This window comes from Salmo salar, chromosome 08, assembly GCF_965601325.2.
Source record: "Salmo salar chromosome 08, fSalSal1, whole genome shotgun sequence".
NCBI classification, from domain to species: Eukaryota; Metazoa; Chordata; class Actinopteri; order Salmoniformes; family Salmonidae; genus Salmo; species Salmo salar.
In genome coordinates, this window is record NC_138298.1 from 29049395 (window position 1) to 29121483 (window position 72089).

The 72089-nt window shown below is 42.0% G+C and overlaps 2 protein-coding genes across 3 annotated transcripts; both read left to right on the forward strand.

The window, feature by feature from the left end:
• The first annotated feature begins 786 nt into the window (after positions 1-786).
• LOC106610431 (CD209 antigen-like protein C) lies at positions 787-22485 on the forward strand. 2 transcript variants are annotated; one of them, XM_082978541.1, is made up of 12 exons: positions 787-1176; positions 2433-2528; positions 7783-7863; positions 7985-8127; positions 8328-8428; positions 10887-14108; positions 15232-15294; positions 15820-15915; positions 20313-20519; positions 20640-20782; positions 20887-20985; positions 21764-22485. In XM_082978541.1, the coding sequence occupies exons 6-11, from the start codon at positions 14006-14008 to the stop codon at positions 20941-20943; spliced, it is 669 nt and encodes a 222-aa protein (XP_082834667.1). In that variant the 5' UTR covers positions 787-1176; positions 2433-2528; positions 7783-7863; positions 7985-8127; positions 8328-8428; positions 10887-14005; the 3' UTR covers positions 20944-20985; positions 21764-22485. The 2 variants fall into 2 exon arrangements, with proteins under 2 accessions (XP_082834667.1, XP_014065274.1); XM_014209799.3 differs by lacking the exons at positions 15820-15915; positions 20313-20519; positions 20640-20782; positions 20887-20985; positions 21764-22485 and having other exon boundaries at positions 10887-15243.
• A 23811-nt stretch (positions 22486-46296) lies between these two features.
• LOC106610449 (C-type lectin domain family 4 member E) lies at positions 46297-51635 on the forward strand. The gene is made up of 5 exons (XM_014209828.3): positions 46297-46598; positions 47479-47568; positions 50648-50844; positions 50993-51093; positions 51261-51635. The coding sequence occupies exons 1-5, from the start codon at positions 46496-46498 to the stop codon at positions 51406-51408; spliced, it is 639 nt and encodes a 212-aa protein (XP_014065303.3). The 5' UTR covers positions 46297-46495; the 3' UTR covers positions 51409-51635.
• The last annotated feature ends 20454 nt before the right edge of the window (positions 51636-72089 follow it).

The window sequence follows — 72089 nt, forward strand, 5'->3', positions numbered from 1 at the left end:
CCTTCCTCGGTTCCTCCTCGCATCCTCTTTCCTCCCCTCCTTCTAAAAACACATTGGATAATACAATCCTCGGGGCGGGACCTTGGACCTTCTCCTCTAATAGGGTTAAGCAGAAGGAGAGGTGATAAGAGAAGAGGAATCAAGGAAAGACCATTGAGATAGAGCCTTGTCAGAGAGAGCCTTAGAGGAAGAACATTTTAATTAATGATGGACAGAGAAAAATAATGTTATGTTAAGATTTAGATGAGTGTGTAGACATACTGTGCTCTAAAATGCTTGAATTCTGCTAAATGTACTCATCATTTTTCTAGATTTTTTTTCATGATCGATAATTATCATCAATTGATTTTATAAGCAGATCAACGGCACAGATTAATAAATAAAGGAACAGTGTCCTCTGAGGTCTACCAGCTTCATGATTGAATGTGATTGGATCTTTATAAAAGTGTGACTTGCAGTTGGACACAGGCAGAGGGCAGAACAGAACTTAGGACACACACACATTCACAAACGCACACACGTCTGTGAAGTTCCCCTTTAAAACCAAACAAAAAGAAGCAGACATAGATATCCTACACACACTTCTGAATATTTCCTCACACTGATGTCACACACACAGCATAGACAGGAAAAAAGGCCCCTATATGGCCATCGATGGCCAGTCACGGAGTGCAAGCGAAAGTGACTTCCTTATGAACAATGTTACGAACAGGCTTTGCGAAATATGACTTCCTGCTTGAATCTGATTGGATTCTATCAACTGCAGTCGACCACAGACAGACATCAGAGAGGTACCAGTGGAGACGCATATCAGAGCAACTACTCAACTACTAGTCACTGACGTTAGAATAAATCATACAGTAGATATTACCATTAGGAGTCAGTTAGAAAGGTAATCATACAGTAGATATTACCATTAGGAGTCAGTTAGAAAGGTAATTATACAGTAAGTTAATACTGTAAGTAAAAGTAAGTTAGAATCATAGATATTACAATACCAGGTCAGTCAGACTGAATTAGTTCATTCATTGATTGATTGGGGTAATCATTGATATTCGGTACGGTTAGTTAAGATGGCCAATTACGTCAACAAACAGGTGATTGAATTAAACAAAGTTAATGAAGAAAACCGGAACAGAGCAACGAGGAGCGTGAAGACTGAGACCCATCTCTCAGGTAAGGACAAATAATTAGCTATTTTTCTCTCTCTCACACTCACGGACGCACGCCCGCCTGCAGGCATAGACGAACCAAACACATGCACGCACGCACACACACACACACACAAATAAAATAACATGAAAGAATAACATACATAGCTTGTATATTTTTGAGTGTTCTGTCTTCTGGGTGGATCAGTTCGTAAGGAGAGTGGGGTTTACAACATGCTGGAGTCACACTAAAATGCATAATTTTTTCCCCTTCAATTACTGAAACTATTTTATTACGATCAATTGAAAATAACCTTTTAAAACAACAACAAAGTGGACAGCCTGCCACTGTTTTTGGTAAACAGCTGAGGGGCTGGAGAAATGTAAGCACTCTCAAATTCATACACACAGCTCTGTATGCTCAGTGTAAGCTTGTTTTACTCTGGAATTGTAAATTATGGAATTGTACAAACTCTGTATATTTGGGAGATCCTACCAAATTCATATAGAAATGTGAGTTATAGATCTTTCATTCCCATTGAAAGCAAGTCTAAGAAGTGGTAGATCTGTTCTATGTGTTGTTTTTCTCTGCTTCCCTTTCTGAAGTTGCATTTTTACACAATGACGGCTTGTTTTGTCACATAAACACATTCGAATTTTTGCAACCAGGAAATTGCGGAGCGATTTCTGCATAGTGCATCTTTAAATTATAATTTTGAGCTCATGGATGGTCATTCCTTGCATATATAGCTCTGTCTATGCATTTTAGAGTGGTTACATTTCTCCACTCAGTGTGTATTTTGGGTTCTGATGGGGTTACATAGTTAAACTAAGCTCATGAGGCATTTATAAGTTACATTCATGAAGAATGAATGGGTAAATATTATACATTTCAAAGTCCAAAAAAATGGATGAAGCAATCAAAGATAGCCCCTTTAAATCATGCTTCAGCTACATTGTGTAATTTTGGTAATTTCTTCATACAGTAGCTTCCTGTTTATCTGATGTGAGGTGACCACAAGCTTGAGCAAAGTGTTGCTGCCAACCCTAATTCAGGGGAAAACAAATGATGCAATGGAAATGCTTTGTTCTCAGAATCCTAATCATAATCTTTAGTGATATAGGATGATGGTGTGTGTGTGTTTCTGTGTGTGTGTTTTTCTGTTTCTGTTTCTGAGTGTGTGTGTGTGTGTGTGTGTGTGTGTGTGTGTGTGTGTGTGTGTGTGTGTGTGTGTGTGTGTGTGTGTGTGTGTGTGTGTGTGTGTGTGTGTTCCTCTGCAGATGGAAGACTACGACACTACAGGCTGGCTGCTGTGTGTTTTGGAGTGCTGTGTGTTCTACAAGTCATTCTGAACATCTCCCTAAGGCTGGCTTTCTGTGAGTGAGTCTGTGTCCCAAATGACACACTAGTATCTCTGTTCTTTTGACAGTGCACTATGCAGGGAATAGAGTGCCATCTGGGACCCTTTTCCATTTTATAACGGACTACATTTGAACAGCGCCGATGGGGCAGATATGTATTTTATCATCACATTGTTCTGTACTTAAAATCAACGATCACAGTTCCTGTAGTTTGTTAATGTTGACACACAAAAATAAACACACCTGTTGTAATTATGCAGTACAACGAAATGTGCGCTCTCTTTACAAGGGTCTATTCATAGACTGTGCATGAGTTTCAAGTTTGTGAACGTTTACAATTTATCCTTCCATTTCTACCGATCCGCGTGTCAACATGTTTTAGTGGAACATTTTCATTTAAATAGTAACGTATTTGTTTTTCAAAATAATTGTCTCATGGTTAATAATACAAACCGCAATTACATCATTTCGTTGATGTTCTTATCCAGAGCGATTTACGGGAGTAATTAGGAGTAAGTCCCTTAGTCAAGGGCACATCGACAGATTGTTCACCTAGTATACCGTCCCAACGCTCTTAACCGCTATGCTACCTGCCTCTTCAAACCGGAATTAAAATAGTAATCATCTTAAAGTAGAAATTCCACTAATGGGAGAGCACCAGCCTCTGCCATATGGACACATTTATACACCGTGATTCATTGGCGCCTAAAGAAATGAGTGCATACACGAAGAGATATCCTAAGGCAATGTAGCAGTATGCCAAGAACTTCCATTGTCAACTAGAACAAATAAAATCAGAAAATATCCTGATGAAAATGTAGATTCTTTGAATCACATTCATCTATCTACTTCTCATGTCTGCCTCTCTTTCTACCTTGCTCTATCACTAGTGAAGTGCAACTTTGTATCAAATCAATCAATTGTATCCAGCCCAATTACTGTATATAGGAAGGTCCGTCACGAAGCTAATGCTAGCGAACTTGCAACATTTTATCAACTAGCCTATTCCGGTCCTCAGAGTTTTTTGCTCCAGTGAGCTCAGGACAGACACAGCTGTTTTTGTGCGAAGGAAGATGTGCTCAGGTATTTTGTGAAATTTCCACTGGATATATGGGATCCTCTGAGCATGACATTTTGCTTTTTCACAGGAGGACTGGTGATTATCAAGGGGGAGAGTGTTGGAAAGATTTTTCAAATACTGTGAGGAACTAACATTCACAATGGATGTAAAGGTGAAGAAATAATGACTTACTGTAGAAGCTCAGATAATTAGTGGTGTTGAGTTAACACGATCAGAAATCAGACATCCCCAAATGGTTACTTTCCTATATTTGCGCAGCAGGCCAGTTAGACTACTTCTACACATGCTCTGGCTCCCTGGCTCCGTCAACATTAAGAGGACAGAGAAACCAGACACATGCTCATTGCCCAAATGGAGCGCTGGACAAACTCGGCCATCAGGCTCTCCTCCACCAGCGTCATGTTGGCAGTGAACTCATCAGGGAGGAACAGAAACATACTGACATCATCCTGCATCTGAAAATCTGCACAGAGAGAGAGAGAAAGAGAGGGAAGGAGAAAGAGGCAGGGAATAAATAAAATGGAGAAGAGGAGAGAACAGATCAATTGGAAAATAAGTTAATGAACAATAAAAAGTATTTGAAACGTTTTATACAAATAAACTGTGTCATTACTTGGGGCGGTAGCCTAGTGGTTAGAGCATTGGGCCAATAAGCAAAAGGTTGCTATATCGAATCCCTGAGCTGACAAGGTAAAGATCTGTTGTTCTGCCCCTGAACAAGGCATTTAACCCACTGTTCCTAGGCCGTCATTGTAGATAAGAATTTGTTCTTAACTGTCTTGCCTAGTTAAAATACATTTAATAAATACTGTGCAGCCCAGGTCTAAGTTGATGCCCAATTTCACTGGGTAATGGTCCTGTGAAATCATGGCAATGCGGGTGAGTGCCTCCCCATCTAGCTCGAAGTCCTCCATCCCTCTACTTGTTATCTAGCCATACACACTCATAAATACGAGGTGAAAGGTGAAAACTTCAGGAGATGAGATAAGGACTTGAACCCCAGCCCTCTTGGACCTTTGAAGTTGGCAACACCCAGAGTAACAGAGCCAGCTCTTCTTCCCAGGGGCTTTGTCAGGATGTGATCCACCTGCCTGTTTTCAATATTTCCACAAGGTGACGCCAACTCTCAATTTTTGATTTGGAAAGGCACACCCCTGTCTATATAAGGCCCCACAGTTGACAGTGCATGTCAGAGCAAAAATCAAGCCATGATGTCAAAGGAATTGTCCATAGAGCTCAGAGACAGGATTGTGTCGAGGCACAGATCCAATGCTTTAAAATTGGTCCTCATATTCTTCCGGTAACCAGTGCTTCACTTGGGCAGAAGCTCATCTGAGTACAGGCACCTCAAATGTTCTACTGCTTGAGCTCCTGTTCCTCATATAGAATATCAGCTCAACAGTATTGTGGAGGTACTGCACCTAAATATAAACAGTACTGGAACCCAAAATTATTACTGGAACCTATTTCAGTCAAAGTCAAGCACTGCCAGTAATGAAAAGCATCAATGCTCAAATGTGTTTCTTATTCCAAAAATGTGACAACAAAAACAAAAAAACTGCTTCCGCCCTCCTTGACTACACAAGCCAAGTGTACAGTGCATTCGAAAAGTATTCAGAAGCCTTCACTTTTTCCACATTTTGTTAAGTGACAGACTTATTCTAAAATGTATTGAAATATTTTTTCCCCTCATCAATCTACACACAACACCCCCATAATGACAAAGCGAAAACAGGTTTTTAGATTTTTTGGGGGCAAATTTGTGAAAAATAAACAGAAGAAATACCTTATTTGCATAAGTGTTCAGACCCTTTGCTATGAGACTTGAAATTGAGCTCAGGTGCATCCTGCCTCCATTCATTATCCTTGAGATGTTTCTACAACTTGATTGGTGTCCACCTGCAGTAATATAATTTAATTGGACATGATTTGGAAAGGCACACCCCTGTCTATGTAAGGCCCCACAGTTGACAGTGCATGTCAGAGCAAAAACCAAGCCATGAGGTCGAAGGAATTGTCCATAGAGCTCCGAGACAGGATTGTGTCGGGGCACAGATCTTGGGAATGGTGCCAAGAAATTTCTGCAGCATTGAAGGTCCCCAGGAACACAGTGGCCTCCATCATTCTTCAATGGAGGGACTTTGGAACCACCAAGACTCTTCCTAGAGCTGGCCGCCCGGCCAATCTGAACAATCGGGGGAGAAGGGCCTTGGTCAGGGAGGTGTCCAAGAATCCGATGGTCACTCTGACAGAGCTCCAGAGTTCCTCTGTGGAGATGGGAGAACCTTCCAGAAGGACAACAATCTCTGCAGCACTCCACCAATCAGGCCTTAATGGTAGAGTGGACAGACGGAAGCCACTGCTCAGTAAAAGGCACATGGCAGTCCGCTTGGAGTTCACCAATAGGCACATAAAGACTCTCAGACCATGAGTAACAAGATTCGCTGGTCTGATGAAACCAAAATGGATATTTTGGCCTGAATGCCAAGCATCACGTCTGGAGGAAACCTGGCACCTTCCCTACGCTGATGAATGATGGTGGCAGCATCATGCTGTGGGGATGTTTTTCTGTGGCAGGGACTGGGAGACTAGTCAGGATCGGCAGAAAGATGAATGGAGCAAAGTACAGAGAGATCCTTGATGAAATCCTGCTCCAGACTGGGGCGGAGGTTCACCTTCCAGCAGGACAATGACTGTAAGCATAAAACCAAAACAAAACGTGAGTGGCTTCGGGACAAGTCTCTGAATGTCCTTGAGTGGCCCAGCCAGAGCCTGGACTTAAACCCAATCGAACACCTCTGTAGAGACCTGAAAATAGCTGTGCAGCAATACTCCCCATTCAACCTGACAGAGCTTGACAGGATCTGCAGAAAAGAATGGGAGAAACTCCCCAAATGTGCCAAGAATGTAGTGTCATACACTACAAATCTCAAGGCTGTAATTGCTGCCAAAGGTGCTTCAACAGAGTGCTGAGTAAAGGGTCTGAATACTTATGTAAATGTAAATATTTAAGTTTTTTATTTTTAGTTAAGTTCCAAACATTTCTAAAAACTTGTTTTTGCCATTGTGGGTTATTGTGTGTAGATTGATGAGGGGAGAAAACAATTTAATCAATTTTAGAATAAGGCTGTGACATAACAAAATGTGAAAAAAGTCAAGGGGTCTGAATACTTTCCAAATGCGCTGTTTAAGCCTGGGATATCAACCACTCAAAGTTAGTGGGAGTGACCACAGAATTCTATGGGACCTTATTGAGTAAAATATTTGCCATCAGGCTATGTCCACTAGCAAAAACTTTCCCCCTGGTCTTCGATAGTTAATACAGGCACAAAGTCATAATTACAGCCCATTTCCACAACTGCTTTTAAATCTAACCCTAAATCTAAGTTTGATGTGTTGGTCTACCAAACCTTCCAAGCATTTGGGCGGAAGTGTCTGGGAACAAGATTAGATGTAATGTGACTAAAATGACTTAATTTTAGAATGTGCTTCATCCTTCAGCACAGCATGTCATCCTTTATATGTTTTTTATCATATTCAACATAGTGGGTTATGTCACATTTGACATGGGTGATTATGTCACACAGTTATGACACGTTTATGAACCCTTTATAAAGCATGACATACACTTATAGATGCTTAATAACACATTTATGTAGTGCTTATGAAGGCATTATGAAGGCTTTATGAACCCTTTGATAAGACCATTGAAGATTAAATTATTGATCTGGCTAACAAGCAGATTTACATCAATCATCAACATCAATGATCAGCTGATCGTCTGTCCTCTTTTACCAACGTCAATCATGTCTTTTGTAACCAGTGGTGTAGTGATATTTGTTTAATTTCTCAATCAAAGTTTGTACCGACAGATGGCACCTTTTGAATATCTTCATAGAATATACATAAAATGCCTCCTCAGATTACGTCTGACTATATCCACATTGTCTCAAGAAAATGTTATATTCTTAACACCTTCCTGCACCAAGTCAGGCATACCTCATTTCAAAATAGGGTGTAAACATCAACGTCAATCTTGAATGATAATTCCTCATGTTTTACTGGTGAAATGTCCAGACTGCATTCCAGTCATCTCAATCATTATCATGGGAATATGCATTTAGATCTCAATGAATTACTGTTTCGTGAGTGAATTAACCGGTAGCTATATGGATCAATCCTTTCCAGATAATAGAGGCAATGTGACTAAAGAGAGAGACCAGCTTCAGAAGGAAAGAGATGATCTCATGAGAAAGTTCTCTAATCTGAGTGAGTTTACCTGATAAATGATCATAACATCACATATCTAATATGCAGTAAACTTGTGTTCAACATTCTACAATAATAGGTGCAGAATAATAAGATGGAAATTCATGTTTTGGTCTTGTAGAACAAACCTGTCCTGAAGGCTGGCAGAAGTTTGAATCCAGTTGGTACTTCATCTCTACTGAGACTAAAACCTGGAAGGAGAGCAGACAGGACTGTCTGGAGAGAGGAGCAGACCTGGTGATCATAAACAGTGATAAGGAACAGGTGTGTGTGTGCGTGTGCGTGTGTGTGTGTGTGTGTGTGTGTGTGTGTGTGTGTGTGTGTGTGTGTGTGTGTGTGTGTGTGTGTGTGAGAGAGAGAGAGAGAGAGAGAATCAAACATCTCTTGGTCAGTAATGTATCTTCCAGTATTTAACACATGTAGTCTATAGTAGTTGACAATATCAGTATCTTTCTCACCAACAGGAGTTTCTCATTGGCCTCAATAAGGGAGCTTGGATTGGTCTGACTGACTCTGTTACTGAGGGGACATGGACATGGGTGGACGTCACCCCACTGACCATAAGGTGAGATTTGAGCATCCAGGTATGATAGAGACCTCTATGCACACTCACTAGACTCTACCCGCACACTCACTAGACTCTACCCGCACACTCACTAGACTCTACCCGCACACTCACTAGACTCTACCCGCACACTCACTAGACTCTACCCGCACACTCACTAGACTCTACCCGCACACTCACTAGACTCTACCCGCACACTCACTAGACTCTACCCAGACACTCACTAGACTCTACCCAGACACTCACTAGACTCTACCCAGACACTCACTAGACTCTACCCACACACTCACTAGACTCTACCCACACACTCACTAGAGTCTACCCACACACTCACACATACTATACTGATACTCCAACACACACACACAAAACACACATGCATATTGACGCCAACACACACAAGTGTGTGTGTGTGTGTGTGTGTGTGGTCTTGTACAACTAACCTTGTGGGGACACACAATTCAGTCCCATTCAAAATCCTTTTTCCCCTAACCACTAACCCATACTCTTACCCTAAACCAAACCCTAACCCCAGCTCCTAACCCTTAATTTAATTCTAATCCTAACACTAATTTTAAACTTAACCTTAAACCCCTTAGAAATAGCATTTGACCTCGTGGGGTCGAACAAAATGTCCCCAGTTGGTAAACACGTCCACGCACACACAAACACACACACACACACACACACACACTTCACATGCACTGCTGCTACTCTGTTAATTATCTATCCTGATTGCCTAGTTAAAACCCCTACCTACATCAGAAAGTATTCATACCTCTTGACTTTTTCCACATTTTGTTATGTTACAGCCTGAATTTAAAATGGATTAAATTTAGATATTTTTTGTCACTGTCCTACACACAATACCCCATAATATAAAAGTAGAATGTGTTTCAAAATGTTTGTGGATGAATTTAAAATGAAAAGCTGAAATGTCTTGAGTCAATAAGTATTCAACCCTTTTGTTATAGCAACCCTAAATAAGCTCAGGAGTCAAATTTTGCTTAACAACTGACATAAGTTGCATGGACTCTGTGTGCAATAATAGTGTTTAACATGTTTTCCAATGCTGCGCAAAGAAGGACACCTATTGGCAGATGGGTAAAAACAAAAAAGCCGACATTGAATATCCCTTTGAGCATGGTGAAGTTAATAATTACACTTTTGAATGGTGTACCAATACACCCAGTCACTACAAAGATACAGGCATCTTTCCTAACTGAGTTGCTGGAGAGGAAGGATACCGCTCACGGATTATAACATGAGGTCAATGAGGACTTTAAAACAGTTACAGAGTTGAATGGCTGTGATAGGAGAAAACTGAGGAATTCTGTTTGCAACAAGGCACTAGAGCAAAAAAAATGCTCAAACGGTTTGGACAGACAGAAGTTGGGACATCAGGGTTACCGACTAGAGATGAGTCCAATGACAGTTGGGAGGGTCGTAGAGCAAAATAGAGAAAACCATGGTGTTCGTGAGAGTCTCGCCTTTCCAGAGAGTGGCTTGTACAGACAGTTTTTATTGAGACAGCTGCATTTCAGGATGTATCATGGTCTGGCAAACACCACTGTAGCTCGGCCACCATCCCATGCAAAAAAAAAACAGATATCTCTAGCTTAAATTGACTTAGACTGACGCACAGGTGTGTCAATGGACTCTTAAGGATTTAAGGATGGAATGGAGCTAAGCACAGGCAAAATCCTAGAGGAAAACCTGTTTTCCACCATACATTGGCAGATGAAATCACCTTTCAGCAAGACAATAACCTAAAACACAATGCCAAACCTGCACTGGAGTTCATAACCAAGAAGGCAGTGAATGTTAAATTGTTCGGAGTTTTGATTTAAATCTCCTTGAAAATGTATGGCAAGACCTAAAAATGGTTGTCTAGCAAAGATCAGCAATGAAATTTGACAGAGCTTGAATAATTGTTTCTAAGAATAATGGACAAATGTTGCACAATCCAGGTGTGGAAAGCTCTTAAAAAAATTACCCCAAAAGACCAATGGTGATTCTAAGACTTACTGACTCAGGGGGTTGAATACTGACACAAATGTTCAAAGAAATGTTAGTATTTTATGTAGATTGTCAATTTTTTTTTACAATTAAGTCAATATTAATCCCACTTTGTAACATAACAACATTTGAAAAAGTCAAGCGGTGTGAATATTTTCAGTATAAACTCAATTACCTAAACTACATACCTCGTACCCCTGCACATTGACTCGGCACTGGTAATCGTATATAGACACGTCATTTTTTATTTGTTTTGATACTATTTTCATTTTTTGTTAAGCACATTTTTTATTAATTTCTTAATTACTTTTTAACTCTGCATTGTTGGGAAAGGACCCGTAACTAAGCATTTCACGGTAAAGTCTACACCTGTTGTATTCGGCGCATGTGACCAATCAAAATATTTATTCATTATTTCTCTGTCTTGTTTACCCTGTAGTTACTGGCACTCACAGCAGCCTGATAATGGTCGTGTCGACCCAAAAAATGGGGAGGAGGACTGTGTTGAGCTGAACACAGAAACATGGCCTCCTGCAAAGGCATGGAATGACCAGTCATGTTCAGACAATCGTCACTGGATCTGTGAGAAAGTGGTTTAACAACACCATGACAACAGAGGAGACTGGTGGCAGGACGAGCACACATACAGCACCCTACAGTGCACACTTCATTCTCTCTTTCTAAGACACACCAACACACTGTAGGTACTGTACTGTGGGGCAAAACAACCTGATAATGTGGTGTACCAGGATATACTGTAACTAGGACTGTGCTGAGAGTCATGATCGTTGTTAGAAATGGACCAAGGCGCAGCGTGCGTAGAGCTCCACATGTTTTAATAAATTAAACTCACCAAAAACAATACAGACCAAAACGAAACGTGCCGCTAATGTAGTGCTCGCAGGCAACTAGACATAGACAAGATCGCACAACCACAGTGGGGAAAAGGCTGCCTAAATATGATCCCCAATCAGAGACAATGATAGACAGCTGCCTCTGATTGGGAACCATACCCGGCCAACATAGAAATGAAAAAACTAGACTACCCACCCTAGTCACACCCTGACCTAACCAAAATAGAGAATAAAAAGGATCTCTAAGGTCAGGGCGTGACACTGAGGTTAAAATGGGGTATTCTAAGCCTGTATATAAATATTCTGACATATCATTTACCTCTCAACATAACTGGATTTGTGAAGAGTTATACAGTAGCTCATTATATAGTAGTGCTACAGTGCTAATGCATCTCTCTCTAGTTAAACAGTGTGTAGACATACTGTCATCTGTAAAATGCTTGCATTCATTGTTTTAAATAGAAACACGTTATGTGATTTGCCATAGGCTTGTGCTTTTTTCATAATCAATTATTAGCATAAACCACTGTAGTAAGAAGATGAACTAAGGCTCAAATTAAGTAAGAAAGGAACCTAGCAGGTTTACCAGCTTCCTGATTGAATGTGATTGGATTGTTAAAACAATGTGACTTGGAGTTGGACAGAGACAGAAGGCAGAACAGTACTGAGAGGATACATGCTGCACGCAGGCAGACACACACACACACACAGACACACACACAGACACACGTGTGAAGTTCCCGTTTTCTGATAAAGATGCAGACAGATGTCCCACACACACACACACACCTCTGAATAACTCTTCACACTGATGTCACACACAGACAGCGTAGATAAAAGAAAAGGGCCCCTATCGATGACATAGAGAGAGTACGAGCCCTAATGTGAACTCCATTTGAAGGCTGGGGAAGCCACAAACAGGCCTGTCAAAGTGATAGGATGAAAGGCTGCACTTGTCATTACTTGTTTTCATGAAGCTATCATGTTATATCACACTGTTTAGAATATCCTGTCATGTTTACCTACCTGATTGAAGGCGATTGGATACTTTAAAAATGATACTGTAGTGGACAACAGACAGAGATCAGAGAGGTACCTGGTGGAGATGCACATCAGAGTAACTACTCAACTACTAGTCACTGAAGTTAGAATCATACAGTAGATATTACCATTAGGAGTCAGTTAGAAAGGTAATCATACAGTAGATATTACCATTAGGAGTCAGTTAGAAAGGTAATTATACAGTAGATATTACCATTAGGAGTCAGATAGAAAGGTAATCATACAGTAGATATTACCATTAGGAGTCAGTTAGAAAGGTAATGATACAGTAGATATTACCATTAGGAGTCAGTTAGAAAGGTAATCATACAGTAGATATTACCATTATTAGTCAGTTAGAAAGGTAATGATACAGTAGATATTACCATTAGGAGTCAATTAGAAAGGTAATCATACAGCAAGATAATACTGTAAGTAAAAGTAAGTTAGAATCATATATATTACAATACGAGGTCAGACAGACCTAATTGATTGATTGGGGTAATCATTGCTATTCGGTACGTATTAGTTAAGATGGCCGACTAATTCAACAAACAGGCGATTGAATTAAACTAAGTTAATGAAGAAAACCAGAACAGAGCAACGAGGAGCGTGAAGACTGAGACCCATCTCTCAGGTACAAAGAATTATCTCAAATTCATAGACAGAGCTACAGTATGTATGCAAGGACCGACCATCCACGAGATCTAAATGATAGTTTTAACTATTTGAGGCTACACAGTGTTTGTTTACAATTCCATGGTATATCAAGCTTATATTTTGAGTCCTGATGGGGTTAGACTGTTAAACTAAAGTCATGAGGCAATTATAAATTACATTCTTCAAGAATCCATAGGGAAATATTATTATTTTAAAAGTTAAATAAAATGTGATAAAACAATCCCTTATTGCCCCTTTAAATCATGCTATTGCTATATTGTGTAATTTCTTTATACAGTAGCTTCCTGTTTATCAGATTTAAGATGACCGCAAGCTTGAGCAAACTGTTGCTGCCAACTCTCGATGGGGGAAAACCAACAGTGCAATGGAAATGTTTGGCTCTCAGAATTCTAATCATAATCATCATATCACTCAATACCAATTTTCAATCTTAAGATGTACAGTTCATTATGTAGCATTTCTTGTAGGCTGTACACAAATCTCTCTCTCTTTCCCTCTACCTCTTTTTATTAGCAGCATGTCATGTGACCTCCCATGCTTCTGCTAAGTTTATTTATTTTTATTATTTTTGTCCTATGAGTTTTTCCAGCTTCCTGATTGAATGTGAGTCACGGAGTGTGAATCATAATGTCACTTCCTTATGAACAATGTCACAAATAGGCCTTGCGAAATATGACGTCTTGCTTGAAAGTGATTGGATACTTAAAACGTTCTTTCAATTGCAGTCAATGACAAACAGACAAGACAGACAACAATGGAGAGCCATATCAGAGCAACTACTCAACTACTTGTCATTGAAGTTAGAATCATACAGCAGATATTACCATTGGGAGTCAGTTAGAAAGGTAATCATAAGTAAGTCAATACTGTAAGTAAAAGTAAGTTAGAATCATAGATATTACAATAAGAGGTCAGACAGACTGAATTTGTTGATTAATTGATTGATTGGGGTAATCATTAATATTCGGTTCAGTTACTTGAGATGGCCGACTACGTCAACAAACAGATGATTGAATTAAACAAAGTTAATGAAGAAAACCAGAACAGAGCAACGAGGAGCGTGAAGACTGAGACCCATCTCATAGGTACAAAAAATGATCTTTCTCTCTCTCACACACACGCAGATGCAGAGAGGTATGAACGCACAAAACGAACGCACACGTATGCTGGCACGTGCACACACACTAATAGCCCATCATAGAAAAACACTTGTTCATTTTGTATTGTTCTGTCTTCCGTGTGGTTCAGCTGGTACAAAGCCTGGGGTTTACAACCTGCTGGGGTCACGTACACTAAAATGCATCAATTCAATTTATTGTTTAACTTCAGGTATTGGAACTATGTAGAACTATTGAATAAGATCAACTGAAAATAATCTTTATAACAAACACACACTGGATACCCCACCACTGTTTTTGGTAAACAGCTGAGGGGCTGGTAACCTGAAACAGGCTCTGTGCACCTGGTGACCTGTCCGTTTCTTCCGCTCAGAGAGCCGTAACCACTCTCAAAAAAATATACGCTGCAGAAATGTAACCACTCTCAAATTCATAGACAGAGCTATGTATGACTGGTACTGTATGTAATTCATAGACAGAGCTATGTATGACTGGTACTGTATGTAATTCATAGACAGAGCTATGTATGACTGGTACTGTATGTAATTCATAGACAGAGCTATGTATGACTGGTACTGTATGTAATTCATAGACAGAGCTATGTATGACTGGTACTGTACGTAATTCATAGACAGAGCTATGTATGACTGGTACTGTATGTAATTCATAGACAGAGCTATGTATGACTGGTGTCACCTCGTGACCAGTATAAGGGTTATTTGTTATTGTAGTTTGGTCAGGACGTGGCAGAGGGTATTTTTTAATGTGGTTCGGGGTGGTGGTTTATTTAGTAGGGTGTTTGATTTATTATTTCCAGGTTTTGGTTTATGTTCTGTGTTTTGTACTTCTATGTTCTTTCGGGGTTGGGGTATTTCTATGTGTAGGTTAATGGGGGGTTGGACTCTCAATTGGAGGCAGGTGCTTTCTCGTTGCCTCTGATTGAGAGTCCTATATATGGGTAATTGTTTGGGTTAGTGTTTGTGGGAGATTGTTTCTTGTTTTGCGTCTGTGAGCCTTACAAGACTGTTTTGTTGATTGTTCGTTCTTCTTTTGTTATTTTGGTGTTTTCTTGGTTCAAATAAATATCAAGATGAGCACATTCCTGCTGCGTTTTGGTCCTCCATTCCAGATGACAACCGTGACAACTGGTACTGTATGTAATTCATAGACAGAACTATGTATGACTGGTACTGTATGTAATTCATAGACAGGGCTATGTATGACTGGTACTGTATGTAATTCACAGACAGGGCTATCCCATCCATGAGATCAAAATTATAGTTTTACCCATCTGAGTCTACACAGTGTTTGTTAACAGTTCCATGGTAGAACAAGCTGATATTTTGGGTCCTGATGTGGTTAGAAAGTTAAGCTCATGAGGCATTTACAGTATAAGTTACATTCTTCAAAAATCAATGGTGAAATACAATTAATGAAAAAAAATGTGAATGTGATATAGCAATCACAGATTGCACCTTTAAATTGTGTTACAGGAATCACAGATTGTGCCTTTATTTGATGCTTCTGCTATATTGTGTACTTTGGAAAATTGTTGCTGCCACCCACAATGGAAATGTTTCGTTCTCAGAAATCTAATATTAGTCGTTAGTGATGTTAGATGATGTTTGTTCTATTTTAATCATAATGTAGGATGGTGTGCGTTCCTGTTTCTCTGCAGATGGAAGACTAAGACTCTACAGGCTGGCTGCTGTGTGTTTTGGAGTGCTGTGTGTTCTACAAGTCATTCTCAACATCTCCCTGAGACTGGCTTTCTGTGAGTGAGGTTGTGTCCCAAATTACACCCTATTAGCTCAGTACTTTTTGACAGTGCACTATGTAGGGAATAGAGTGCCATTTGGGACTCTACTCCATTTGGGACTCTACTCCATTTTATAGTGGATTACATTTGAACAGGGCAGAGATGTATTTTATTATCACGCTATAGTTATGTACTCACAAAGCAAGTGTTGGGGTAGGTTCTTTGTTCCTAGTTCTGTACTTACAAGTATTCATAGACTGTGCATGAGTTTCAAGTTTGGGTACGTTTACAATTTATCCTTCCGTTTCTACCGATCAGTTATGATTTTCATAAACATGTTTTAGTGGAACATTTTCATTTAAATAGTAACATATTTGTTTTTCAAAATAATTGTCACATGGTTAATAATACAAAACACAATTACATAATTTATTAGACGCTCTTATCCAGAACGACTTACAGGAGCAATTAGGAGTAAGTCCCTTACTCAAGTGCACATCGACAGATTGTTCGCTCTTAACCGCTATGCTACCTGCCGCTTCAAACCGGAATTTAAAGTACAAATTCCACTAATGGGAGAGCACCAGCCTCTGCCATATGGACACATTTATACACCGTGATTCATTGGCGCCTAAAGAAATGAGTGCATACACGAAGAGATATCCTAAGGCAATGTAGCAGTAGGCCAAGAACTTCCATTGTCAAGTAGAACAAATAAAATCAGAAAATGTCCTGATGAAAATGTAGATTCTTTCAATCGCATTCATCTCTACTTGTCATGTCTGCCTCTCTTTCTACCATTAGTGAAGTGCAACATTGTATCAAATCAATCAACTGTATCCAGCCCAATTACTGTATATAGGAAGGTCCGTCACGAAGCTAATGCTAGCGAACTTGCAACATTTGATCAACTAGCCTATTCCGGTCCTCAGTTTTTTGCTCCAGTGAGCTCAGGAGACACAGCTGTTTTTGCTGGAAGGGAGATGTGCTCAGGTATTTTGAAATTTCCACTGGATATACGGGATCCTCAGAGCATGACATTTTGCTTTTTCACAGGAGGACTGGTGATTATCGAGGGGGAGAGTGTTTGAAAGATTTTTCAAATACTGTGAGAAAAGTATGCTGAATAACTGTGTGAATTGAATTAAAAATGACTTAGAAGCTCAGCTAATTAGTGGTGTTGAGTTAACATGATCAGAAGTCAGACATGCCCAAATGTTTACTTTCCTACATTTGCGCAGCAGGCCAGTTAGACTACTTCTACACATGCTCTGGCTCTGTCAACATTAAGAGGACAGAGAAACCAGACACGTGCTCATTGCCCAAATGGAGCGCTGGACCAACTCGGCCATCAGGCTCTCCTTCAACAGCATCATGTTGGCAGTGAACTCATCAGGGAGGAACAGAAAAATACTGACATCATCCTGCATCTGAAAATCTGCAGAGAGAGGGGAAAGGAGAAAGAGGCAAGGAAAAATACAATGGAGGAGAGATCCGATACTTTCAAAGTGGTCCTGATATTCTTCTGGTAACCAGCGCTTGACTTGGGCAGGATCTCACCGGAGCAGAGTACTGGCACCTCAAATGTTCTACTGCTTGAGCTCCTGTTCCGCTTAAGGAATATCAGCTCAAACGTATTGTGGAGGTCCTGCACCTAAATATAAAACAGTACCGGAACCCAAAATGACTACTGGAACCTATTTCAGTCATGGTCAAGCACTGCTCAAATGTTTCTTTTTCCAAAAATGTGACAAACTAAAAAAACTGCATCAGCTCTACTTGACTACACAAGCAGCCTACAGTGCATTCGAAAAGTATTCAGACGCCAGAAACCTTTCCCACATTTTGTTACAGACGAATTCTAAAATTGATTGATTAATTTTTTGTCATCAATCCACACACAATACAACATAATGACAATATGAAAACAGGTTTAGAATTTTTAGCAAATGTATAAAAAAAAAATCATAAAACAGAAATACCTTATTTACATAGATATTCAGACCCTTTGCTATGAGACTTGAAATTGAGCTCAGATGCATCGTGTTTCCATTAATTATCCTTGAGATATTCTACAACGATTGGAGTTCACCTGTGGTAAATTCAATTGACTAGATATGATTTGGAAAGGCACACCCCTGTCAAAATAAGGCCCCAGAGTTGACAGTGCATGTCAGAGCAAAAACCAAGCCAACTCCGAGACAGGATTGTGTAGAGGCACAGATCTGGGGAAGGGTACCAAGACAGTTCTGCAGCACTGAAGGTCCACAAGAACACAGTGGCCATCATCATTCTAAAATGGAGACTCTTCCTAGAGCTGGCCAACTGGCCAATCTGAGCAATCGGGGGAGAAGGGCCTTGTTCAGAGAGGTGACCAAGAACCCCATGGTCACTCTGACAGAGCTCCAGAGTTCCTCTGTGGAAATGGGAGAACCTTCCAGAAGGACAACAATCTCTGCAGCACTCCACCAATCAGGCCTTTATGATAGAGTGGCCAGACGGAAGCCACTGCTCAGTAAAAGGCACATGGCAGTCCGCTTGGAGTTCGCCAAAAGACACCAAAAGACTCTCAGACCATGAGTATCAAGATTCGCTGGTCTGATGAAACCAAAATGGAAGGCTGTGGCCTGAGTGCCACGTCTGGAGGAAACCTGGCTCCATCCCCACGGTGATGCATGATGGTGGCAGCATCATGCTGTGGGGACGTTTTCAGCAGCAGGGACTAGGAGACTAGTCAAGATCGAGGGAAAGATGAACGGAGCAAAGTACAGAGAGATCCTTGATGAAAACCTGCTCCAGAGGGCTCAGGACCTCCGACTGGGGCAAAGGTTCACCTTCCAAAAGGACAATGACCCTAAGCACAAAGTCAAGACAACGTGGGAGTGGCTTCGGGACAAGTCTCTGAATGTCCTTGAGTGGCCCAGCCAGAGCCCGGACTTAAACCCGATCAAACACCTGAAAATAGCTGTGCAGCGATGCTGCACATACAACATAACAGAGCTAGAGAGGATCTGCAGAGAAGAATGGGAGAAACCCTTATATAGGTGTGCCAAGAATGTGGTGTCATACCTAAGACATCTCAAGGCTGTAATCGCTGCCAAAGGTGCTTCAGCAAAGTACTGAGTAAAGGGTCTGAATACTTATGTAAATGTAATATTTATGTTTTAATATTTAATGAAGTTGCAAAAATGTCAACCTGTTTTTGCCTCATTATGGGTTATTGTGTGTAGATTGAAGATGGGAGAAAACAATTTAATCAATTTTAGAATAAGGCTTAACATAACAAAATGTGAAAAAGTCAAGGGGTCTGAATACTTTCCGAATGCGCTGTATAAGCCTGGGATATCAACCATTCAAATTTAATGGCCATATTGAGTAAAATATTTTCCATCAGCCTATGTCCTTCAGCAAAAACATTCCCACTGGTCGTCAATAGTTAACACAGCCACAAAGTCATAATTATGGCTAAGCCCTGCCCATTTCCACAACTTCTCTTCTTAAAATGTGCTTTTAAATATAACCTAACTAACGAAGGCCAAGTTTTATGCGTTGGTCCACCAGACCTTCTGAGAATTTGGGCGGAAGTGTCTGGGAACAAGATTAGGTGTAATGTGACTCAAATGACTTAACTTTAGAGCGTGTTTCATCCTTCAGCACAGCATGTCACCCTTTATATATTTATATCATATTCAACATTATGGGTTATGTCACATTTGCCATGGGTGATTATATCACACAGTTATGCCACATTTATGAACCCTTTACATGGCATGACATACACTTAGATGCTTAATAACACTTATGTAGTGCTTATGAAGCCTTTGATATGAAGGCTTTATGAAGCCATTATAAGGTGAAGGTCAGACCATGAAAATCAGGCTATATTATGAAGTTATTATTTGAGAGCATTGAAGATGAAATCCCAATCAGTGAAAGAATTATCAACCTAGCCAACTAGCAGATTTACATCAATCATCATCAATAATCAGCTGATAGTCTGTCCACTTTTACCGATGTCAATCATGTATTATGTAACCAGTAGTGAAAAGAAAAGTGTATGACATCATTATTTCTCAATCAAAGTATGTACCGACAGATGGCATTTTATGAATATCTTTATAGAATATACATAAAATGCATTCTCAGATTACAACGTCTGACTATATCCACATTGTCTCAAGAACATATTATATTCTTAACACCTTCCTACACCAAGTCAGGAACAGCACATTTCAAAATAGACTGTAAACATCAATGTCAATCTTCAATGATAATTCATCACATTTTACTGGTGAAATGTAAACACTGTATGCCAATCATCTGTCATTATCATGGGAATATGCATTTAGATTTCTTGAATTACTGTTTCGTGAGTGAATTAACCAGTAGGTATATGCTTCAATCCTTTCCAGATAACAGGGGCTATGTGACTGCAGAGAAAGACGTGCTACAGACCTGTTACAACACTATGACTGAAGAGAGAGACCAGCTACAGACCAGTTACAACACCCTGACTAAAGAGAGAGACCAGCTACAGACCAGTAGTAACACCCTGACTAAGGAGAGAGAGCAGCTTCAGAAGGAGAGATATGATCTTATGACAAAGTTCTCTAATCTGAGTGAGTTTACCTGATAAATGATCATAACATCACATATCAAGTATGCAGTAAACGTGTGTTTGTATTCTACAATAATAGGTGCAGAATAATAAGATGGAAATTCATGTTTTTGTCTTGTAGAACAAACCTGTCTTGAAGGCTGGCAGAAGTTTGAATCCAGTTTGTACTTCCTGTCTACTGTGAAAAAACCCTGGAGGGAGAGCAGACAAGACTGTCTGAAGAGAGGAGCAGACCTGGTGATCGTAAACAGTGATATGGAACAGGTGAGAGAGAAAATCAAACATCTCTTGGTCAGTAATGTATCTTCCGGTATTTAACAAATGTAGTCTATAGTAGTTGACAATATCAGTATCTTTCTCACCAACAGGAGTTTCTCTTTGGCCTCGATAAGGGAGCCTGGATTGGTCTGACTGACTGTTACTGAGGGGACCTGGAAGTGGGTTGACGGCACCCCACTGACCACAGGGTGAGAGATTTGACCATTTTACCTTGTGATGTGGAGATAAAAAACAACAATGATATATTGCTTCCAATCATGTTCATAAAAAGTGTTGTTTCCACTCAGAAATGTCATTCTACATGCACTAAAGATATACCTTAAAATGTCATAAAAAAAAATACAATAAGGTTTTGGTTGTTGGTCCAATAAAGGCTATGCTCATATTAATACTGAAAAACATGTCTGTATTTACATTAACCCCCTTCTTTTTTTTTTTTTTTTGCACTGACTCTCTTGCACTGACTCTATGCACACTAACAGACTCTACCCACACACTCACACATAGTTACACTGATACTCAAATACACACATACATGTACACACAAAACACACAAGTATATTGACGCCACAATTCAGTCCCATTCAAAATCCTATTTTACCGAACCCTAGCTCCTAACACTAAACGTAATTCTAACCCCAACACTAATTCTAACCTTAACCCTAAACCCCTTAGAAATAGAATTTAACACATCCACACACGCTCTCTCTTTCACAATCTTCACACTCACTGTGCTACTCTGTTTATTATCTGTCCGTATTGCCTAGTTACTTTTTATTTTGTTGTATTACTATTTTCCTTTTTTTTAGCAAATGTTTGATTCATTTCTTTCTTACTTTTTAACTCTGCATTGTTGGGGAAGGACCCATAACTAAGCATGTCATGGTAAAGTCTACACCTGTTGTATTTCGCTCATGTGACAAAACAATTAATATTTTTTTCTTCAACGTCTTGTTTAACCTGTAGTTACTGGTACACACTGCAGCCTGATAATTATGGTGCCAACCCAGCAAATCGGGAGGAGGATTGTGTTGAGCTGAACACAGAATCATGGCATCCTGTAAAGGCATGAAATGACCTGTCATGTTTAAACAATCGTTACTGGATTTGTGAGAAAGTAGTTTAACAACACCATGAGAACAGAGGAGGCTGGTAGGAGAACTGAAAGGAATTTTATAATATCTGTACATTACAATTCTACATGTGATTCCAAAAGTACAATGATTCATGTTTTGCTTGAGCTTGAGATTAAGAATCAGTGATAGACCTTGCAAGTGCATGAAAAGGTCAACTGTACAAAGTCATATGTCTGTGTGTTGAAACTATACTTTGGGTAACAGATGGATAAAGGGAACCAAGAGTTCCTGTTGTTGCTATATTCCAGTCTTACTTCTGCTTGCACATGATAGCAATAATGGGAAGAGGGATTGGGAAACTGACTGCCAATAACACAATAAACTAAACTCTGCCTAGCAGAGACATCTTTGTATTAGCAACTATTAATTATGAGCTTATATGGTATTAAAGTTAAGGGACATCACCCCTGGCGGTGGGATCCTCAGTAGGGGATAAAACTGAAAAACACCATCTTTTGTGCTGAGTGTGTTACTTGAAAATTACTGTAAGTGTATACCCCGGGTTGCAATCCGGCTTGAAATCCTTATTAAACAAACTAACCTCTGATCAAAGTTTCCTGTGGTCACCTGTGTGCACATAGAGCAGAATTTCCCTTACAATTCTTGGCTACAAGGATGGGATGGATAATGGCAGTCTTCAACTGATTCCAGAGTGAAGACAGTCAAATGTGCACGAGGGTCACCAGTGACCCAGGGAATTCTCACTCCACATAGAGGTTGGAGCAGATGAAACCCGCGGAGCAGGGGAGACTGTCTACTCTATCCTAAACACATTTAGATAAGGCCTGGACTCTTTGATCAAGGGTCAACAAGCTTAGTTTTAAGAAAATAGCGAGCTCAGTGAATGAGAGCGGTAGAGTCCTCTTGAAAGAAGGGTCCTTTCTCAAAAAGGGGTGTGAGTCCTCCGAGAGAAGGCTGAATGAGAGATAGGGGTAGAGTCCTCTTGAAAGAAGGGCCTTTTGGTGTTCTCTATTATTGGGATTGGAAGGGTGCTTTCTCAAAACAGTTCCCAAAAAGCTTTCTCAAAAAGTGGTTTGAGTCCTCTGCAAGAGGGCTGCTGAGGGATGCTGAGCAAGAAGGGTCTATTCTCTATTATAGGGGTTGGCTGATTGGGAGATAGGGGTAGAGTCCTCTTGAAGAAGGAAATGTATTAATGTATAAAAGATGGTGTCTTTGAGGATGTAATGTTAAATTAGAAACTGTAACGTTGAGCGTTAGCCGATTAGAAAACTTATTGGGAGAGTGTGGTTTGAAAGTAGTGGTTTGGAAGATTGTGACAGCATCGTGGTGTAAACGGGGCTGTTAAACTACTCAGACATATCCTGGAAAAGTGTGAGAAGTACATTTGGGAGAAGATATACTTTGGAGTTCTTTCCCATTTGGGGGAAAAGGAGCTCGGGATTATTATTATATAGATCAGGCATAAGATTAGTTTTTTCTCCATTTGTAAGCATATGTAAAATGATTGCTTGTTTGTACTGTAACTTGTTAAACTGTAAAGAAGTATCCTTTATACTGATCAATATTCTTTTTCTGTATTTTACGGAGAGAAATGGAAAACAAAAAAAGGAAAACCAATGGTTCCTGAGGACACCTGACCGAACCGATCCATGACGAGACTATTGGGAGAGTGGGCAATGAGTGAGATTCCACTGTAGCACAAGGAAGGTGGTTTTCCACTAGGAGGGACATTACGCATGAAGAAATCCAACGGAGACCTGAGGAATTTGAAAGACTAAAGAAAAGGGGAAAGCCAGGAGTGAACTGGGGGTTATTTAGAAAATGGGAAGTGCACAGAGCTGGGTGTATGAACTGTGTGGGATGAGAGTACAAAGAGCCAGATGAGGTCTGGGAACACATGAAACATGAAAGACAATTCTCAGATATAGAAGAAAAGTAGAAGACAAAGAAAGACACCAAACTACAGATCAGCTGGTTGTCTACCAAGGGAAATCCACAAATCCACAACCATATTGTCACAAACCTCTTCGTCAGAAGATATGTTGAAATCGCTGTCGGACAAAGTGGACCAATATGCAGCGGATAGCGTGCTCATCATTTATTTTAAATGTGACCACGAGGAAAAAAAACAACAAACAAAACTCACGACAGGAACACTGTAGCAGGCTAAACAAAAGCAGTGCTAACATACAACTACCCACAAGTGACAAACAAAACACACACCTACTTATAGGACTCCCAATCAGAGGCAACTAGAAACACCTGCCTCCAATTGAGTCCAGCAACCAAACCTGCACATGGAAAACTTAATCTAGAACCTACTCATACACCACAAAACCCCGGAACACATAAATAACACACCCCTCTAAGCTATACACACAAAAAAACACCATACAAAACAAACATACCTCTGCCACGCCCTGACCAAATAATACAAATAATCCTCTATACTGGTCAGGACGTGACACATATGCTTCACATCCACAACCATATGCTCCACATCCACAACCACATGCAACCGGAGGGCTGCCAAGAGGAAAAAGAGCAGGTCACCCGCGGAGTGGTGGAGGACGATCCCGGGGAAGAGGCCGTGGCAGAGGAAATTCAAAAATGTTAATCTGCTATACCTACAATCAACCTGGACACACTTCCCCTTTATGTCTACAGAAAGGCTGCTTTGTACACGGCCACCCTGGTCATTATAAAAGAGAATGCCCAAACGCACAACGCAACCCAGAAGATCGTGGACCCTGGCTGAATGCCCCTCCACACACAGAGACGCACAACCCAGGGTTCTGATGAGATGAAGGAGAAGAGGAAGTTGAGACAAAGTCAGAAGATAGTGAAACTGCTCTTCTCATCAGTCGTCCATGGTGCAAGTTCAGATAGAAGGTAAGTGTATTGAATTTCTATGCGATACGGGGGCAACCATATCGGTTATTAATGCGAAATCATACCCAGACCCACATCTGTCTGAGATACTGTCATTTCGGTTGGGGCATCAGTAGTGCCCATGACTGACCGGGGCTAGGTGGGACGCTAGCGTGCCACCCGTGGTGCACTCCATCAACAGCAGGTGCATTTCAAGAGCGGCAAATTTGAATCCAAATAAATGTCAAAATTCAAATTTTTCAAAAATACAACTATGTTACACCATTTGAAAGATAAACATCTCCTTAATCTAACCACGTTTTACGATTTCAAAAAGGTTTTACGGCGAAAGCATAAATTTAGAGTATGTTAGGACAGTACATTTACAAGAGTTGTGTGTAATGTTTTGTCAAGTCAAAGACAGGGTCACCAAAACCATAAAACCAGCTAAAATGATGCACTAACCTTTTACAATCTCCATCAGATGACACTCCTAGGACATTATGTTAGACAATGCATGCATTTTTAGTTCTATCAAGTTGATATTTATATACAAAAACAGCGTTTTACTATGGCATTGATGTTGAGGAAATCGTTTCCCTCCAATAACCGGCAGTCAAGTCAGCGTCACAAATTAAATAATTAAAATTAGAAAACATTGGTAAAATATTATATTGTCATTTAAAGAATTATAGATTTACATCTTTTGAACGCAATCAACTTGCCAGATTTAAAAATAACCTTACTGGGAAATCACACTTTGCAATAATCTGAGCACTGTGCCCAGAAAAATACGCGTTGCGATACAGACTAGACGTCATGTTGGGGAGATCTAAAATCGAAAATACTATGTAAATAATCCATTACCTTTGATTCTCTTCATCAGATGTCACTTCCAGGTATCACAGGTCCATAACGAATGTAGTTTTGTTCAAAAAAGCTCATCATTTATGTCCAAAAATCTCCGTCTCGTTAGCACATGATGTAAGCCAGCCGGACTTCTCGTCATGAACGAGGGGAAAAAATATATTTCCGTTCGTTCAAACATGTCAAACGTTGTATAGCATAAATCATTAGGGCCTTTTTTAACCAGAACATGAATAATATTCAAGGTGGACGAATGCATAGTCTTTTATAACGTATTGGAACGAGGGTACCCAACATGAAGTAGCGCGCCAGGTGTCTAATGGGACATCACCGTTCCATGGCTCTTGTTCGGTCAGATCTCCCTCCAGAAGACTCAAAACACTTTGTAAAGGCTGGTGACATCTAGTGGAAGCAATAGGAAGTGCCAAAATATTCCTAAACCCCTGTGTTTTTCAATGGGATAGGTTTAAAGTCAATACAACACATCAGGTATCCACTTCCTGTCAGAAAATGTCTCAGGGTTTTGCCTGCCAAATGAGTTCTGTTATACTCACAGACACCATTCAAACAGTTTTGGAAACTTTAGAGTGTTTTCTATCCATATATAATAAGTATATGCATATTCTAGTTACTGGGTAGGATTAGTAACCAGATTAAATCGGGTACATTTTTTTTATCCAGACGTGCAAATGCTGCCCCCTAGACCCAACAGGTTAACTAAACCACTCATGGTGAAGTTGGTAGACCTGACTTTAGCGCACACTTTCCTGGCCTCTCCACATTGGCCAAGAAATTTCTTGGCCAGAGACCTACTATGCAAATTTGGGATTGAGGTTCACTGTGATACTAGTGGAGTAAACATTTCTACTCCTCCGAGTTGTCAACAATTGGTACATGTCAATTTTGATTCATTAGACTGGTTATACTCTGACAACTTAGTTGATGGGGAGATGACCTGTCACGTCCTGACCATATACTTAGGTATTTTTGTATTATATTTGGTCAGGACGTGGCAGAGTTATGTTTGGTTATGGTATAGTGGGGTTGTGAGTGTTGGGTTAGGTTCTAGGTTAGGTGTTCTATGTGTAGGTTGGGTGCTGGACTCTCAATTGAAGGCAGGTGTGTTGAGTTGCCTTTGATTGGGAGTCCTATATTAGTAGGGTGTGTTTGTCTGTGTGTTTGTGGGTAATTGTATTTTGCACTGTGTTTTGTTTCACCTGTGAAACTGTCACCTTTCTCCTCTGCGTGTTTATTTTGTTTTGTCGTTTCCATCTATGATAAATATGATGTGGAACAGTCAACCCGCTGCGTACTGGTCATCGAGTGATTTCGACATATCTTCCGATGAGGGAGAATACGAGGAACGTGACAAGATTACCCACCAAACCAAGACCAAGCAGCGGGGGAAGGAGCTGCACACTGAGTATATGGATTATGGTGAGAGATGGACTTGGGAGGAGAATCTGGACCGGGCCGGACCCTGGCATCAGGCTGGGGAATACAGTCTCCCTCCGGCGGAGATTGAGGCAGCCAAGGCGGAGAGGAGGCGTTTTGAGGCCATGAACGCGCTGGTGGAGGAGCACGAGAGGCACCCCCAAGAAATGTTTTGGAGGGGGCACACGGGTAGATTGGCTAGGGCAAGGAAAAGCTAGAAGCCAACTACCCGTGGTTACATGGAGAGAAGTCTGGAGTTGAGGGCGCCGAAGTTTGCAGAAGTGCGCACGATCTCGCCCATACGCTTGCACAGTCCCGTGCGAGCTATTCCAACCCCGTGCAGATGGCGTGCTAGAGTGGGCATCCAGCCTGGTAGGAGGATGCCTGCGCAGCGCGTCTGGCCGCCGGTACGCCTCCTAGGACCAGGCTACCCTACGCCCGCTCTACGCACGGTAACTGTCGAGCCCCTGCACAGCCCAGTTCGCCCTGTACCAGCACCCCGCTCGTACAGGGCTACTAGTTCCATCCAGCCAGGACGGGTTGTGCAGGCGGTGCGATCAAGACCACCTGTGCGTCTCCATGGCCCAGTCTTGCCAGTTCCCGCCTCTCGTGCTGACCCGGAAGTGTGTGCCTCCAGTCTGGCACGACCTGTACCAGCTCCACGCACCAAGTTTCCAGAGCGTCAGTCCAGCCTCGAGAGTACAGAGACTGGGCCCCATCCAGAGGATCCCACGCCAGAGTGGCCCGCCTCGCCGGAGCCGCCAGAGTGGCCCGCCTCGCCGGAGCCGCCAGAGTGGCCCGCCTCGCCGGAGCCGCCAGAGTGGCCCGCCTCGCCGGAGCCGCCAGAGTGGCCCGCCTCGCCGGAGCCGCCAGAGTGGCCCGCCTCGCCGGAGCCGCCAGGGACACCGGGGTGCGGCCCAGAGGATCCGACACCGGGGTGCGGCCCAGAGGATCCGACACCGGGGTGCGGCCCAGAGGATCCGACACCGGGGTGCGGCCCAGAGGATCCGACACCGGTGTGCGGCCCAGAGGATCCGACACCGGTGTGCGGCCCAGAGGATCCGACACCGGTGTGCGGCCCAGAGTATCCGACACCGGTGTGCGGCCCAGAGTATCCGACACCGGTGTGCGGCCCAGAGTATCCGACACCGGTGTGCGGCCCAGAGTATCCGACACCGGTGTGCGGCCCAGAGTATCCGACAACAGCTTGTGACCCGGGACTGAGGGGAGCTGCCTGTGACCCAGAACCGGGTGAGTCTGGTCACAATTCTAAAGTAAAGTTGATTAACTATGACTGTGATGATTCTGCCTACAACCCAGAACCGAAGGAGTCTGCTTACAGCCTGGGACCGAAGGAGTCGGCCTACGACCCAGAACCAAAGAAGTCTGTTGGACAGTAGGCCAGAACCGGAGCCACCTCCAATATAGGTGGGTTGGGGAGGGGGGTGTAGCACTGTGCCGTCGTTGACGGCAGCCACCCTCCCTTCCCTCCCTTTAGTTAGGGGGTTAATTGTGTGTTGGGTTTTTTTTCTGTTGGTTTGGTGCATTCAGTGTATGCACCTTTGGGGGGGGGGGGGGGGGGGGTAAATGTCATGTCCTGACCATATACTTAGGTATTTTTGTATTATATTTGGTCAGGATGTGGCAGAGTTATGTTTGGTTATGGTATAGTGGGGTTGTGAGTGTTGGGTTAGGTTCTAGGTTAGGTGTTCTATGTGTAGGTTGGGTGCTGGACTCTCAATTGAAGGCAGATGTGTTGAGTTGCCTTTGATTGGGAGTCCTATATTAGTAGGGTGTGTTTGTCTGTGTGTTTGTGGGTAATTGTATTTTGCACTGTGTTTCGTTTCACCTGTGAAACTGACACCCTTCTCCTCTGCGTGTTTATTTTGTTTTGTCGTTTCCATCTATAATAAATATGATGTGGAACAGTCAACCCGCTGCGTATTGTCATCGAGTGATTTCGACATATCTTCCGATGAGGGAGAATACGAGGAACGTGACATGACAGAAGATATTGCGAATTTGGCTAAACATTGGTGGGTAACTGTGAGCAAGTGAAAGAACCCGATGATTTGCATTGTGTCGCATATTATTCAAAACACTGCCGAGATGAGGGGTTTGAAATAGACTGGGCTATTGAAAAGGTGTCTAAATCAAAATTGCCATGTGTTATGTAATCCGTAAAGTATTTGGGTAACGATGTCACTCCTGAAGGGAGAAAATTGGGTACTGAGAGGGTGGAGGCTATATTGGCAGTACCTAAACCTCTTACCAAACAACACATGTTATTACTGGGGATGGCTGCCTATTGCAGAGCCTGGCTGCCTGACTATGCTGAAATAGTCATTCCCCTACAAGTTTGTATTTATGGTCACCAAATGACAGCACAAGATCCTGATATTTGGAATGAGAAGGCAGAATCAGCTATGGTTGCTCGAAGCAAAGGTTGACTGTTTAACCATATCTGGGTTTGCCAGACCATTCCCAACTTTTCATTTGATGTCTGGTGTTCTTACGCAAGAACATGGAGCTCAGCAAAGACCAGTAGGATATGGCTTCCAATCAGAGACAACGAAAGACACCTGCCTCTGATTGGAAACCATACCCGGCCAAACATGGAAAAACAACACATAGAAATAGAAAACTAGAACACTCCCACATAGAAACAGAAAACCAAAAAACCCACACAAAACAACCCCCTGCCACGCCCTGACCATTTTACGTTGGCAAATGACCTTTTTACCTGGTCAGGATGTGACAATAGGCTACAATGAATGATGTCGGAATTTAAATCACTGAATCAAATATTAATGATATGAATATGAACTGAATTTATGCTTGTTAAAAAATTGCAAGTGTTTATTACCTGTAGCCTAATCAGAAGGCACAGTTACTAAATCTAATGAATATTAATAATAGGGGATGGGAAATTGCGATGGATCTGTGACAATGATCATAGTTGATAACTAAGTATGGTATTAATTATTGCATGATAACACGGTTACAACAGCAATGGATTGATGTTGTGGACAGAAAAAGGCTCTATCATTGTGAACTATTAACTCCCATCTTGATGTCTTTTTTTCCCTTTATGACTTAACGGATGTATTTTATTTGGCACATCGCATGTTCTTTTCAAAGTCATGGACGTTTAAGTGTGAAACAGAGGTTGTTATTTATTATATAGAGTAATATGGTTTGGGTAGACTGAAATTAAGAGAATGCCTTTTAATAATTTGAATGGACATATGTTATTAGTTATTGGTGGTTTTTGGATAGACTACTAATGCCATGTTTTTAGTCCTCTGGTGAAAGTGAGTCGTGCTCTCTGGGCTATATCGAGATGTAAGGGATGCAGTAAAGGGAACTGGCCTGGCTAGTTTTGTTTTTTTGATATATGGTTTGAAAATACCCACACACAACACATTTGTTGAATGTGAGACTTTGTTGCAATACTTGTTAGTGGTGTTAATATGTGCTTGACTTATTGAGTAGGACTATTTCCTTTGTGGGTTTTCACAGGTTAGTGCCGAGGTATCTTAAACCTGTTGTGGATAGGGGGCAGTATTTTCACGGGCGGATAAAAAAACATACCCGATTTAATCTGGTTACTACTCTTGCCCAGAAACTAGAATATGCATATAATATATGCTTGCTTAGAAATCACACAGCCATTTTCAAAGCAAGCATATATGTCACAAAAACCAAAACCACAGCCAAATGCAGCACTAACCTTTGATGATCTTCATCAGATGACACTCCTAGGACATTATGTTATACAATACATGCATGTTTTGTTCAATCAAGTTCATATTTATATTTAAAAAAAACTGCTTTTTACATTAGCATGTGATGTTCAGAACTAGCATACCCACCGATAACTTCCAGGGAATTTACTAAGTTACTCATGAAAAACGTTCACAAAATACATAAATTATTTTAAGAATTATAGATACAGAACTCCTTTATGCAATCGCCGTGTCAGATTTTAAAATAGATTTACGGCGAAAGCACATTTTGCAATATTCTGAGTACATAGCTCGGCCATCACGGCTAGCTATTTTGACACCCACCAAGTTTGGGACTCACTAAACTCACAATTACTATTAGAAAAATGGGATTACCTTTGCTGTTCTTCGTCAGAATGCACTCCCAGGACTTCTACTTCAACAACAAATGTTGTTTTGGTTCCAAATAATCCATAGTTATATTCAAATAGCTCCGTTTTGTTTGTGCGTTCAGGTCACTATCCGAAGGGTGACGCGCGAGCGCATTTCATGACAAAAAAAATCGAAATATTCCATTACCGTACTTAGAAGCATGTCAAACGCTGTTTAAAATCAATTTTTATGCTATTTTGCTCGTAAAATAGCGATAATATTCCAACCGGGCAACGTTGTATTCATTCAAAGGCTGAAAGAAAAAAATGAAGAATTCTCGTGAAAGCGCATCTCAGTCCTACTGTCCCCAGGCTGACCACTCACAAACTCTCCTGCTGTTCTTCGCCCAGAGACAGCAGACACCCCATTCCACTTTCTGGCGGCTTTAGAGAGCCAATGGGAGCCTTAGAAAGTGTCACGTTACAGCACAGATGCTGTATTTTTGATAGAGATGCAACAGAAGGAAAACAAATTGTCAGACAGGGCACTTCCTGTATGGAATCTTCTCAAGTTTTGGCCTGCCATATGAGTTCTGTTATACTCACATACACCATTCAAACAGTTTTTGAAACTTTAGAGTGTTTCCTATCTAAATATACTAATTATATTCTCATTTCTGGGCAAGAGTAGTAACCAGTTTAAATCGGGTACGTTTTTAATCCGGCCGTGCAAATACTGCCCCCTAGCCCCAACAGGTTAACGAGAAGTTTATCTTTAAAATGGTATATAATACTGGCGCTGTGCAATTTCACTGGCTGTTGGCGAGTGTGTCCCACATACCCCAAATAAGTTTTAAGATGTCAGAGGGAGTCTATGAAGATGAACCTGATGCAATGAAGAACACTGACATTGATGGCCAATTATATGGCAATGTAAGAGCCTTCAAACCCAGTCCAAGAGATGGTGTTGTTGCTCAACATTCAGGTAAGAACACACACACAGTGTGAGCTCCGACCCAACTTTGCTATTTTGTGATTCATTTGGCGTTTATTTTAAATTCATTTTCACTAAATGTATCCATTATCAGGAATTAGTAAGCTCCCATAAACTCCCATATCTACTGGGTGAAATATCATAATGTGCCATCACAGCAGCAAGATTTGCGACCTGTTGCCGCAAGAAAAGGGCAACCAGTGAAGAACAAACACCAATGTAAATACAACCCATATTTATGTTTATTTATTTTCCCTTTTGTACTTTGTTATAACACGGTACACAGCCATAATATGACATTTGAAATGTCTCTATTCCTTTGAAACTTTTGTGAGTGTAATGTTCACAGTTGATTTAGATTTTTTATTTCACTGTTTATTAGGCAATGTAAACCTGTTTTCCTTGCCAATAAAGCTCTTTGGAATTGAATTGAGAGAGAGCGACATCTTTGTGTACAACCTACATGCAAGGCTACAAAATAAACAATACGTCTTAACATTGACAAAGGCTACTGGGTGATAAACCAAATTTAATGACAGAGACTAATGCAGCACCTAATGCAGCACCCTGTAATACCTACAGCTTACTGAACCACTGTGCTGTAGGGGAATGAGTACTGTGCTCAACAATGACTGGTTACAGCTCTACCTTCTGTTACTCATAGAGGAATGAGCACTGTGCTCAACAATGACTGGTTACAGCTTTACCTTCAGTTACTGATAGAGGAATGAGCACTGTGCTCAACAATGACTGGTTACAGCTCTACCTCCAGTTACTGATAGAGGAATGAGTACTGTTCTCAACAATGACTGTTTACAGCTCTACCTCCAGTTACTGATAGAGGAATGAGCACTGTACTCAACAATGACTGGTTACAGCTTTACCTTCAGTTACTGAAAGAGGAATGAGTACTGTTCTCAACAATGACTGCTAAGGTGGGTTCAAATGACAAATTGTCAAGTACATAAAGCAATGTCAAACTTTAAGTCACAACAACTGAACATTAGTAGTCAGACCTACTGAAACTTGACAAAAATGTGCAATTTAGGTTAATAATTTAAGTGGAAGGGACTCCAAATGTTTAAGTTCACTACATCAAATATTCATCTTGAAGTAACTTCAGTCACTTTGGTTCAGAATATACAGTGCATTCTAGAAAGTATTCAGACCCCTTGACTTTTTCCACATTTTGTTACGTTAGACCCCTTGAAAATATTAGATGAAACATTTAATTTGGCCTTTCTGCTATTAGTCCATGCAAACACATTGAATAACAGGTTCACTACATGGAACAGACTGTCAAATAAAATCTCAAAAAGAACGTTTCTTCTGAAGAGTCTGTCGTATATCTGAGAGATATAAGAAGGATCAGGAAACTATTTTTATTTGATAATTTGTACATGAATTTAACTCCTTGTTTTTGCCACTAAACTATCTCCATTATACTTCCATCAAATGTTTTAACTGGTACCAGGGACCTTCAAATTAGTATTGTAAGGCTTATGGGCGTCCTGTAGAAAACGTGTTTGTGAGAGACCCGCCATTCCCCAAATGGGTATTATTAGTGTGTACCCCAAACTGTTCGGACGCTACAGACATAAACTGACAGATCGGCTCTACTGACTTCAGAGGAGTCCCAAGACGATTATGGGGGTCGTAGAGCAAAAAAAATTAGAAAACCATCAGTTTGTGAGAGACTCATATTATTGTGAGAAGACCGATTTTCGGGATGTCTCATGATCTGACAAACACCGCTCTCGCTTTGCCACTTTTCACTGCAGATGCAGAAGTGCGACATTGGCGTGTGTGTGGATTGAGATTTATCCAATGCAAAACATATATCTTTAGTTTAAATTGACAGATTTGTATCAGGGCCGGGGTTATATGCGGTGTTTTAGGGGGCATAGCCCGCCCTACCGCCCCTCGTTACCCGTCCAAATAAAATATTGAAATATTGATCATTTATTTGACCGAGAAGCGCGCCAACCGAAAGACGCATCAGCTTTTTACATTAGCATGTGACCTTCAGAACTAGCATACCCCCTGCAAACTTCCGGGGAATTCGCTAACATTTTACTAAATTACTCACGATAAACGTTCACAAAAAGCATAACAATTATTTTAAGAATTATAGATACAGACCTCCTCTATGCACTCGATATGTCCGATTTTAAAATAGCTTTTTGGTGAAAGCACATTTTGCAATATTCTAAGTACATAGCCCAGGCATCACGGGCTCGCTATTTAGACACCCGGCAAGTTTAGCACTCACCATAATCATATTTACTATTATAAAAGTTTCATTACCTTTTGTTGTCTTCGTCAGAATGCACACCCAGGACTTCTACTTCAATAACAAATGTTGGTTTGGTCCAAAATAATCCATCGTTATATCCGAATAGCGGCGTTTTGTTCGTGCGTTCCAGACACTATCCGAAATAGTAAAGAAGTGTCGCGCGCATGGCGCAATTCGTGACAATAAAATTCTAAATATTCCATTACCGTACTTCGAAGCATGTCAACCGCTGTTTAAAATCAATTTTTACGACACTTTTCTCGTAGAAAAGCGATAATATTCCGACAGGGAATCTCCTTTTCGGCAAACAGAGGAAAAAATCCCAAAGGCGGGGGCGGTCGGGGTCACGCGCATAAGCTCAGTGTCCCTTGATCGGCCACTTGAGAAAGGCGATAATGTGTTTCAGCCTGGGGCTGGAATGACGACATTCTGTTTTTTCCCGGGCTCTGAGCGCCTATGGACGACGTGGGAAGTGTCACGTTAGAGCAGAGATCCTTAGTAAATGATAGAGATGGAAAAGAAGTTCAAGAAATGGTCAGACAGGCCACTTCCTGTAAAGGAATCTCTCAGGTTTTGACCTGCCATTTGAGTTCTGTTATACTCACAGACACCATTCAAACAGTTTTAGAAATTTTTGGGTGTTTTCTATCCATATGTAATAAGTATTTGCATATTCTAGTTACTGGGTAGGAGTGGTAACCAGATTAAATCGGGTATGTTTTTTATCCAGCCGTGTCAATACTGCCCCCTAGCCCCAACAGGTTAAATTCCGATATCATTCATTGTAGCCTATTGTCACGTCCTGACCAGGTAAAGAGGTAATTTGCCAACGTAAAATGGTCAGGGCATGGCAGGGGGTTGTTTTGTGTGGGTTTTTTGGTTTTCTGTTTCTATGTGGGAGTGTTCTAGTTTTCTATTTCTATGTGTTGTTTTTCCATGTTTGGCCGGGTATGGTTGTCAATCAGAGGCAGGTGTCTTTCGTTGTCTCTGATTGGAAGCCATACTTAGGCAGCCTGTTTTCCTTTGGGGTTTGTGGGTAGTTGTTTTCCGTTTTAGTTGTAAGTACCTGACGGGACTTTTGTTGGTCGTTTTTTTGGTTTTGCTGTTGCAGTGTTTTCATTAAAGAATTAAGAATAAACACTATCCACGCTGCGTCTTGGTCTCCATTCCACGACCCCTGTGACAGAACGACCCACCATAAAAGGACCAAGCAGCGTGAGAGGAGGTACCTGGAGTCATGGACGTGGGAGGAGATCCTTGATGGAAAGGGACCATGGACCAAGGAGGACCAAGGAGGAACTGGAAAAAGCTAAGAGGGAAGAGGCCAAGCTGTAAGAGACTGACACTGACTGTCTAACGGTACAATCATGGACCCTGTTTTGTTATCACACGGCATTGTATCCTCCAATCGAGGAGGTGAAGAGGCAGCCGGGGCATAAGGGGAGTTTTGCTAGGTCAGGGGGGAGCCCTGGAGTAAACCAGAGCCAGTCGGGGAATCAAGAGCGGATTACGACGCTAGATTCCGGAGAGAGGGACTGGCGGAAAGGGCACGGCGGAGCAGACGCACAGAGGGAAGGGCTATGCAGTATGGAGTAAGGCACACTATGTCGCCCAAACGCACTGACAACCCGGTGCGGTCAATACAGGCTCCTCAACGTTGTCGTGCGACAGTTAGCCGGCAGCCAGGTAAAAGTGCGCTGGCTCAACGTATCTGGCCTCCAGTGCGGCTCCTCGGCCCAATATATCCTACGCCTGCTCCACACACACGATACACCACATTCTCCATCACAGCCCAGTTCGTCCTGTGCCAGCGCTTCGCCCTTGCCGGGCTAAGGCCAGCATCGAGCCAGGACCGGTTATGCAAGTTGTAAGCGTCAGACCTCCAGTGAAAATCCATAGCCCAGTATATCCTACGCCTCCTCCACGCACGGTACCATGCATTCCCCAGCACAGCCCAGTTCGTCCTGTGCCAGCGCTTCGCCCTTGCCGGGCTGGAGTCAGCATCGAGCCAGGACGGGTTGTGCTAGCGGTAAGCGTCAGACCTCCAGTGAGAATCCATGGTCCAGTATATCCTATGTCTGCTCCATGCACGATACCCCGCATTCCCCCGCACAGCCCAGTTCGTCCTGTGCCGACGCTCCGCCCTAGCCAGTCTAGCATCAGCATCGAGCCAGGACGGGTTGTGCTAGCCGCAAGCACCAGTCCTCCAGTAAGCCTCCATGGCCCAGTACGTCCGGTGCCGGCTCCGCGCACTCATCCCCCAGTGCGCCCTCCGCTCCTCAGCCCGGAACCTCCGGCGACGCTCCTCAACCCGGAGCTTCCGGCGACCGCTCCCCAGTCTGGAGACTCTGGCGACCCCTCCCAGTCCGGAGCCTTCAACGGTGGTCTGCAGCCCAGAGCCTGCAGCGGTGGTCTGCAACTCAGAGCCTTCAGCGGTCGTCTGCAGCCCAGAGCCGTCAGCGGTGGTCTGCAACCCAGAGCCTTCATCGGTGGTCGGCAGCGCAGAGCCTCTGGTAATGATCCACAGGTCAGGGTTCCAGAAGCAGAGGGATCTGCGGGCAGAACGGGGGCTACGTCCGGAGCCTGAGCCACCTACATAGCTGGAGGATTGGCGGAAGGTCTGGGTGTAGCACAGGAGCCGTCATTGACGGTGGCCACCCTCCCTTCCCTCCCTTTATGTTGAGGGTTGTTTTTTGTGGGTTTTGGTGTGGAGTGCAGTCGGGGTCTGCACCTTCGGGGGGCAGGTGTCTTTCGTTGTCTCTGATTGGAAGCCCTATCCTACTGGTGTTTGCTGAGCTCCATGTTCTTGCGTAAGAACACCAGACATCAAATGAAAAGTTGTGAATGGTCTGGCAAACCCAGATATGGTTAAACAGTCAACCTTTGCATCGAGCAACCATAGCTGATTCGGCATTCTCATTCCAAATATCAGGATCCTGTGCTGTCATTTGGTGACCATAAATACAAGCTTGTAGGGGAATGACTATTTCAGCATAGTCAGGCAGCCAGGCTCTGCAATAGGCAGCCATCCCCAGTAATAACACCATGTGTTGTTTGGTAAGAGGTTTAGGTACTGCCAATATAGCCTCCACCCTCTCAGTACCCAATTTTCTCCCTTCAGAAGTGACATCGTTACCCAAATACTTTACGGATTACCTAACACATGGCCATTCTGATTTAGACACCTTTTCAATACCCCAGTCTATTTCAAACCCCTCATCTCGGCAGTGTTTTGAATAATATGCGACACAATGCAAATCATCGGGTTCTTTCGCTTGCTCACAGTTACCCACCAATGTTTATCCAAATTCGCAATATCTTTGGTCATCTCCCCATCAACTAAGTTGTCAGAGTATAACCAGTCTAAAGAATCAAAATGGACATGTACCAATTGTTGACAACTCGGAGGAGTAGAAATGTTTACTCCACTAGTATCACAGTGAACCTCAATCCCAAATATGCATAGTAGGTCTCTGGCAAAGAAATTTTAGGACAATGTGGAGAGGCCAGGAAAGTGTGCGCTAAAGTCAGGTCTACCAACTTCACCATGAGTGGTTTAGTTAAGTGGTTAGTCATGGGCACTTCTGATGCCCCAACCGAAATGACAGTAGCTCAGACAGAGGTGGGTCTGGGTATGATTTCGCATTAATAACCAATATGTTTGCCCCCGTATCGCAAAGAAATTCAATACACATACCTTCTATCTGAACTTGCACCATGGACGACTGATGAGGAGAGAAGAGCAGTTTCACTAACTGTGGCACAAGATCAGCACTATCTTCTGACTTTGTCTCAACTTCCTCTTCTCCTTCATCTCGTCAGAACCCTGGGTTGTGCGTCGCTGTGTGTGGAGGGGCATTCAGCCAGGGTCCACGATCTTCTGGTTCTGGGTTGCGTTGAGCGTTTGGGAATTCTCTCTTAAAATGACCAGTTTGGCCATGTACAAAGCAGCCTTTCTGTAGACATAAAGGGGAAGTGTGTCCAGGTTGATTGTAGGTATAGCAGATTAACGTTTTTGAATTTCTTCTGCCACGGCCTCTTCCCCGGGATCGTCCTCCACCACTCCGCGGGTGACCTGCTCCATTTCCTCTCGGCAGCCCTCCGGTTGCATATGGTTGTGGATGTGGAGCATATGGTTGTGGATGTGAAGCATATGTGTCACATCATGACCAGTATAGAGGATTATTTGTATTATTTGGTCAGGGCGTGGCAGAGGTATGTTTGTTTTGTATGGTGGTTTTTTTTGTGTATAGCTTAGAGGGGTGTGTTATTTATGTGTTCCAGGGTTTTGTGGTTTATGTTTTAGTATGAGTAGGTTCTAGATTAAGTTTTCTATGTGCAGGTTTGGTTGCTGGACTCAATTAGAGGCAGGTGTTTCTAGTTGCCTCTGATTGTGAGTCCTATAAGTAGGTGTGTGTTTCGTTTGTCACTTGTGGGTAGTTGTATGTTAGCACTGCTTTTGTTTAGCTTGCTACACTGTTCCTGTCGTGAGTTTTGTTTATTGTTTTTTCCTCGTGGTCACATTTAAAATAAATGATGATGAGCACGCAATCCGCTGCATATTGGTCCACTTTGTCCGACAGCAATTGCAACATATCTTCTGACGAAGAGGTTTGTGACAGAACTACCCACCACAACAGGACCAAGCAGCGGAGAAAGGAGCAGCACGAGGAATATATGGACTATACTGAGAGATGGACTTGGGAACAGATTCTGGCCGGAGAGGGCCCGTGGAAGAAGGCCGGGGTGGACCAGGAACGCTACCGGGGGACACGTCTGGCGAGGCAGCCGGAGAGGCACCCCCAATAAAACATGTTGGGGGGGCACACGGGTAGTTTGGCTAGGCCTAGGAAGAGCCATAAGCCAGCTACCCGTGAGAGTATGGAGGAGCGTATGAGGTGGAGAGCGCTGTGTTTCGCTGAGGTGCGCACTATCTCGCCCATACGCACGCACAGTCCGGTGCGCGCCATTCCAGCCCCTCGCAGATGCCGTGCTAGAGTGGGCATCAAGCCTGGGATGAGGATGCCTGCGCAGCGCGTCTGGTCGCCGGTACGCCTCCTAGGACCAGGCTACCCTAAGCCCGCTCTACGTACGGCAACCATCAGGCCCCTGCACAGCCCAGTTCGCCCTGTAGCCAGGACGGGTTGTGCAGGCGGTGCGGTCAAGGCCACCTGTGTGCCTCCATGGCCCAGTCTTTCCGGTTCCCGCCTCTCATGCTAACCCGGAGGTGGGTACCTCCAGTCCGGCACGACCAGTACCAGCAACCTGGACCAAGCTTCCCATGAGCCAGCCTAGTCCTATTCGGCCTGTTCCCGCTCCCCGCACTAGCCCTATGGTGCGTGTTCCCAGGCTGATACTTCCAGTACCAGCACCATGCATCAGGCATCCAGTGCGCCAGCCCAGTCCGACTCGGCCTGTTCCCGCTCCCCGCACTAGCCCTGAGGTGCGTATCTCCAGACTGGCACATCCAGTACCAGTACCACGCATCAGGCTTCCAGTGCGTCAGCCCAGCCTCAAGAGCCCGGCACCAGTGTGCAGTCCAGAGTATCCGGCACCAGTGTGCAGTCCAGAGTATCCGGCACCAGTGTGCAGTCCAGGGTATCCGGCACCAGTGTGCAGTCCAGGGTATCCGGCACCAGTGTGCAGTCCAGGGTATCCGGCACCAGTGTGCAGTCCAGGGTATCCGGCACCAGTGTGCAGTCCAGGGAATCCGGCACCAGTGTGCAGTCCAGGGAATCCGGCACCAGTGTGCAGTCCAGGGTATCCGGCAACAGTGTCTAGTCCGGAACCGAGAGAGACTGCCTGCGACCTGGAACCGAGGGAGACTGCCTGCGACCCGGAACCGAGGGAGACTGCCTGCGACCCAGAACCGAGGGAGACTGCCTGCGACCCAGAACCGAGGGAGACTGCCTGCGACCCGGAACCGAGGGAGACTGCCTGCGACCCGGAACCGAGGAAGACTGCCTGCGACCCGGAACCGAGGGGGCCTGCCTGCGACCCGGGAACCGAGGGGGCCTGCCTGCGACCCGGAACCGAGGGGGTCTGCCTGCGACCCGGAACAGAGGGGGTCGGCCTGCGACCCGGGACTGAGGGAATCTGCCTGTGACCCAGAACCGGGTGAGTCTACCTATGATCCGAAAATAAAAAAGATTAACTGTGTATCGAATGAGTGTGCCTACATTGTGGAACGGAAGAGGTCTGCCTACGATCCAGAACAAGGGGAGTCTGCCTACGGCCCGAAACGGAGGAAGTCTTTCTGCAGTCTAGAGGGCAGTAGGCCTGAGCCGGAGCCACCTCCAGTTTAGGTGGATTGGGGAGGGGGGGTGTAGCACAGGTGCCGTCCTTGACGGCAGCCACCCTCCCTTCCCTCCCTTTAGTTTAGGGGGATTTTTCTGTTTGTTTAGGGGTATTTACTGGGTTTTGTGTAAGGTGCATCCGGGGTCTGCTCCTTTGGGGGGGGGGGGGGGGGGGGGGGGTACTGTCACATCCTGACCAGTATAGAGGATTATTTGTATTATTTGGTCAGGGCGTGGCAGAGGTATGTTTGTTTCGTATGGTGTTTTTTTTTTGTGTATAGCTTAGAGGGGTGTGTTATTTATGTGTTCCGGGGTTTTGTGGTGTATGTTTTAGTATGAGTAGGTTCTAGATTAAGTTTTCTATGTGCAGGTTTGGTTGCTGGACTCAATTGGAGGCAGGTGTTTCTAGTTGCCTCTGATTGTGAGTCCTATAAGTAGGTGTGTGTTTCATTTGTCACTTGTGGGTAGTTGTATGTTATCACTGCTTTTGTTTAGCCTGCTACACTGTTCCTGTCGTGAGTTTTGTTTATTGTTTTTTCCTCGTGGTCACATTTAAAATAAATGATGATGAGCACGCAATCCGCTGCATATTGGTCCACTTTGTCCGACAGCGATCTCAACATATCTTCTGATGAAGAGGTTTGTGACAATATGGTTGTGGATTTGGGGATTTCCCTTGGTAGAAAACCAGCTGATCTGTAGTTTGGTGTCTTTCTTTGTCTTCTCCTTTTCTTCTATATCTGAGAATTGTCTTTCATGTTTCATGTGTTCCCAGACCTCATCTGGCTCTTTGTACTCTCATCCCACACAGTTCATACACACAGCTCCGTGCACTTCCCATTTTCTAAATAACCCCCAGTTCACTCCTGGCTTTCCCCTTTTCTTTAGTCTTTCATAGTCCTCAGGTCTCCGTTGGATTTCTTCATGCGTAATGTCCCTCCTAGTGGAAAACCACCTTCCTTGTGCTACAGTGGAATCTCACTCATTGCCCACTCTCCCAATAGTCTCGTCATGGATCGGTTCGGTCCGGTGTCCTCAGGAACCACCGGTTTTCCTTTTTTGTTTTCCATTTCTCTCCGTAAAATACAGAAAAAGAATATTGATCAGTATAAAGGATACTTCTTTACAGTTTAACAAGTTACAGTACAAACAAGCAATCATTTTACATATGCTTACAAATGGGGAAAAAACTAATCTTAAGCCTGATCTATATAATAATCCCAAACTCTTTTTCCCCCAAATGGGAAAGAACTCCAAAGTATATCTTCTCCCAAATGTACTTCTCTCACTTTTCCAGTATATGTCTGATGAGTACTTTAACAGCCCCGTTTACACCACGATGCTGTCACAATCTTCCAAACCACTACTTTCAAACCACACTCTCCCAATAAGTTTTCTAATCGGCTAACGCTCAACGTTAGTTTCTAATTTAACCTCTCTAGGCTAGGCGGGACGAATTCGTCCCACCTACGTAACAGCCACTGCTATCCTGTGGCGCGATTTTCAAAACCTTAAAAATCCTATTACTTAAATTTCTCAAACATATGACTATTTTACAGCCATTTAAAGACAAGACTCTCGTTAATCTAACCACACTGTCCGATTTCAAAAAGGCTTTACAACGAAAGCAAAACATTAGATTATGTCAGCAGAGTACCAAGCCAGAAATAATCAGACACCCATTTTTCAAGCCAGCATATAATGTCACCAAAACCCAGAAGACAGCTAAATGCAGCACTAACCTTTGATGATCTTCATCAGATGACACACCTAGGACATTATGTTATACAATACATGCATGTTTTGTTCAATCAAGTTCATATTTATATCAAAAAACAGCTTTTTACATTAGCATGTGACGTTCAGAACTAGCATACCCCCCGCAAACTTCCGGGGAATTTGCTAACAATTTACTAAATTACTCACGATAAACGTTCACAAAAAGCACAACAATTATTTTAAGAATTATAGATACATAACTCCTCTATTCACTCAATATGTCCGATTTTAAAATAGCTTTTTGGTGAAAGCACATTTTGCAATATTCTAAGTACATAGCCCAGGCATCACGGGCTAGCTATTTAGACACCCGGCAAGTTTAGCACTCACCAATATCAGATTTACTATTATAAAAGTTTGATTACCTTTTGTTGTCTTCGTCAGAATGCACTCCCAGGACTGCTACTTCAATAACAAATGTTGGTTTGGTCCAAAATAATCCATCGTTATATCTGAATAGCGGCGTTTTGTTCGTGCGTCCCAGACACTATCCGAATGGTAAAGAAGGGTCGTGCGCATGGCGCAATTCGTGACAAAAAAAATCTAAATATTCCATTACCGTACTTCGAAGCATGTCAACCGCTGTTGAAAATCCATTTTTATGCAATTTTTCTCGTAAAAAAGCGATAATATTCCGACCGGGAATCTCCTTTTAGCTAAATAGAGGAAAGTAAACAAAGCTTTCGGTCGACGCGGGCACGAGCCTGAGTCTCACAGTACTGTAACCAGCCACTACCCAAACGCGCTACTTTGTTTCAGCCAGAGCCTGCAAAGCCACGATTCCGCTTTTTGCCGCCTTCTGAGAACCTATGGCAGCCGTAGGAAGTGTCACGGGACAGCTAAGATCCTCACTCTTCAATAAACAGAGACAAGAAGAACGACACCTTGTCAGACAGGCCACTTCCTGCATGAAATGTTCTCAGGTTTTTGCCTGCCATATGAGTTCTGTTATACTCACAGACACCATTCAAACAGTTTTAGAAACTTTAGGGTGTTTTCTATCCAAAGCCAATTATATGCATATTCTAGTTACTGGGCAGGAGTAGTAACCAGATTAAATTGGGTATGTTTTTTTTATCCAGCCGTGAAAATACTGCCCCCTAGCCATAACAGGTTAAAATGCTTCCTCATTATTTTTATTAGCAACATTGCCATAGGCTTATGCTTAGTTAAAACATTTTTTCATAAAACAGTGTGACCTGCAGTTGGACACACACACAGAAGGCGGAACCGTACTGAGATTACACAAACACATACTTCCCTTTCAAAATTCTGAGAAAGATGCCCCACACGCTTCTGAATAACTCCTTACACTGATGTCACACACTTCTGAATAACTCCTTACACTGATGTTACACACTTCTGAATAACTCTTCACATTGATGTCACACACTTCTGAATAACTCTTAACATTGATGTCACACACACACAGTATAGAAAGAAAAAAGGCCTCTATTTGGCATAAGGCCATTGGTGATGTATGTGATGAAATAGGTGGCTGGCCACAGAGTACAAGCCATAACGTGACCTCTGTTTGAAGGTTGGGGTGTCAAAGCCTCCGTAATGCTATATGATCTATTTGTGAATTCAGAGGGTCACATTTTTTATCCACTAAAATATCTGATTACTTCAATTATAACCTGAATCAAATGTTTAAAACATATGCACGGTGGGAAACAAAAATGTTTCCGTTAGAAGCTAAAGTGTTGGGAGTCATGTGGTGATGAGTTGATTTGACAGTTTCAGTTAAAACATTGTCACTTACAGTAAGGCACAGGAAAAGACACATGGCAGAGGTAACGATATCACAAGAACCTGTGTAGTCTTAACAAAGACCTGTTAGACAGAAAACACAGTATGTTGTTGGAAATGTCTGAGCCCATCTATACTGAGCCCTCCTGAAGATTCTTACCAGTCAACGCCAAAGTTAGCTATTCGTTGGTGCAAGTGAGGACACTTCAGGCTAAGTTTCACACATCCCCATGTGCTACACTTCCAGGCACACACACACACACACACACACCAGTTACTGGCCAGTGACTACAACCTGACTGAGGAGAGAGACCAGCTACTGACCAGCTACCGTAATTCAGTATGTTGTAATTTAACATTCATATAGACTTCAAATTCATTAAGTGCAATGTATTATAGCCTCATTAGTCTGAAAACACAAAAAGAAGAGAAGTAAGAACATCTAGTTGTTAAAGGACTAATGCATCACTATGGTATGGAGTAACATCTAGATGTTAAAGGACAAATGAATCACTACGGTATGGAGTAACATCTAGTTGTTAAAGGACTAACTATGGTATGGTGAAGCAGTGTGTAATATCAAATCAAATTTATTTATGTAGCCCTTCTTACATCAGCTGATATCTCAAAGTGCTGTACAGAAACCCAACCTAAAACTCCAAACAGCAAGCAATGCAGGTGTAGAAGCACGGTGGCTAGGAAAAACTCCCTAGAAAGGCCAAAACCTTGGAAGAAACCTAGAGAGGAACCAGGCTATGAGGGTTGGCCAGTCCTCTTCTGGCTGTGCCGGGTGGAGATTATAACAGCACATGGCCTAGATGTTCAAATGTTCATAAATGACCAGCATTGTCAAATAATAATAATCATAGTAGTTGTCGAGGGTGCAACAAGTCAGCAACACAAGAGTAAGTGTCAGTTGGCTTTTTCATAGCCGATCTTTGAGAGTATCTCTACCACTCCTGCTGTCTCTAGAGAGTTGAAAACAGCAGGTCTTGGGACAGGTAGCACGTCCGGTGAATAGGTCAGGGTTCTAGCAGGTCTGGGACAACAGGTCTGGGACAGGTAGCACGTCCGGTGAACAGGTCAGGGTTCCATAGCTGCAGGCAGAACAGTTTGAACTGGAGCAGCAGCACGGCCAGGTGAACTGGGGACAGCAAGGAGTCATCAAGCCAGGTAGTCCTGAGGCATGGTACTAGGGCTCAGGTCCTCCGAGAGAGAGAAAGAAAGAAGGAGGAAATTAGAGAGAGCATATTTAAATTCACACAGGACACCGGAAAAGACAAGAGAAATACTCCAGATGTGACAGACTGACCCTAGCCCCCCGACACATAAACTACTGCAGCATAAATACTGGAGGCTGAGACAGGAGGGGTCAGGAGACACTGTGGCCCCATCCGATGAAACCCCCGGACAGGGCCAAACAGGTAGGATATAACCCCACCCACTTTGCCAAAGCACAGCCTCCACACCACTGGAGGGATATCTCCAACCACCAACATACCATCCCGGGACAAGGCCGAGTATAGCCCACAAAGATCTCCGCCACGGCACAGCCCAAGATTGATAATTGACATGATGACAAATAGGAGACGTTGTTGAGATTTGTTTATTGTAAAAAGTTTCAATTGTTTAATTCTTCTATTTGAAAATATATTTAGATGTCTTGTTTTTGACCCAAATCAATAAACATAGTAAACTGCATCATAATAGTTAATTTATTCATTAACTAGACCTACTGTTGACCAAAAATAACTTGTGTTTGTTATTACAAATCACTTATATTATTAGGCCAAAAAAACATGATTAAGAGCTAGAAATAAAGCACGGAACAGAATGAACAAGGAATGAAGAGGAAGTTACACACAACTGTCTTGTCCACAAGGCTGAATCTCAAATAGCATCATATTCCCCATGTAGTGCACTGTATAGAGAATAGGGTGCCATTTGTCTCACACCTACAGCCTTCTTATTGGTGGATAGAGACTTGAAACATCCTGTTGTGGGCCACAGACAGAGAATAGAGAAGTACAAGATTTAGACACATCAGACCAACTACTACTCAGTCAGTTAGAAAGGTAATCATACAGTAAGTCAATACTGTAAGTAAAAGTAAGTTTGAATCATAAATATTACAATAAGAGATCAGACAGACTGAATTTCTTGATTAATTCATTGATTGGGGTAATCATTGATATTTGGTGCTGTTAGTTAAGATGGCCGAGTACGTCAACAAACAGGTGATTGAATTCAACAAAGTTACTGAAGAAACCCGGAACAGAGCAACGAGGAGTGTAAAGACTGAAACCCATCTCTCAGGTAAGAACTAAGAATTATGTTTATCTTAGTCTCTCACACAGTAGCTGAGGCACGCAGGCAGGTCTGCACGTACAAACCGAACGCATTCACACACCCACACAAACACATGCTAATACCACACACTAGAAAAACACAAGTACATTTTTATTGTTCTGTCTTCTGGGTGGTTCAGTTGGTACGGAGCATGGTGTTCAAAACCTGCTGGTACACTAAAATCTATCAATTGAACGTATTTTTTTATTCCAGTTACTGGAACTATTTAAATAAGATTAATTGAAAATATATATTTTTTTTTTTGCAACAACACAGTGGATAACCCACCACTGTTTTTGGTAAACAGCTGAGGAGCTGTAGAAATGTAACCACTCTCAAATTCATAGAGAGAGCTACAGTATGTCTGCAAGGAGTGACCATTCATGATCAAAATGATAGTTTGAACCATTTCAGGCTATGCACTGTTTGTTTACAATTCCACAGTTTATAATTCCATGGTAAAACAAGTTTATATTTGGGTTTTGATGGGGTTATACAGTTAAGCTAAGATCATGAGGTATTTCTATGTTACATTTTTCAAGAATACATTTGGTAAATATCATTCATTTAAATTAATGTTAAAAAATTGATATAAAAATCGCAGATTGACCCTTTAAATCATGCTACGCTATATATTTCTTCATACAGTAGCTTCCTGTTTATCCGATGTGAGACGACCACAATTTTGAGCAAACTGCTGCTGGAAAACCAATGATACGTCGGAAATGTTTGGTTCTCAGAATAAGTTAGGGATCTGTGGGATGATGTATGTTCTGTTTAAATCTGAATCATTAGTGATGATGGTGTTTGTGTGTGTGTCTGTTGCCGTGTGTGTGTTCCTCTGCAGATGGAAGACTCTACAGGCTGGCTGCTGTGTGTTTTGGAGTGCTGTGTGTTCTACAAGTCACTCTCAACATCTCCCTGAGACTGGCTTTCTGTGAGTCAGGCTATTCTCTTTTATAATGCACTACATTTGAACAGGGCCGATAGAACAGATATGTATGTCATTATCACACCATAGTTCTGTTCTCACAAACCAAGGATCACAATTCAGACTTACAGACGTTACATAGCTTATGGGACCAGTAGTTTGACAGTATTGTTGAAACACAAACAAAAATAATGACAACACCACAACCGTTATGTCCCAAATGGCGTCCTATTTGACCAGGGCACATAGGGCACTAAGGAAGGAACAGGGTGTCATTTGGAACACATCCAATTCCCTGTCTTTCAGTCCACTCCAACAGAGAGAGAGAGAGCAGTTAACCTGTTGGGGATAGGGGGCAGTATTGACACGGCTGGATAAAAAACGTACCCGATTTAATCTGGTTACTACTCCTGCCCAGTAACTAGAATATGCATATAATTATTGGCTTTGGATAGAAAACACCCTAAAGTTTCTAAAACTATTTGAATGGTGTCTGTGAGTATAACAGAACTCCTATGGCAGGCCAAAACCTGAGAAGATTTCAAGCAGGAAGTGGCCTGTCTGAGAAGTAGTGTTTCATCTTGGCTCTTTTTATTGAAGACTCAGGATCTGTGCAATAACGTGACACTTCCTACGTCTTCCATAGGGTCTCAGAGCCCGGGAAAACGTTGAACGATATCGAGGCAGGCTCTGGCTGAAACACTTTATCGCTTTTCGCAAGTGGCCAATCAGAGTACTATGGGCTTAGGCGCATGCCCGCTTCGACCGAATGCTTTGTTTTCCTTTGTCTGTTTATCTAAACGCAGATTCCCGGTTGGAATATTATCGCTTTTTTATGAGAAAAATGGCATAAAAATTGATTTTAAACAGCGGTTGACATGCTTCGAAGTACGGTAATGGAATATTTAGAATTCTTTTGTCACGAATTAGGCCATGCTCGTAACCCTGATTTAGCCTTTATGATAGTGTCTAGAACGCACGAACAAAACGCCGCTGTTTGGATATAACGATGGATTATTTTGGACCAAACCAACATTTGTTATTGAAGTAGAAGTCCTGGGAGTGCATTCTGACGAAGACAAAAAAGGTAAGAAAAATTTTCTTATAGTAAATCTGACTTTGATGAGTGCTAAACCTGCTGGGTGTCTAAATAGCTAGCCCTGTGATGCCGGGCTATCTACTGAGAATATTGCAAAATGTGCTTTCACCGAAAAGCTATTTTAAAATCGGACATATCGAGTGCATAGAGGAGTTCTGTATCTATAATTCTTAAAATAATTGTTATGCTTTTTGTGAACGTTTATCGTGAGTAATTTACTAAATTCACCGGCAGTGTTCGGTGGGAATGCTAGTCACATGCTAGTCACATGCTAATGTAAAAAGCTGGTTTTTGATATAAATATGAACTTGATTGAACAAAACATGCATGTATTGTATAACATAATGTCCTAGGGTTGTCATCTGATGAAGATCATCAAAGGTTAGTGCTACATTTAGCTGTGGTTTGGGTTTATGTGACATTATATGCTATCTTGAAAAATGGGTGTCTGATTATTTCTGGCTCGGTACTCTGCTGACATAATCTAATGTTTTGCTTTCGTTGTAAAGCCTTTTTGAAATCGGACAGTGTGGTTAGATTAACGAGAGTCTTATCTTTAAAATGGTGTAAAATAGTCATATTTTTGAAAAATTGAAGTAATAGCATATCTAAGGATTTGAATAACGCGCCACAGGATTCAACTGGCTGTTAAGTAGGTGGGACGCAAGCATCCCACCTAGCCCATAGAGGTTAAACGGCTGTTACAACACCACTGGCCTGGCGCAGGATGGAGACCAGCCAGATACCAGTAGTATCATGGATCTGTGTACAGAGAGAGACCAATGCCGGATGAACAGAAACCAGCTGGAGAGGGAGAGAGACAAAGAGAAAATGGACAAAAAAGAGTTTCAGGAGCGTTACACTACCCTGACTACAGAACGGGACAGGTTGAGAGACAGGGTCAGTCTTCTGACCAATGAGAAGGTGGTGCTGGAGGAGAGACTCTCTAGGTGTGGTATGTTGTCAAGTCAGTCACTAGGGCTGCGTCCCATTCTCTACCCTTCCTTCTCCTGAAGTGTATACTTGTTCAGTCATGAATTTAAATGCATTGGACTGGTGCAAGCATATTCATTTAAATCGATGTGGGAGTGTACACTTCGGGAGAAGGGTTTAGCATTGGAATTTAACCCCTGTGTGCACCCTCGTTATGGATTTACAAATAGTTGATGACAATGTTAGAATTTGTTGTTTAATACTTGTTATATACAGTACAGTACAGTATTTCTCTGACAGAGCTAAATATTTATCAGAAAATCTGGAAACCTGACTTGAAGGAAATCTGTCCCAATAATCTCTCCTTTCTCCAGATGTGTGCACTTGTTCACTTCCCTTCATGGATTTCAAAATAAATTACTGGTGTAAGGTTCTTATTTTTCAGACTAAATAACCCACGGACACTAGAGAAGCTTCAACCAAGTTTAATTATTCCCAAAGGTTCTGTGCAGCTGTATTCAGACAACCCAACATTTGTCTCATCCAGATATTTATATCCCAGTTAAGACACTCCTCCTTCTCTCCAATCCTTACATTTTATGGTCCTACAGGAAGAGAGTAAAGAGGGTAACAGGATACCAAACCTTTATTACTCCCTGATGAGAATCTGTCCTCACCTCCTGACCTCAACCCCTCCTTCATCTAATCCACAGATGTCCATCTGTATATCCTGTATCAACACGTTGCTCTGCTCCCGTCCCCCAACACATTCCAACACATTCCACAGCTATCTGTCTTTCTACAGAGACCTAGTCTCTTTTACTATACTCTGCGTCTGATCTATCATGTCTTTAATATCTCGATGTTCAAAATGTCGAATCCAACACTGGTATATGGGAATTCTCTCTAGTGCCCATGTCTACACCAATGCTTTTATATTTGTGGGAAGTAGTGAACGAGTGCACTCTTCATGAGAAAGAAGAGCTTTTTGGAACGCAACCCAGATCTGAATATTTGAAAACCAATATTGCGGACACTGTGTGTTGTCTCTAGGTACTGGAAGAGGGGTGGAAGGGAGGGGCATGGCAGTCCCAACGATGACAACTGTGTTAAAGTGTCCTAAAGGATGGAGGATGTTGGGATCCAGCTGTTACTTCCTGTCTACTGAGAGGAAAACCTGGGAGGAGAGCAGACAGTACTGTCTGAACAGAGGAGCAGACCTGGTGATCATAAACAGCAGACAGGAACAGGTGAGAGAGGGGAGGGGAGAGAGGGAGAGACAGATATGGTGGAGGGGGGGTTATGATCAAACATCCCTTGGTCAGTAATGTATCTTCCAGTATTTAACACGTTGTCTATAGTAGTTGACAATATCTGTTTCTTTCTCACCAACACAAGTTTCTCTTCAACCGCAACAACGGTTTCTGGATTGGTCTGACTGACACTGTTACTGAGGGGACCTGGAAATGGGTGGACGGCAACCCACTGACCACCCCAAGGTAAGAGACTACTGCTCTAATAACACTGACCACAGTGTAAGAGGTAGGACTGATTCTGTGTGTTGTTCGTACTCTAAGTTCTGAGAGAGTTTCCAGTCTAACTCTGTGTTGTTCATACACTAGGGTCTGAGAGAGTGGTCAGTCTAACTCTGTTGTTTCTACTGCAGGTCCTGGGGGATTGGACAGCCTAATGGCGGTGGAATGGAGAACTGTGTGTTGTTAATTCACAGTTCATCAGACCAAGGAACATGGCATGACTATCCTTGTTCATCTAACCGTCCCTGGATCTGTGAGATAGTTCTCTCTCACTTTTAGTTATGATGTTGATTGTCATGCTGAAAGTCATGATACCAGCTACAGTGCCTTCAGAAAGTATTCACAGCCTAGACTTTTTCCACATTTTGTTGCCTACATGCTGAATTTTTAAATGGATTTCATTGAGATTTTATTGTCACTGTCCTACACACAATAACTCATAATGTCAAAGTGGAAATATGTTTTTCAATTTTTTTTACAAATTAATAAAAGATTTAAATCTGAAATGTCTTGAGTCAGAAAGTATTGAAACCCCTTTGTTAATGCAAGCCTAAATACGTTCAGGAGTAAAAATGTGCTTAACCTTGACACATAATAAGTTGCATAGACTCGCTCTGTGTGAAATACAGAGTACAGTATGTCTACATACTCTCCTCTAAATCTAAACAACAATTATTTGTCATATTTTTTCTCTCTTCCTCATTCTCTTAATTTTCTTCTTCCTCCTCTGTCTCTCTGAAGCCTAAACAGGCTAAGGCTCCTTTCTCCCATCTCCTCTCCTCCCGTTTCCTGTCTCCTCTCCTCCCATTTCCTGTCTCCTCCCGTTTCCTGTCTCCTCCCGTTTCCTGTCTCCTCCCGTCTCCTCTACTCCCGTCTCCTCTACTCCCGTCTCCTCTACTCCCGTCTCCTCTACTCCCGTCTCCTCTACTCCCGTCTCCTCTACTCCCGTCTCCTCTACTCCCGTCTCCTCTACTCCCGTCTCTTCTACTCCCGTCTCTTCTACTCCCGTCTCTTCTACTCCGTCTCCTCCCTATTAGAGGAAAAAGTCCACAGTCCTTCCCATTGGACAATATTATCCAATGCGTTTTGAGAAGGAAGCGAATAGAGTGAGAGGATACAAGGAGGAATCAAGGAAGGATGAATTGAGAAAAGACCATGGTCATGTCTGTAATACCACTATTTTACCTCTATGGTGAGTTCATCTCTCACTTTAACCGCTAGCTGGCTTCATCGCCCATTGAGAGAGAGAGCGAGAGAGAGCGAGAGAGAGCGAGAGAGAGCGAGAGAGCGAGAGAGAGCGAGAGAGAGCGCGAGAGAATCAAATGAAATCACATTTATTTGTCACATACACATGGTTAGCAGGTGTTAATGCAAGTGTAGCGAAATGCTTGTGCTTCTAGTTCCGACCATGCAGTAATATCTAACAAGTAATATAACCTAACAATTTCACATCAACTGCCTTATACACACAAGTGTAAAGGAATGAATACGAATATGCACATAAAAATATATAAATGAGTGATGGCCGAACGGCATAGGCAAGATGCAGTAGATGGTATAGAGTACAGTATATACATATGAAATGAGCAATGCAGAGTATGAAAACATATGAAGTGACAATGTTTAATGTGGCTAGTGATATATTACATCAGGATGGCAAGATGCAGTAGATGGTATAGCGTACAGTATATACATATGAGATGAGTAATGTAGTGTATGTTAACATTATATAAGTGGCATTGTTTAAAGTGGCTAGTGATACATTACATCAAGATGGCAAGATGCAGTAGATGGTATAGCATACAATATATACATAAGAGATGAGTAATGTAGGGTAACTAAATGTTATATAATATAAAGTGGCTAGTGATAAATTGATGACATACATTTTTCGATTATTAAAGTGGGTGGAGTTGAGTCTGTATGTTGGCAGCAGCAACTCAATGTTAGTGATGGCTGTTTAACAGTCTGATGGCCTTGAGATAGAAGCTGTTTTTCAGTCTCTTTTGGTGACAAGCCGAATTTCTTCAGCCTCCTGAGGTTGAAGAGGCGCTGCTGCGCCTTCTTCACCACGCTGTCTGTGTGGGTGGACCATTTCAGTTTGTCCGTGATGTGTACAGTGGCCATCAGACTGTTAAACAGCCATCACTAACATTGAGTGACTGCTGCCAACATACTTACTCATCTCTAGCCACTTTAATAATGAAAAAATTATGTAATTAATGTATCACTAGCCACTTTAAACAATGCCACTTTATATAATGTTTACATACCCTACATTACTCATCTCATATGTATATACTGTACTCTATACCATCTACTGCATCTTGCCTATGCCGTTCGGCCATCGCTCATTCATATATCTTTATTTACATATTCTTATTCATTCCTTTACACTTGTGTGTATAAGGTAGTTGTTGTGAAATTGTTAGATTACTTGTTAGATATTACTGCATGGTCGGAAAACTAGAAGCACAAGCATTTCGCTACACTCGCATTAACCTGTTAGGGCTAGGGGGCAGTATTGACACGGCCGGATATAAAACGTACCCGATTTAATCTGGTTACTACTCCTGCCCAGTAACTAGAATATGCATATGATTGGCTTTGGATAGAAAACACCCTAAAGTTTCTAAAACTGTTTGAATGGTGTCTGTGAGTATAACAGAACTCATATGGCAGGCCAAAACCTGAGAAGATTCCATGCAGGAAGTGGCCTGTCTGACAAGTTGTGTTTCATCTTGGCTCTTTTTATCGAAGACTGAGGAACTTTGCTATAACGTGACACTTCCTTCGGCTCCCATAGGCTCTCAGAGCCTGGGAAAAAGCTGAACGATATCGAGGCAGCCTCTGGCTGAAACACATTATCGCATTTGGCAAGTGGCCGATCAGAGTACTATGGGCTTAGGCGCGTGCCCGAGTCGACCCCATGCTTTATTTTCTTTGTCTGTTTCCCTAAACGCAGATTCCCGGTCAGAATATTATCGCTTTTTTAGGAGAAAAATTGCATAAAAATTGATTTTAAACAGCGGTTGACATGCTTCGAAGTACGGTAATGGAATATTTAGAAATGTTTTGTCACGAATTGCGCCATGCTCGTCACCCTTATTTACCCTTCCGGATAGTGTCTTAAACCACGAACAAAACGCCTCTATTTGGATATAACAATGGATTATTTGGGACCAAACCAACATTTGTTATTGAAGTAGAAGTCCTGGGAGTGCATTCTGACGAAGACAGCAAAGGTAATAACATTTTTCTTATAGTAAATCTGACTTTGGTGAGTGCTAAACTTGCTGGGTGTCTAAATAGCTAGCCCTGTGATGCCGGGCTATCTACTGAGAATATTGCAAAATGTGCTTTCACCGAAAAGCTATTTTAAAATCGGACATATCGAGTGCATAGAGGAGTTCTGTATCTATAATTCTTAAAACAATTGTTATGCTTTTTGTGAACGTTTATCGTGAGTAATTTAGTAAATTCACCGGCAGTGTTCGGTGGGAATGCTAGTCACATGCTAGTCACATGCTAATGTAAAAAAGCTGGTTTTTGATATAAATATGAACTTCTTTGAACAAAACATGCATGTATTGTAAAACATAATGTCCGAGGGTTGTCATCTGATGAAGATCATCAAAGGTTAGTGCTACATTTAGCTGTGGTTTGGGTTTATGTGACATTATATGCTAGCTTGAAAAATGGGTGTCTGATTATTTCTGGCTGGGTACTCTGCTGACATAATCTAATGTTTTGCTTTCGTTGTAAAGCCTTTTTGAAATCGGACAGTGTGGTTAGATTAACGAGAGTCTTGTCTTTAAAATGGTGTAAAATAGTCATATGTTTGAAAAATTGAAGTTTTTGCATTTTTGAGGTATTTGAATAACGCGCCACGGGATTACACTGGCTGTTGAGTAGGTGGGACGCAAGCGTCCCACTGGCCCAGAGAGGTTAAGGACAATACAATACAGTCCCACCTAGCCCATAGAGGTTAAATCTGCTAACCATGTGTATGTGACAAATAAAATTTTATTTTATTTTGATTCAAGAGAGTGGTCAGTCTAACTCTGTGTTGTTCATACTCTGGGTTCCGAGAGAGTGGTCAGTCTAACTCTGTTGTTTCTACTGCAGCTATTGGGGGAGGGTGCAGCCTAATGGTGGTGGAGTAGAGAACTGTGTGTTGTTAACTCACACATCATTAGGCCAAGGAACATGGCATAACTATCGGTGTTCATTTAACAGTTACTGGATCTGTGAGAAATAGTTCTCTCTCTCAGTCTCTCTTGGTATACCCTCATAAAACTGACCATCCTACCGATCCTCGACTTCGGCAATGTCATCTATAAAATAGCCTCCAACACTCTACTCAACAAACTGGATGCAGTCTATCACAGTGCCATCCGTTTTGTCACCAAAGCCCCATACACTACCCACCACTGCGACCTATACGCTCTCGTTGGCTGGCCCTCACTTCATACTCGTCGCCAAACCCACTGGCTACAGGTTATCTACAAGTCTCTGCTAGGTAAAGCCCCGCCTTATCTCAGCTCGCTGGTCACCATAGCAGCACCCACTCGTAGCACGCGCTCCAGCAGGTATTATCTCACTGGTCACCCCAAAAGCCAATTCCTCCTTTGGTCGCCTTTCCTTCCAGTTATCTGCTGCCAATGACTGGAATGAACTGCAAAAATCTCTGAAGCTGGAGATTCCCATCTCCCTCACAAGCTTTAAGCACCAGCTGTCAGAGCAGCTCACAGATCACTGCACCTATACATAGCCCATCTGTATACAGCCCATCTATCTACCTCATCCCCATACTGTATTTATTTATTCTGCTCCTTTTGCACCCCAGTATCTCTACTTGCATATCCATCTTTTGCACATCTACCATTCCAGTGTTTAATTGCCATACTGTAATTACTTCGCCACCATGGCCTATTTATTGCCTTAATTCCCTTATTTTACCTAATTTGCACTCACTGTATATAGACTTTTTGTTTTCTTTTTTTCTACTGTATTATTGACTGTATGTTTTGTTCACTCCATGTGTAACTCTGTGTTGTATGTGTCTAACTGCTATGCTATATCTTGGCCAGGTCGCAGTTGCAAATGAGAACTTGTTCTCAACTAGCCTACCTGGTTAAATAAAGTTGAAATAAAAAAATAAAACATCTAATTTAGAATCGGCGTTCTATTTCGCAACAAAGCCTTATTCACTCACGCCGCCAAACTTACCCTAGTAAAACGTACTATCCTACTGATCCTCGACTTCGGCGATGTCATCTACAAAATAGCTTCCAATACTCTACTCAGCAAATTGGATGCAGTCTATCACAGTGCCATCCGTTTTGTTACCAAAGCGCCTTATACCACCTACCACTGCGACCTGTATGCTCTAGTCGGCTGGCACTCGCTACATCTTCGTCGGCAGACCCACTGGCTCCAGGTCATCTACAAGTCTTTGCTAGGTGAAGCTCCGCCTTATCTCTGCTCACTGGTCACGATAACAACACCAACCCGTAGCACACGCTCCAGCAGGTATATCTCACTGGTCATCCCCAAAGCCAACACCTCCTTTGGCCGCCTTTCCTTCCAGTTCTCTGCTGCCAATGACTGGAACGAATTGCAAAAATCGCTGAAGCTGGAGACTTACATTTCCCTCACTAACTTTAAACATCAGCTATCTGAGCAGCTAACCGATCGCTGCAGCTGTACATAGTCCATCTGTAAATAGCCCACCCAATCCACCTACCTCATCCCCATATTGTTTTTATTTACTTTGCTGCTCTTTTGCACACCAGTATCACTACTTACACACCATCATCTGCTCATCATCATCTGCTCATCTATCACTCCAGTGTTAATCTGCTAAATTGTAATTACTTTGCTACTATGGCCTATTTATTGCCATACCTCCTCATGCCATTTGCACACACTGTATATAGACTTTATTTTTCTTCTATTGTGTTGACTGTACGCTTGTTTATTCCATGTAACTCTGTGTTGTTGTTTCTGTTGCACTGCTTTGCTTTATCTTGGCCAGGTCGCAGTTCTAAATGAGAACGTGTTCTCAACTAGCCTACCTGGTTAAATGAAGGTGAAATAAAAAATAAATAATAAAAGGGCCTTGGTCAGGGAGGTGACCAAAAACCCATTGGTCACTCTGACAGAGCTCTATAGTTCCTCTATGGAGATGGGAGACCCTTCCAGGAGGACAACCATCTATGCAGCACTCCACCAAGCAGACCTTTACGGTAGAGTGGCCAGACGGATTCCACTCCTCAGTAAAATTAAATGTGCCTAATTTTTTTTATTAATAACTTTTCATGTTCAAAATTGTGCACTCTCCTCAAACAATAACATTGTATTATTTCACTGTAATAGCTACTGTAAATTGGACAGTGCAGAATTTAAGCTTTCTGCCAATATCAGATATGTCTATGTCCTGTGAAATGTTCTTGTTATTTACAACCTCATGCTAATCGCATTAGTCAATGTTAGCTCAACTGTCCCGTGGATGGGACACTGATCCCGAAGACGTAAAGTATATTTTAGCAATTACATTTACCTTTGATGCTTAAGTACATTAAGTAACAACAATTTTAGCATGTAAATGGTGGGGCAAACTCCCCCCAATTTTACACAACACAACACTAAGCAATACATGAATTGCACAAAAATGGTGGCAAACGGTGCCCACAAACTGTTAGGGCCTACATAAAGCTATTCCAACAGCAGAGTCGCAACAGCAGTCCCACCACCTTACCACCGCTACACCTGGCTATCAACAGCCTTTTTAAAATACATAGCTGATATGGCTAACTTGCTTTTATAGTATAAGTTATGTTCTTCAAGAATCAGTGGGGAAAAATCATTAATTTAAAAGTAAAAAATTGTGACATAGCAATCATAGATTGCACCTTTAGATCATGGTTCAGCTATATTATATCATTTTGGTCATTTCTTCATACAGTAGCTTCCTGTTTATCATAGTTGAGATGACTGCAAGCTTGAGCAAAATGTTGTTGCCTACCCTCAATTTTAGGAAAACCATTGGTGCAAAGGAAATGTTTGGCTCTCAGAATTCTAATCATAATCATTTGTGATTTAGGATGATGTGTGTGTGTGTGTGTGTTCCTCTGCAGATGGAAGAACAAGACTCTACAGGCTAGCTGCTGTGTGTTTAGGAGTGCTGTGTGTTCTACAAGTCCCTCTCAACATCTCCCTGAGGCTGGCTTCTGTGAGTGAGGCTTTGTCCCAAATGACACCCTATTAGCGCACAGATCAAAAGTAGTGCACTAAATAGGGCATAGGGTGCCATTTGTGACACTAATCCATTTTGACCAGGGCCCATAGGACAGATAAGAGAGAGAATATAGTAGACGGCATCGATCAAAATCGTGATTTATGACCCTATGCCCGGCTGGGGCGTACATGCCCAAATAAGGGCATCCGGTCAGGACATCCTGGCGGGAAGGTGTCACGTGGTTAGGGTCATATAGTTGCATCCTGTTCTGTCACGTGTTAGAGTGTATGTTATTTTATATCTATATTGCATCTATTCCTTTGAAGTTGTCATGATGATTGATGTGTAGGGACCTCGTTGAACTGGGGGGTTTTGTTTGAACATTTCAAAGAGGATGGCCCCACACCCCACCTTCTTTATCGCTCTTAGGGTTGTTGTCTATAAAGTAGGAATGTCCGGGGGGTGGGGGATTGTGTTGGAGGCAGACGACTTATAAGACACATGCGGACACAGAACACTAAACAAGATTTTAAAAATAAAACCCTGAACATTAAACAGAAAATTATGTCTCCTAGGCCAATTCTTGGGGTACTACGCCCCTCTTGTCGCGAACCCAAGGATAAAAGCATCGAGGATCTTTTGGGTGAGGCCCCAGATGTGTTTTAAAGCATTTTTGGATACCAGTGATGGCCATATGACTTACATATTCGAACCTGAGTATTCAACTGTGAAGATTTTCACAGACAGCGGCCCCAACCCCCTTTATCAAGCAAAACCCGGGAGTTTTTCTCCTGCACTGCGTATGAGAATGGCTTAAGATACGGCTAGCACTCTGTCAAATTGAACAGGCCCTGAATGGTACAAACATGCCAGGCTATGCATTGGAAGAGCTTGTGGGTGGGCGCGATGATTTGAACGCCATAAGAATCTCTTCAATGGCTTATAGCCCCGACTCCAAAGTGACAATTTTATTATGTGAACAATATGATAGTACAAATGCAACGAAGTCTGTCAGTTCATATGTATTTTCCAAAGCCTGCAAGGATGTAAACTTTTTTATGCCTGTGTTTAGCTTTAAATTGAGGGATTACCCTATGTACATAACCCTGATGAATAAGCTGGACAGTCTTTTCCAAAATCGTGAACAATTACGTCGCTTCTATCCTTAAGACATACACAGAGTCTACATGCAAGACGTTTGATCTATCCCTGGTGTGAAAACTTGCGGAGTCTTGATGCTGGGGTATTGGAAACAGACAGTGGGTGGGGTCAGTGACAACCCTATAACCGGGCCTGTTATCTGTAAGAAAGTTAAAATAAAAAATAATAATGTTTTGTATTAATTATTCAAAGGTCTGTACTAAATATTATGAATTAAATACATGGTATTAATGCTACCCCTTAATGAACGGGAATCTGTCATTTCTTCAAACGTTGTGTATACATAAAAAACATGAATGCATGTTTCAATATTGCACAGTAAAAAAATGTAAGTGATTATTGCATGTTTAAAAAGGTATGTACTAAATATTATGAATTAAATAAATGGTTTTAAAGCTGTATCTCACCTTTAACGAAGGACTCTGCATTTTCGAGCTATCCCCATGCCTGGCCCGGAGAAAAATGGCTTCCTGAAAGACGTGTGCGTGCGCGGGGGGTGTGTGCGTGCGCGGGAGTGTATGTGTGTGTGTGTGTGTGTGTGTGTGTGTGTGTGTGTGTGTGTGTGTGTGTGTGTGTGTGTGTGTGTGTGTGTGTGTGTGTGTGTGTGTGTGTGTGTGTGTGTGTGTGTGTGTGTGTGTGTGTGTGTGTGTGTTTCAAAACAAATAGGTGGTGGGGGTGTGTGTCTCTGCATGGGTGGCTTTTGAAACCAAAAGGCTAGGGCTGTTGTTTAGGATTGTGTGCGTCTCTTCAATTGGGCTTGGGCACTTTCGATTTTATTACCACACAAGCCTTTCAAATGCGTATTTATCTCACCCCCAAGGATGTGGGGCTAAAAAGTTTTTAAAAAATCCCAGGCTGAATATTTCAGGTCTAGACAACCTCCTACGGTTTTAAAACATATGTTATTTTCTAATCAGCGCCCCCCAAGCTGTGCTATGAAGCATAAATACAATATCGGCAGACCGAATATGTCGAGACACTCGCCTGTGTTTTTTCGGTCTCTAGACATTCGGGGGTACTGTATGACCCTTTTAGGCATACAGGATGTCACCTGAAAAAACGGCACCCCCCAGCTCTGTAAGCTCATAGCAGAATATTTCTCGTTAGAGACACGAAGTTGGAGCGCGGCTAGGGAAACAGATACTAGCCAGTCTGTACGAAAGGCTAAAGCGCAACTCAAGACTCCAGGCCAACAGCCAGAAGAGTTATCCGCCCAGAACAGCTAAAAGATAATCGATGAATCCGTCCTAATGGAGCTTTCTGAAGGTGAGTTAGTGAAAATAATATATTAGATTTGGAGAGGTATTTTCAGGGAATTGTATGGATATTAAAAATTTGATATCGATATTCTAAAAAGGATGGACAATGATTTTGAGGTAATATGTCAAATGCACGTATTCTTATAAGTTAAAATGTATATATTTCGTATAAATACCTAATATATATATATATTTCGTATAATATTTGTTTAACGTATGTATGATACCCAGAGGCTACCTGGGCATAATTGATTGGGAACCGACAGCGTTAGACGGGGATTCTCAGAAGCAAACTGCGCCCGGTCCTTTACGTATCTCTTCACCATCACACTATTTTCGACATAAGTGCAAAAATAAAATCCATAATAATATTTATACATTAAAAAACAAAAAGTGGGCACCCTATTTTAAAAGCTATTTTTGTGTTTACAGCGGACAGCCAACAAACAGGGGTACATGATGCATTAGGGACTCTGAACAACTTCGGAGGAGCAGATGAAACAGATGCTATTCTCCCGTTCTGTTCGAACGGCTTTACCCCTTGTGCGCAAGTGCATTGCGCAGAATCACCCTGGCCCGAAAAGTTACTGATTCAAGAAACGGCGCTATATGGACAAGGTATGAAGCCAATATATATGTTACTAGTAATACATATTTTATTATAATTTATACATTTTTATGATTGAATATGTTAAAACAATGACAAATAATGTTTTTTCAGACTCCAATGAGACATGCCCTGCAGAATCTGGAAGGCCTGGTGAAAAAAGTCTAGACCCCAAGGTTTCCGCGATTCGTCAGAACAGCCCGGGTCAAAAAAGCCGAGGTAATTTAATTATGTATTGTTAATATATAGTATTATATCTGAAATGTATTTGACATTTTAACCTAATATATTACATGTTTAACAATCTATTTTTTTGTATATATTATTTTCTTTCAGACTCTTCCCCAGCGTATAACGGCCCAGAAGACCATACACCCCGAGAGCACGCGGAGGATTTCGGCACGTCGGACATTCCCAATAAAACAACGAAACCGGATGATTTCAACGTTTTAACCTGTTAGGGCTAGGGGGCAGTATTTGCACGGCTGGATAAAAAAATGTACCCGATTTAATCTGGTTACTAATCCTACCCAGTAACTAGAATATGCATATACTTATTATATATGGATAGAAAACACCCTAAAGTTTCTAAAACTGTTTGAATGGTGTTTGTGAGTATAACAGAACTCATTTGGCAGGCAAAACCCTGAGACATTTTCTGACAGGAAGTGGATACCTGATGTGTTGTATTACCTTTAAACCTATGCCATTGAAAAACAGAGGGGCTGAGGAATATTTTGGCACTTCCTATTGCTTCCACTAGATGTCACCAGCCTTTACAAAGTGTTTTGAGTCTTCTGGAGGGAGATCTGACCGAACAAGAGCCATGGAACGATGATGGCCCATTAGACACCTGGCGCACGAGTTCATGTTCGGTACCCTCGTTCCAATACGTTATAAAAGAGAATGCATTCGTCCACCTTGAATATTATTCATGTTCTGGTTAAAAAAGGCCCTAATGATTTATGCTATACAACGTTTGACATGTTTGAACGAACGTAAATATATTTTTTCCCCTCGTTCATGAAGTGAAGTCCGGCGGGCTTAGATCATGTGCTAACAAGACGGAGATTTTTGGACATAAATGATGAGCTTTTTTGAACAAAACTACATTCGTTATGGACCTGTGATACCTGGAAGTGACATCTGATGAAGAGAATCAAAGGTAATGGATTATTTACATAGTATTTTCGATTTTAGATCTCCCCAACATGGCGGCTAGTCTGTATCGCAACGCGTATTTTTCTGGGCGCAGTGCTCAGATTTTTGCAAAGTGTGATTTCCCAGTAAGGTTATTTTTAAATCTGGCAAGTTGATTGCGTTCAAGAGATGTAAATCTATAATTCTTTAAATGACAATATAATATTTTACCAATGTTTTCTAATTTTAATTATTTAATTTGTGGTGCTGACTTGAATGCCGGTTATTGGAGGGAAACGATTTCCTGAACATCAACGCCACAGTAAAACGCTGTTTTTGGATATAAATATGAACTTGATAGAACTAAAAATGCATGCATTGTCTAACACAATGTCCTAGGAGTGTCATCTGTTGGAGATTGTAAAAGGTTAGTGCATAATTTTAGCTGATTTTATGGTTTTGGTGACGCCTGTCTTTGAATTGGCACAACATTACACACAACTCTTGTAAATGTACTGTCCTAACATACTCTAAATTTATGCTTTCGCCGTAAAACCTTTTTGAAATCGTAAAACGTGGTTAGATTAAGGAGATGTTTATCTTTCAAAGGATGTAAAATAGTTGTATGTTTGAAAAATTTGAATTTTGACATTTATTTGGATTCAAATTTGCCGCTCTTGAAATGCACCTGCTGTTGATGGAGTGCACCACGGGTGGGACGCTTGCGTCCCACCTAGCCCATAGAGGTTAACCACTTCCTGTCAGAAAATGTCTCAGGGTTTTGCCTGCCAAATGAGTTCTGTTATACTCACAGACACCATTCAAACAGTTTTGGAAACTTTAGAGTGTTTTCTATCCATATATAATAAGTATATGCATATTCTAGTTACTGGGTAGGATTAGTAACCAGATTAAATCGGGTACATTTTTTTTATCCAGACGTGCAAAAGCTGCCCCCTAGACCCAACAGGTTAAATGACATTCCAGAAGTAGACGACTTGCTCCTCTGCGATGCGGCCAACCTTCTTGATTCCTCCAATTCTTATGTAGAAACACCCAAACCTAAAATAGACCAAGCTGGGTTTATCAATGCCTTTTCCAGGGCTCTAAAATCCAGAAATGTCTTGCTACACAAACGAATGATGGATTTACTCGAGCGGCAATACAGTCAGGATCTATCCTTCTGGCGTAGAACAATGCCCCGTTTGTTAAGCAACAAAACGTGACACTTCCTTCGGCTCCCATAGGCTCTCAGAGCCTGGGAAAAAGCTGAACGATATCGAGGCAGCCTCTGGCTGAAACACATTATCGCATTTGGCAAGTGGCCGATCAGAGTACTATGGGCTTAGGCGCGTGCCCGAGTCGACCCCATGCTTTATTTTCTTTGTCTGTTTCCCTAAACGCAGATTCCCGGTCAGAATATTATCGCTTTTTTAGGAGAAAAATTGCATAAAAATTGATTTTAAACAGCGGTTGACATGCTTCGAAGTACGGTAATGGAATATTTAGAAATGTTTTGTCACGAATTGCGCCATGCTCGTCACCCTTATTTACCCTTCCGGATAGTGTCTTAAACCACGAACAAAACGCCTCTATTTGGATATAACAATGGATTATTTGGGACCAAACCAACATTTGTTATTGAAGTAGAAGTCCTGGGAGTGCATTCTGACGAAGACAGCAAAGGTAATAACATTTTTCTTATAGTAAATCTGACTTTGGTGAGTGCTAAACTTGCTGGGTGTCTAAATAGCTAGCCCTGTGATGCCGGGCTATCTACTGAGAATATTGCAAAATGTGCTTTCACCGAAAAGCTATTTTAAAATCGGACATATCGAGTGCATAGAGGAGTTCTGTATCTATAATTCTTAAAACAATTGTTATGCTTTTTGTGAACGTTTATCGTGAGTAATTTAGTAAATTCACCGGCAGTGTTCGGTGGGAATGCTAGTCACATGCTAGTCACATGCTAATGTAAAAAAGCTGGTTTTTGATATAAATATGAACTTCTTTGAACAAAACATGCATGTATTGTAAAACATAATGTCCGAGGGTTGTCATCTGATGAAGATCATCAAAGGTTAGTGCTACATTTAGCTGTGGTTTGGGTTTATGTGACATTATATGCTAGCTTGAAAAATGGGTGTCTGATTATTTCTGGCTGGGTACTCTGCTGACATAATCTAATGTTTTGCTTTCGTTGTAAAGCCTTTTTGAAATCGGACAGTGTGGTTAGATTAACGAGAGTCTTGTCTTTAAAATGGTGTAAAATAGTCATATGTTTGAAAAATTGAAGTTTTTGCATTTTTGAGGTATTTGAATAACGCGCCACGGGATTACACTGGCTGTTGAGTAGGTGGGACGCAAGCGTCCCACTGGCCCAGAGAGGTTAAGGACAATACAATACAGTCCCACCTAGCCCATAGAGGTTAAATCTGCTAACCATGTGTATGTGACAAATAAAATTTTATTTTATTTTGATTCAAGAGAGTGGTCAGTCTAACTCTGTGTTGTTCATACTCTGGGTTCCGAGAGAGTGGTCAGTCTAACTCTGTTGTTTCTACTGCAGCTATTGGGGGAGGGTGCAGCCTAATGGTGGTGGAGTAGAGAACTGTGTGTTGTTAACTCACACATCATTAGGCCAAGGAACATGGCATAACTATCGGTGTTCATTTAACAGTTACTGGATCTGTGAGAAATAGTTCTCTCTCTCAGTCTCTCTTGGTATACCCTCATAAAACTGACCATCCTACCGATCCTCGACTTCGGCAATGTCATCTATAAAATAGCCTCCAACACTCTACTCAACAAACTGGATGCAGTCTATCACAGTGCCATCCGTTTTGTCACCAAAGCCCCATACACTACCCACCACTGCGACCTATACGCTCTCGTTGGCTGGCCCTCACTTCATACTCGTCGCCAAACCCACTGGCTACAGGTTATCTACAAGTCTCTGCTAGGTAAAGCCCCGCCTTATCTCAGCTCGCTGGTCACCATAGCAGCACCCACTCGTAGCACGCGCTCCAGCAGGTATTATCTCACTGGTCACCCCAAAAGCCAATTCCTCCTTTGGTCGCCTTTCCTTCCAGTTATCTGCTGCCAATGACTGGAATGAACTGCAAAAATCTCTGAAGCTGGAGATTCCCATCTCCCTCACAAGCTTTAAGCACCAGCTGTCAGAGCAGCTCACAGATCACTGCACCTATACATAGCCCATCTGTATACAGCCCATCTATCTACCTCATCCCCATACTGTATTTATTTATTCTGCTCCTTTTGCACCCCAGTATCTCTACTTGCATATCCATCTTTTGCACATCTACCATTCCAGTGTTTAATTGCCATACTGTAATTACTTCGCCACCATGGCCTATTTATTGCCTTAATTCCCTTATTTTACCTAATTTGCACTCACTGTATATAGACTTTTTGTTTTCTTTTTTTCTACTGTATTATTGACTGTATGTTTTGTTCACTCCATGTGTAACTCTGTGTTGTATGTGTCTAACTGCTATGCTATATCTTGGCCAGGTCGCAGTTGCAAATGAGAACTTGTTCTCAACTAGCCTACCTGGTTAAATAAAGTTGAAATAAAAAAATAAAACATCTAATTTAGAATCGGCGTTCTATTTCGCAACAAAGCCTTATTCACTCACGCCGCCAAACTTACCCTAGTAAAACGTACTATCCTACTGATCCTCGACTTCGGCGATGTCATCTACAAAATAGCTTCCAATACTCTACTCAGCAAATTGGATGCAGTCTATCACAGTGCCATCCGTTTTGTTACCAAAGCGCCTTATACCACCTACCACTGCGACCTGTATGCTCTAGTCGGCTGGCACTCGCTACATCTTCGTCGGCAGACCCACTGGCTCCAGGTCATCTACAAGTCTTTGCTAGGTGAAGCTCCGCCTTATCTCTGCTCACTGGTCACGATAACAACACCAACCCGTAGCACACGCTCCAGCAGGTATATCTCACTGGTCATCCCCAAAGCCAACACCTCCTTTGGCCGCCTTTCCTTCCAGTTCTCTGCTGCCAATGACTGGAACGAATTGCAAAAATCGCTGAAGCTGGAGACTTACATTTCCCTCACTAACTTTAAACATCAGCTATCTGAGCAGCTAACCGATCGCTGCAGCTGTACATAGTCCATCTGTAAATAGCCCACCCAATCCACCTACCTCATCCCCATATTGTTTTTATTTACTTTGCTGCTCTTTTGCACACCAGTATCACTACTTACACACCATCATCTGCTCATCATCATCTGCTCATCTATCACTCCAGTGTTAATCTGCTAAATTGTAATTACTTTGCTACTATGGCCTATTTATTGCCATACCTCCTCATGCCATTTGCACACACTGTATATAGACTTTATTTTTCTTCTATTGTGTTGACTGTACGCTTGTTTATTCCATGTAACTCTGTGTTGTTGTTTCTGTTGCACTGCTTTGCTTTATCTTGGCCAGGTCGCAGTTCTAAATGAGAACGTGTTCTCAACTAGCCTACCTGGTTAAATGAAGGTGAAATAAAAAATAAATAATAAAAGGGCCTTGGTCAGGGAGGTGACCAAAAACCCATTGGTCACTCTGACAGAGCTCTATAGTTCCTCTATGGAGATGGGAGACCCTTCCAGGAGGACAACCATCTATGCAGCACTCCACCAAGCAGACCTTTACGGTAGAGTGGCCAGACGGATTCCACTCCTCAGTAAAATTAAATGTGCCTAATTTTTTTTATTAATAACTTTTCATGTTCAAAATTGTGCACTCTCCTCAAACAATAACATTGTATTATTTCACTGTAATAGCTACTGTAAATTGGACAGTGCAGAATTTAAGCTTTCTGCCAATATCAGATATGTCTATGTCCTGTGAAATGTTCTTGTTATTTACAACCTCATGCTAATCGCATTAGTCAATGTTAGCTCAACTGTCCCGTGGATGGGACACTGATCCCGAAGACGTAAAGTATATTTTAGCAATTACATTTACCTTTGATGCTTAAGTACATTAAGTAACAACAATTTTAGCATGTAAATGGTGGGGCAAACTCCCCCCAATTTTACACAACACAACACTAAGCAATACATGAATTGCACAAAAATGGTGGCAAACGGTGCCCACAAACTGTTAGGGCCTACATAAAGCTATTCCAACAGCAGAGTCGCAACAGCAGTCCCACCACCTTACCACCGCTACACCTGGCTATCAACAGCCTTTTTAAAATACATAGCTGATATGGCTAACTTGCTTTTATAGTATAAGTTATGTTCTTCAAGAATCAGTGGGGAAAAATCATTAATTTAAAAGTAAAAAATTGTGACATAGCAATCATAGATTGCACCTTTAGATCATGGTTCAGCTATATTATATCATTTTGGTCATTTCTTCATACAGTAGCTTCCTGTTTATCATAGTTGAGATGACTGCAAGCTTGAGCAAAATGTTGTTGCCTACCCTCAATTTTAGGAAAACCATTGGTGCAAAGGAAATGTTTGGCTCTCAGAATTCTAATCATAATCATTTGTGATTTAGGATGATGTGTGTGTGTGTGTGTGTTCCTCTGCAGATGGAAGAACAAGACTCTACAGGCTAGCTGCTGTGTGTTTAGGAGTGCTGTGTGTTCTACAAGTCCCTCTCAACATCTCCCTGAGGCTGGCTTCTGTGAGTGAGGCTTTGTCCCAAATGACACCCTATTAGCGCACAGATCAAAAGTAGTGCACTAAATAGGGCATAGGGTGCCATTTGTGACACTAATCCATTTTGACCAGGGCCCATAGGACAGATAAGAGAGAGAATATAGTAGACGGCATCGATCAAAATCGTGATTTATGACCCTATGCCCGGCTGGGGCGTACATGCCCAAATAAGGGCATCCGGTCAGGACATCCTGGCGGGAAGGTGTCACGTGGTTAGGGTCATATAGTTGCATCCTGTTCTGTCACGTGTTAGAGTGTATGTTATTTTATATCTATATTGCATCTATTCCTTTGAAGTTGTCATGATGATTGATGTGTAGGGACCTCGTTGAACTGGGGGGTTTTGTTTGAACATTTCAAAGAGGATGGCCCCACACCCCACCTTCTTTATCGCTCTTAGGGTTGTTGTCTATAAAGTAGGAATGTCCGGGGGGTGGGGGATTGTGTTGGAGGCAGACGACTTATAAGACACATGCGGACACAGAACACTAAACAAGATTTTAAAAATAAAACCCTGAACATTAAACAGAAAATTATGTCTCCTAGGCCAATTCTTGGGGTACTACGCCCCTCTTGTCGCGAACCCAAGGATAAAAGCATCGAGGATCTTTTGGGTGAGGCCCCAGATGTGTTTTAAAGCATTTTTGGATACCAGTGATGGCCATATGACTTACATATTCGAACCTGAGTATTCAACTGTGAAGATTTTCACAGACAGCGGCCCCAACCCCCTTTATCAAGCAAAACCCGGGAGTTTTTCTCCTGCACTGCGTATGAGAATGGCTTAAGATACGGCTAGCACTCTGTCAAATTGAACAGGCCCTGAATGGTACAAACATGCCAGGCTATGCATTGGAAGAGCTTGTGGGTGGGCGCGATGATTTGAACGCCATAAGAATCTCTTCAATGGCTTATAGCCCCGACTCCAAAGTGACAATTTTATTATGTGAACAATATGATAGTACAAATGCAACGAAGTCTGTCAGTTCATATGTATTTTCCAAAGCCTGCAAGGATGTAAACTTTTTTATGCCTGTGTTTAGCTTTAAATTGAGGGATTACCCTATGTACATAACCCTGATGAATAAGCTGGACAGTCTTTTCCAAAATCGTGAACAATTACGTCGCTTCTATCCTTAAGACATACACAGAGTCTACATGCAAGACGTTTGATCTATCCCTGGTGTGAAAACTTGCGGAGTCTTGATGCTGGGGTATTGGAAACAGACAGTGGGTGGGGTCAGTGACAACCCTATAACCGGGCCTGTTATCTGTAAGAAAGTTAAAATAAAAAATAATAATGTTTTGTATTAATTATTCAAAGGTCTGTACTAAATATTATGAATTAAATACATGGTATTAATGCTACCCCTTAATGAACGGGAATCTGTCATTTCTTCAAACGTTGTGTATACATAAAAAACATGAATGCATGTTTCAATATTGCACAGTAAAAAAATGTAAGTGATTATTGCATGTTTAAAAAGGTATGTACTAAATATTATGAATTAAATAAATGGTTTTAAAGCTGTATCTCACCTTTAACGAAGGACTCTGCATTTTCGAGCTATCCCCATGCCTGGCCCGGAGAAAAATGGCTTCCTGAAAGACGTGTGCGTGCGCGGGGGGTGTGTGCGTGCGCGGGAGTGTATGTGTGTGTGTGTGTGTGTGTGTGTGTGTGTGTGTGTGTGTGTGTGTGTGTGTGTGTGTGTGTGTGTGTGTGTGTGTGTGTGTGTGTGTGTGTGTGTGTGTGTGTGTGTGTGTGTGTGTGTGTTTCAAAACAAATAGGTGGTGGGGGTGTGTGTCTCTGCATGGGTGGCTTTTGAAACCAAAAGGCTAGGGCTGTTGTTTAGGATTGTGTGCGTCTCTTCAATTGGGCTTGGGCACTTTCGATTTTATTACCACACAAGCCTTTCAAATGCGTATTTATCTCACCCCCAAGGATGTGGGGCTAAAAAGTTTTTAAAAAATCCCAGGCTGAATATTTCAGGTCTAGACAACCTCCTACGGTTTTAAAACATATGTTATTTTCTAATCAGCGCCCCCCAAGCTGTGCTATGAAGCATAAATACAATATCGGCAGACCGAATATGTCGAGACACTCGCCTGTGTTTTTTCGGTCTCTAGACATTCGGGGGTACTGTATGACCCTTTTAGGCATACAGGATGTCACCTGAAAAAACGGCACCCCCCAGCTCTGTAAGCTCATAGCAGAATATTTCTCGTTAGAGACACGAAGTTGGAGCGCGGCTAGGGAAACAGATACTAGCCAGTCTGTACGAAAGGCTAAAGCGCAACTCAAGACTCCAGGCCAACAGCCAGAAGAGTTATCCGCCCAGAACAGCTAAAAGATAATCGATGAATCCGTCCTAATGGAGCTTTCTGAAGGTGAGTTAGTGAAAATAATATATTAGATTTGGAGAGGTATTTTCAGGGAATTGTATGGATATTAAAAATTTGATATCGATATTCTAAAAAGGATGGACAATGATTTTGAGGTAATATGTCAAATGCACGTATTCTTATAAGTTAAAATGTATATATTTCGTATAAATACCTAATATATATATATATTTCGTATAATATTTGTTTAACGTATGTATGATACCCAGAGGCTACCTGGGCATAATTGATTGGGAACCGACAGCGTTAGACGGGGATTCTCAGAAGCAAACTGCGCCCGGTCCTTTACGTATCTCTTCACCATCACACTATTTTCGACATAAGTGCAAAAATAAAATCCATAATAATATTTATACATTAAAAAACAAAAAGTGGGCACCCTATTTTAAAAGCTATTTTTGTGTTTACAGCGGACAGCCAACAAACAGGGGTACATGATGCATTAGGGACTCTGAACAACTTCGGAGGAGCAGATGAAACAGATGCTATTCTCCCGTTCTGTTCGAACGGCTTTACCCCTTGTGCGCAAGTGCATTGCGCAGAATCACCCTGGCCCGAAAAGTTACTGATTCAAGAAACGGCGCTATATGGACAAGGTATGAAGCCAATATATATGTTACTAGTAATACATATTTTATTATAATTTATACATTTTTATGATTGAATATGTTAAAACAATGACAAATAATGTTTTTTCAGACTCCAATGAGACATGCCCTGCAGAATCTGGAAGGCCTGGTGAAAAAAGTCTAGACCCCAAGGTTTCCGCGATTCGTCAGAACAGCCCGGGTCAAAAAAGCCGAGGTAATTTAATTATGTATTGTTAATATATAGTATTATATCTGAAATGTATTTGACATTTTAACCTAATATATTACATGTTTAACAATCTATTTTTTTGTATATATTATTTTCTTTCAGACTCTTCCCCAGCGTATAACGGCCCAGAAGACCATACACCCCGAGAGCACGCGGAGGATTTCGGCACGTCGGACATTCCCAATAAAACAACGAAACCGGATGATTTCAACGTTTTAACCTGTTAGGGCTAGGGGGCAGTATTTGCACGGCTGGATAAAAAAATGTACCCGATTTAATCTGGTTACTAATCCTACCCAGTAACTAGAATATGCATATACTTATTATATATGGATAGAAAACACCCTAAAGTTTCTAAAACTGTTTGAATGGTGTTTGTGAGTATAACAGAACTCATTTGGCAGGCAAAACCCTGAGACATTTTCTGACAGGAAGTGGATACCTGATGTGTTGTATTACCTTTAAACCTATGCCATTGAAAAACAGAGGGGCTGAGGAATATTTTGGCACTTCCTATTGCTTCCACTAGATGTCACCAGCCTTTACAAAGTGTTTTGAGTCTTCTGGAGGGAGATCTGACCGAACAAGAGCCATGGAACGATGATGGCCCATTAG

Bases quoted from the DNA above. Each gene is read 5' to 3' on its own strand.
- LOC106610449 (XM_014209828.3), top strand. From the start codon at position 46,496: ATGGCCGAGTACGTCAACAAACAGGTGATTGAATTCAACAAAGTTACT. The intron at 46,599-47,478 runs GTAAGAACTAAG...GTTCCTCTGCAG, and splicing joins GACTGAAACCCATCTCTCAG to ATGGAAGACTCTACAGGCTG. The intron at 51,094-51,260 runs GTAAGAGACTAC...TTTCTACTGCAG, and splicing joins AACCCACTGACCACCCCAAG to GTCCTGGGGGATTGGACAGC.
- LOC106610431 (XM_014209799.3), top strand. From the start codon at position 1,074: ATGGCCAATTACGTCAACAAACAGGTGATTGAATTAAACAAAGTTAAT. The intron at 7,864-7,984 runs GTGAGTTTACCT...TTGGTCTTGTAG, and splicing joins GAGAAAGTTCTCTAATCTGA to AACAAACCTGTCCTGAAGGC. The intron at 8,128-8,327 runs GTGTGTGTGTGC...TCTCACCAACAG, and splicing joins TAAACAGTGATAAGGAACAG to GAGTTTCTCATTGGCCTCAA.